This window comes from Eretmochelys imbricata, chromosome 9 (assembly GCF_965152235.1).
Source record: "Eretmochelys imbricata isolate rEreImb1 chromosome 9, rEreImb1.hap1, whole genome shotgun sequence".
In the NCBI taxonomy this organism is placed as follows: Eukaryota; Metazoa; Chordata; order Testudines; family Cheloniidae; genus Eretmochelys; species Eretmochelys imbricata.
The window spans coordinates 21370346-21442434 of NC_135580.1; the positions used below are offsets into that span (position 1 = coordinate 21370346).

The window sequence follows — 72089 nt, forward strand, 5'->3', positions numbered from 1 at the left end:
AAGGCCCCAACCCCTCTCCCAGGAGGGAGCTCCAGGACTGCATTAAAAGGCCTGACGGGCTATAGTATCCCCACCCCTGTCCTATAGTTCAATGGTTAGAGTACACAGAGTTGGGAGACCCCTGTTCAAGTCCTGTCTCCTCTTCTGGCAGAGAGAGGAAAATCAAACCTGAGTCTCCCACATCCCAGGTGATTGCTCTAACCACTCATCTAAAAGTTATAAGGTGGTCTTTGGGTTCCTATGGGTATGGTACTTGGAGGTAGGGTTAAGATTCCTATGGGTAGGGCTCCCCACACTAGGGTTAGGGTTCTTATGGGTAGGGTACCTCGAGTTAGGGTTCGGGTTCCAATGAGTAGGGTACCTGGAACTAGCCTTAGCGTCCCTATGGGTAGCGTTTCTATGGGTAAGGCTCCCCAAACTAGAATTAGGGTTCACATGGGTAGCTTACTTCCAGCTACAGTTAGGATTCCTAGAGTAGGGCACCTGGAGCTAGAGTTAGTGTTCCCATGGGTATGGTATTTGGAATTTGGATTAGGGTTCCTATGGGTAGGGCTCCCTGCCATAGGGTTAAGGTTCCTATGGGTAGGGTACCTGGTGCAAGGATTAGGGTTTCCCCACTCTAGGGTTAGGTTTCATATGGGTAGGTTACCTCCAGCTAGGGTTAAGATTCCTATGAGTAGGACACCTGGAACTAATGTTAGGGTCCCTATAGGTAGGGTGCCTGGTACAAGGTTTAGGGTTTCTATGGATAGGGAACTTGGAGCTAGGTGTAAGGTTCCTATGGAGTAGGGTTCACCACCTTACGGTTACAGTTCCTCTGCATAGGGTACCTGGAGTTAGGGTTTTGGTTCATATGGGTATAGCTCAACTCCTATGGCTAGGGTTCCAATGGATAGGGGACTTGGAATTGGGATCATGGTTCCTATGGGTAGGGCACCTGGAGCTACAGTTACGGTTCCCTTGGATAGGGCCCCAGCCCTAGGGTTAGGGTTCCTATGCATAGGTTACTTACGGGAATGTTTAGGTTTCCTATGGATAGGTTCCTTGGAGCTATGGTTAGGGTTCCTATGGGTAGGGTTCGTGGAGCTAGAGTTAGGGGTCCTATGGGTAAGGTAATTGGAACTAGGTTTATGGTTCTTTGGGATAGGGTAGTTGGAACTGGGGTTAGGGGTCCATTGAGTAAGTCTCCCCACTCTACGGTTACAGTTCCTATAAGTAGGACTCTCCACTCTATGGTTATTGTTCCTATGGGTAGGGTACCTGGATCTAGCGTTTGGGTTTGTATGGGTAGGACTCAACGCCATAAGGTTAGAGTTCTTATGGGTAGGGCACTTAGAGCTAAATTCAGGGTTCCTATGGGTAGGGCTCCCCGCCCTAGGTTATGGTTCCTATGGGTAGGGATCCCTGCCCTAGAGATAGGGTTCCTATGGATATGTTACTTGGAGGTAGGGTTTGGATTTTTATAGTTAGGGCTCCCATCCCTAGGGTTACGGTTCCTACGGGTAGGGCTCCCCGCCTTAGCGTTAGGATTCCTATGGTTAGTGTACTTGAAGCTAGAGTTAGGTTTCCTGTGGGTAAGGTTCTTGAAGCTAGGGTTAGGGTTCTGATGGTTAGGTTACTTGGAGCTAGGGTTAGGGTTCTTATGGGTAGGGCTCCCCGCCCTCAGGTTGGGGTTCTTATGGGTAGGGTACCTGGAGCAAGAGTTAGGGTTCCTATGAGTAGGGATCCCAACCCTAAGGTTAGGGTTCCTATGGCTAGCATAGTGGGAGCTGGGGTTAGGGTTCCTTTGGGTAGGGTACTTGGAGCTAGGGTTAAGGTTCCTTCCTATGGGTAGGGCTCTCTCCATCCATTGTATAGGGAGCCTACCCCCTAATTCAGCTGTATGGATCACAGTATCGTTCCTCGACTTTCTAGGTGCTGTGACACTCAGCGTTGCAACACCAGTGCCTTTGTGGGTCCCACTTCTTCCTATATTTCTCATTAAATTGTCTACTCCCTATTAAGTGCTATGCACGTTACCTAGAAACAATGTGGATAGAAAGATAACTCAGCACCATGTTGTGGCTATGTATTAGAGGGTATTTGGAGGATATGATTCTTAACTGCGAATTTCCATCCATTTGTTAATACAAGATGAACTTTCTTTTAAACAATAGCTTATCTCACCAACTCTTCTTTTGTAAAAATGTCGTGGTATTGCTTTTTGCTAGGACACGACCCCAGTCTAAAGGTATGAAGAAAACAGATCAGTTAGCAATGCTCTCTTAAATTCAATGTACTGTGGCTTACAACGGGATTCATTAAAATCAGCTTACTGATTTCAAGCTGAAGCAAACTGTAGGTTCCTTTAAAAACTGAAATGCTCCCTGAATTTCAATAGTTCTGTGCTGCATATTTCCTAAAATCATAGGAACAGACCTTCAGCTGGTGTAAACCACGGTAGCACCATCGGCTTCAATGGAGCTATGACAATTTATACCAGCTGAGGATCTGATCTGTAATTTTGTTAGAACCCAGAGAGAGACATAAGAATGAATTAGGGCATTTTAAAATAAGTCATTCAGTCTTTATTCCCTGTTTCTGTTCTCCTAGATAGGAAAAAGCAACAATTTGTATCTCCAAGATAATACCTTCATTTGTATAGAAATATTGATTATTGCACTGCTCACAGTGAGCAACTGATTTCAGAGTAACAGCCGTGTTAGTCTGTATTCGCAAAAAGAAAAGGAGTCCTTGTGGCACCTTCGAGACTAACCAATTTATTTGAGCATGAGCTTTCACGAAAGCTCATGCTCAAATAAATTGGTTAGTCTCTAAGGTGCCACAAGGACTCCTTTTCTTTTTAGTGAGCAACTGAGTTAGTTTAGCTGTCTGACAGGCCATAAGACCCCGGTGATCAAAAAAATATGTGCCTAAGTGTGTGTGTGCCAAAGTTAGACATATCAATCACGCCTTCCCTCATGACCACCATGGCACACACATAATTGCATGTTTATATTTAGGGCCTGATATAAACCCACAGAAATCAATAGAAGATTCCCATGCACTTCTTTGAAAACAGGGGGTTCATTTTGCGGGAGAGACTGGATCCTCTCCTTAGTTGGTTTTAAGCAATTAGGGGTGGGAATTTCAGAAGTGCTCAGCATTGACCTATATCTGCTCTCATTGGCAATAATTTCAGCAGGAACAGAGTGAGCCCATTGCTGAACACTGAGGTTAGGGATTTGGGAATTTCTATTTGCTGTCATTTTTCATGCAAATGTTTTTTTTAAAAAATTAGTTGGCCTGATGTAAATAACTTTATATGGAAAGCTACTCTCTTGCTGAATACCAGATGCATTTCATTTTGGTAAACAGGAATGTTTTCTCATTATTTTGCTTCATTGTGGTTTTTAAATGTTATTGAAAGTGTTCAACAGTTTGCTTTTAAATAATGTTCACCCAGCTTGTCAAAACATAGAATAAGTAGTTCAAATACCATTACATGCAAGGAATGATATTATAATGCATGAGGTAGGGGAGGGAAGAAATCATTAAAAGAAGATATTTGGACCAAACGCTGTTTCTGTCCAACACTATGTTCTAGCATGTGGCTTTATTGGTCCAGTGGTATATTTAAATATGAAGATTTATCATTTGAATTCCAGCTAATCACTTTCTAATTACCCAATTAAGACCATACTATAATACAAGACCTACTGCATTAGATCAGCAAGTCAATCCCCTACCTGCAAATGAAAGATATAGTCTCCAACAGAAGACTTACTCAATATTAAATTGATACTACACTTGAATTTCGCTAAAGGCTAAGATGTAGCCAAATAATAAGTGCTTCTCATGCAACAGCTCACAGGTATTTTAGGGTTTGATATCTTTATATATCCCTTCCATCAGTCCAGACATAGAAAAAACTGTAGTTACCATAGCAGCACTACTAGCTGAATTGGCAGGAAAGGTCTTACTATCTGGATTAACACACCATCTCCCACAGGACAATGCCAGGAGAAAGAGAGTTTCAGCAGAGTCTTGCAAAACTGGTGCATACAGTTCCCCCACCTGCCACTGTCAATAATATAGGGCTATGTGCCCAACAGCCCTGAGTAATGGATGGTGAAGTCACATGCAGGGAGATATTCCCATAATTTATATCTAGTCCAAACCACTAGAAATGGAAAGTCCTGAGTATCATGAAGAACAATGAAGTCCTGTGGAACCTGAGACTTTAAACCAGAGACCCCATCAGAAAAGTTTCCCATCAAAATTATAAGATACTATTTTAACCTTTGGGTCAATGTTTTATAGCCTTCCATGCTTGATCTGACTGCCTGATCTCCACAAGCCAGTATCAAGGGCTATGATTCTTTAGCCACCTCTGTCTCTCACTTTCCTGTGTACAAATATGCTTATTTATAGAAAGAAAATCCTAGAAGTGCCAGCATTAGGACTATTAAGCCATTTTCTGTGCATCTTCACATGCTGGGAATTGAGCTAGGTGGGGACAAATTTAAACTGACCCTGATTTTGGTTTTGCAAAACTCAACCAAATGACAAGGATTAGCTAAGAGAAGACAAATTCAGTGTCTGCTCATCTCCAGTTTTATGTGTAATTAATTTGTATGTGAAAACAGTGGGCAATACACATTGTTGAATAACGTGAGTAGGGCTTTAAGAACTTCTGCCGCAAGACTGGCTGCAACAGTATATTCAGCCTAGTTCTCCTCTCACACTAACAAAAAAAATAAATAAAAAAACCCCACCAAGCTAACTTCACTTTCCCTATTTACATGCATTCCATTTTTTCAGACTGCTTGACTTCTTCAAGTTTAATATTACATTAACATTCCTATTTTGCAGAGTAGAGATGTAGACACATTGTAAAAGTATTTTGGGTGTCCTCTGGAGGAAAGGTGATAGATATGTGTATGTGTATATTTACCACCAGAGAGCTGTTGTGTAGTAACAACCTTCAATACCAGCCTTCATTGCAGTGTTTGAACCAGTGATCTAGAAGGAAACATATTATGCCCTATTACCGATAACCTCAGCCATCCTCCTCCCAGCTTCATCTGTACAACTCCTATTTCAGTAAAAAAATATCATTGAAATTGTTAAAGTATGTTGTTGGGGAATCAAAACATTTACTGTGCAAGGTCTCAATTCTGCAAACACTTATGTATGTGCCAACTTTCAAGCTTGTGAGCAGTCCCACTGAGTTCCATTTTTATAAGTAATATTGAGCATTATGAACTTTGGCATTTTGCCAAAGAAAGCAACAGATCTCAGTGAGACCCACAAAACAAAATGTATTTCTAGCTCACATGCAAGTCATGTTTGCACAAACTTTCCAATCACAATGTATAAAATGAACTAATTTTTTTCCTCCAGGAATAAATGACAAGAGAGCCACTTACCCAGGGATGAATTTTTCCCAGTTTTACCTATGAGCTGAAACCAAGAATGGAAAATTTCAGCCCAAAAGGAATTAGTTGAATGAAGTTAGGAGCAACTCAAAAAGGAGACTAGAATGGAAACAGTTTTCTAGCTTACCGAGAGTGGCCACTGCCATACCTAGTATAAACATACAATGCAGACACCTCTGGATAAAGGACACAGCAGTTGTTAAACTGAATCCAGCTATACTATACACCAATATGTACATGAGTATTCTGAAATGAAATCATTGCACTGTGGCATGCATTACCATTCCAAAAGGACTTCTTCAAGTAGTATTTCTGGTGCTCTAGTCTCATTCTCAGAGGTACAGCTCTCTGGAAAAGGCACATAAGATTATGGCAGTGCTCTGACCATGAACAAATAATAGTGAATATAGCAAAACAACAGTGCCAACCTCCCCACCATTTGATAAATATTCCCTATTAAGAAGCTTCTCCATTTTACAGACACTTCTGTTTAACTGAATGTGATAGCCCTTGAACACATTTTAATTTACATTGAAAGATTCTTCCCCCCCGAAAAAAAAAAAGATTTTTTTGGTCCACACAATTGACATTATAGCAAAGCTACAAATCTTTATGACACGTATCAGTCCTTAAAGTGAGATCATTTTATGGTGTCTTTGAAACCATTATGCATTTATTTCATGAAATCACTGTGCTTTCACTGAAACACATTCATTTTTGTTCAAACTGGTCTACAGCACTTGAGCTGCTTGCTTACCTGGCTGCTTCCTATGCACTTGCTGATTAGTCATGTCCGCCCTGATACGCCTAGAAGAAAGGATGAAAAAAAGGCCCCACTGAGCATGAATGTCTTGCTGATTTGCAGCTTAATGACAATAACAAATGGTATTTCCCAAAGGAGCGTGTGATTGGTGAGAGATTACATCAGCCAGTACATTAAGGAAACACCAGCAGTCAAAGGATGCAGCTTTGCAGGTGGCCTTGGTCCCAGTGCAAACCAACTGATGAGGCTAGTGGGATGACATGTCTGAATGCAAACCGAATTACCCACAAATACAATCCCCCTGAACAGAGGATAAATGAGCAGCAAGGAACATTAGCAGAACCAAATTATTCAGTGTCACCTGTGAAGCCTCCCCCAGTGTGAAGAACAGAAATTACAATATTGCAGACAGGATATGGTATAACCTGCATATGGGAAAGTTGCATAGGGGCTGGGGTCAAATTCACCCCTCATATAACCCCACTGAAGCTAAAGGGGTCAAACTAGGGGTAAATTTAGCTCTTTGTATGGTGACAAGATTAGTATTGTAATATGCATCATAATATTCATATTACCATTAAGTCATTAGGTTGATAACTGATGGGGGGAGGGGAGACTGAGAAGCATAACCAAGTTAGAAGTAAAATATTTTCAAGTAAGAACTGAAAGAGTTCGGTAATCTCAGCATAGTGGATTGCTGACTCATCAGCATCAAGGGGTGGCATAATCAGGCCCTAACCTGTATACCATTGTAGTTTGTTTAGTTTGTGCTGATGTGAAAGACATTGTATAAAATGAAACTGTTGCACAGAGGCCTGATTCCACAGACACATGAATAAATACAGTAAATGGAAAACTGGACAGTGACATGGACAAGGTCCTGGAGCACACATTCATTTCAAATGATTTAGGGCATTATTAATAGAAGAGCACAGAAATACAACTTGATTTCCATTTATTTTTATAAGTTTCTCTTTTTTAATGATCTAGATGTGCCCCCGCTGTGATGATGGGGACTACATGAGAACCCAGTTTAGTTAGTTTAATGGGTATGAATTGTACCTAGCAGGTCCTACAAAACACGTTATGCCTGAGTCTCCACTTCCTTTTACTTCGTGTAATTATTCACATTAACACAAAGTGAGTGCGGAACACTCCCATTCGGCTTTACAAGCACTTGGCACTAGTGTAAATGACGGCACAAGGAGAATCAAGCCCACTGATTTTTTTCCCCTCCTACTGCAGCTTGTTGTAAAAGGCACAGTCATTTAAAAATAGAGACTGAGACATTAAGGATGATTTTCTTTCAGGAGAACTTGTGTTATACTGTGGGATGGTGGCAAGTCTTTGTGGTAAAGAGCCAGGAGTTGGGGTCAGGGTGGTATTCCTTGCTTGTCCTGTCTGCCCTGGGGTGAGACATTTCACCTCTCTCTGTCTGAGTTTACCGCCATTAAAATAGAGAGGATAATGATACCCCCTTCACAGAAGTGGCTTGAGGTCACGTTCACTACTGTCTCTAGAGAACATGGAGGTTCTCAGATGGAGGGCACTACAGAAATTAAAACTATCATCACTAGAGGTCGTGATAGCCCAGAATCATTTTTCTAGGCTACTGAAAACAACTGCTCCTACATTAGTATACTGAGTACCTATCTTATTTTCTAGGTCAAAGAGTCAAACAGGAACATTTTGACTTAGAAAATAAGATAAGATGTTTCAGTCTGACTAAGTAACAGCTGTCTTTACTATTAAAAAAAAATATAGAGAATAGAATATTTCACTATGATATGACTGAACTTGATACGCCAAGATGCAATACTACTGACATGTCATGACATAATAAAATGAAAAATTTAATTAATGTTTTGAAATGAAATTTTATTTTCCTAAATGAAATTTCAAAATAAAGAAAAATTCATTTCAAGATGTATGCCCCCATGGGAATTCTTGTCAGTCTACTGATTTGGTTAAAAAAAAAAATCTGAAATGGTATTTTCCAGTGGAAAACTGTTTCAGCAAAAAAAGTTTTCTAAGCAGCTCTAATTATTATATGTCCAGCCAAAATTCAGCTCTTCATAGAACTCCTCGCTCACCTTATCACAGAAGCAACAGATATGAATGGGATTTATTTAAGAAAAAGGCAACAAAAAGGATAAAGCCTTGTTCTGCAGCAGGTGTAAATAGACCTGCCAAGTGTCACTGATTTGCAGTGTGCAACACACAGCAAGACAGCAAATCTGCATATTTCTTTCCATTTCAGTCCTCCTTCCACTTTGCTTGGTTTAAAGAAATTAAGCCTTTTGATCAGGAAAGTTTTGCACGGCCTCTCAGAGAGAGGAAAATTCTAACAGGGCAAGAGCTCTGTGAATCTCTGCTTACAAAGGGGTGGGGAAGGGGTTAATGTGTGTATTTGTTTGTGTGGAAAATTAAAACTAGTTTGGGGCTATGTATAAGCCGCGCTATAAGTTGATCTGATCAAAGGCACTTTGACTAATAAACAAACACTTGGTATGACTGAAATAAGAAAGATACTAAATGCAGAACAATACTTTTCAGCACATTGTTGTTAATGTTATTTTATATTAGATAAGATCATTCCTTTTCTCTTTGAAAACAGGTTTATTTTTCTCATGGGCCCCAGCTCTGATGAACCCTGACTAAAATCTATCAAGAATCCAGTTAGTTTATCTGAATTAAATCAAGTTTATACAAGGAAAAATAGAATGCACACAAACATGCCTCACACACACTTTTTAAAAGATCACCAAGCAGGCCAGAAGTTCTAAGTTACTTACAAGTATGAAATAGTATCTACCACCTGGCTGTAACTGATACCCAGCCTTTGGGAAAGGAGCTTGCCTTATCAGTGACCCATCCAGTGTTACTCTCTCCCTTTCCAGGAAGTGGTTCATTACAAAATTCATTCCACCTGCATAAAACCTGAGGCTAAAGACTCTAACCAGGTGGAATGCAGAGGGAGTGGAGAGGTGAGATCCACTATCCCATCCCCACGTCAGCAAGCCAGGCTGCTGCACTGCCCCTGCCAATAACAGTAGCTACTATTGCCTACAAGCTGCAGTACCAGTCACAGTCCCTTTATCCCATTTGCACAGGGGTTTTGAGGGCCACTGGATTTGTGTTAATGTGCACCCTGCAGGCCCTCCCTTGGCCTGGCCCAGCCTCCCACGTATGGCCTTCCATGCTAGCCCAGACCCTTTCCATAGCATGTACGGGTGCACAACACGCCTGCAAATGCTCTGCTTGCAATTTCCCCACATAGTGCCTTCTTCAGGGTTTAAATGTATTGAGGACTTGTGCTGCCCTCTGCACCATAGGTGAATTCCACCCACAGAGTTTTGTAAGGAAGCAAAGGCTTCGTATCTTCCAAACCATTCACAGGCAACACTTGGCCTGCATGAACAATGAGTCATTTAAACATTGCATCCCTGCTCTCTTCAAAACTTGCATATAGAATTACTGGCTGCTGTTCTCCACAGAGAGCCAACCAATTTCTAGCGAGGACTATGTGGACAGTTTCTGCAGAGCCCCCAAACCCTGATGAGCTGTTTTCCCCAGAAAATGACATATAGTTTATTCATACAGAAAGTTCACAATTCAGAAGGAGAACAGAAAATTGTTGGATGTCCAGATACAGCCATCTGTTACGTGGACCGCGTGTGTTGCTGTGGGCATGCACAAGTAACTAAGTAGTACTATGACCAGGGCCGGTTCTAGGTTTTTTGCTGCCCCAAGCAAAAAATTTGCCACCACAAGCTCCGAGAGTGCAACTGCCCAAGTAAAAGAAAAAAAAAAAAAGGTGGCCGGAATGCCACTGCTGGAATCGTGCCGCCCCGAGCATGTGCTTGCTTTGCTGGTGCCTAGAGCCGGTCCTGACTGTGACAGCAGAAGTCCAAACTTATAATATTTTTTCCACATATTTAACAGTTGTCAAAGAATTTATAGACCATACCCTGCATCCTTTATGTGGTTAGCACTCTGAATTCAAACCACACACTAAAATACTCAGAATAAGTACCAAATTAAGTTGCAACTACTTGAAAGCTGGTACATGTTATATTTGAATTACCAGTGTTTAAACTGAGCTGTGAGGCTGATGAGTTGACAGACATTTTTAATTTTGCAGGTAGATAGAATCAGTCTTTTAAAATTGGCTTGTCTTTTATCTTAGAATTTAACAGAAGTTCTCTGAAGTTAATTTTCTCAGTGAACATAAGAAGCCTTGCTATGCCTTAATCTTGATACAATATTAAAAAAAGTAGAAATGAAGTACATGATTTATGGTGGTATTTAAAGAAGATATTGAAGTCATGATGACAATTTAAGTGACAGAACCGAGTATGAAAAGACCACTTAACCTCTCCAATTCACTGTATTTCTTTAAAGTCTGATCCAGCATCCATTGAAATCAATGAAAAGACTGCCATTGACTTCAATTTACATTGGATCAGGACTTTGTAATATATAATAATACCACAAGAAAACTTTAACCAACCACAGCAAGTGTCCTTTGCTGAGAGGGAGCACAATCCAGCAGATAGAGCACTGAACTGGGAGTCAGGAGACCTGGGTTCTATTCCTTGCTTTGCAACTGACAGGCTGCTTGGAGAATTCACTTCAACTCTCTGTGGATGTTTCCTTCCTATCCTTTGTCGGTTTTGTCTATTTAGATTGTAAGGAGCAGGGACTGTCTCACTATATGTTTGTGCACTACCTAGCACCAGGGGTCCCTATCGTGGTAGGGGCCTTTAAGTGCTACAGTATTACAAATAATAACAGTGTTAAAAATATATACAAAGTAAAGTAATAACTCAAAACTAGTTGGTACGTTACCAACTCCGAACATTGAAATAGATCCCCTTTTGGAGGATCATAGTTGAACTGTTTGGGCCAAAAAAGTGACCTACCTGGAAATGATTGTAAATGGAGTCAGCAAAAAGTGTGTGCAACATTCCATCTATTTAAAAGACAGTCATCTGCTCCACTGACAAGAAACAGTGTTGCTGATTCAGAATGTAGCAGACTTCCTTCTGAGTCACTATTGAAACAAATCTCCATTTAGAGGGCTTTGAGGTGTCACCATCCAGATTATATGTGCACCAAGGTCTTGACCGCTGGCAAAAATGCAAGAGGACAGCTGTGAAACCCTTGTTGTCCTGGCTACATTCCATCTTCAGTAGCAACACTACACTGCATTTCTTCCTCTTTTGGTCTAAAATGGGGTGTTGTGTTGCTATGCAGTGTTAAAACGTTGCCTTGTTACACCCCAGAGGTGGCCATATTTTAATTATGGGTGAAGTGGTTCCTATGTATATAATTTGTATATCTGTATATAAGACACTTTGGACTATGAGGATGTACGTGACGAGTGGAGTTGCACATCTCTCCCAGAAACATTGCCTGTACAATTCTACTGGAAAGCTGACTGGGCCTGTCGCTTTCTCTTGGTGAAATGCCATTATGGCAGTGTTAATGTTGTTGGATGTGATTTCATGCTCCAGAGAATGCCTGCCTTGGGCAGAGAGTGAAGCTAAATTAATGTTTTGAAATTCTGTTTAATTTCATTAAAGCTGTTAGTTTTAGTGGATCTTTGTATTATTCATACAGGATCTGTCCTGAAACCCATAAACTTAGTTTTCCATTCACTTCCATGGGTTTTGGAATCAGGCTTTCTATCAAGGTTGATCTCTGGGGGATTTTATGTGGTTGACGTAATATAGCAAGTACAGTTTTTACTACCACTTCTTGTCTAAGAGGCCATGTGGGAATTCCCCTTTTTGATCATTGAAATAGTCATACTAAATCAGACCCAAGCTCCCTCTAAGTCCATGTCCTATCTCTGATAGTGGCCAAAACCAGATGCTTCAAAGGAAGGTGAAAGAAACCCAGATACAAGCTGCCCCTTACTTTGGTCTCTCCCGAGACTCTCACTCCCCCATCTACATATCCACTGATCTGGTGCCCTGGAAAATATTTTCCACAGGTTTGTTTTTGATGTTTTCCAGCTTTAGGAGGTCAAATCATTTTGTTGAATCTCTAATTCTATATCCTTTCCAGATTTGTGGTCTGTGTGTCCATAAAATATTTGCTGAAAAGTTCATAAGGCCCTGATCTGAGACCCCGGCTTCTAGCCTCCCAAACAGAGTCAGCAAAACAAAGTCTATACCTTAGTCCAGCTAGTTACCAGGAGCCTAAAATAGACCTTCACTAATGACGACCCCCTTCCTAATTAATCTGCTCTCTCCCTTCCGCATGTTCCTCTTTCTGATTATATAGGCCAACCCCAGGCCAGAGCAGGGAGCCTCCTTAATTACACACAAACTGTTTTGGTTGTGAGCTCCTAGCTGTGTCTTAAAGGGGTAGTGAGATTCATAGTGAGACTATGGCCCTCTGAATGGTTACCTTAGAATCCTACCACCCATGAACAAGAATGCTATCTTGGTCATTCTTTTTGAAGTATAATTTTGTCTGTGAGTGCAGGTAGCTGTTGCACTGTGATTTCCGAAGAAGTGATGGTTCCAATACCAAGAATCGGGAGAGAGGAATATGTGATGTCACTTTCATTGTAGCAAGAGACTGATCAGAACCATTCCATTTATCGTACTGAATATGCCCAATGTTGTTCTAAAGTTCTAAAAGGAATTATAAAGTTAATCAATGGGAGAGAAGGCATTGAATGGCCTCTGATCCAGTACTTTCTTAAGCTAATAAGGACCTGGATCAATTCTGGTATCCCAAGATTACTTCATTTCTTATTTTTACTTCCCTAAATTCAGGTTGGCTTTGGCAAAGGAATTCTTAAAAAGTTGTCCATGTGTTCATTAAACATTCACTGAGTTATAGGACCTTTCTGATCATACAATGATATGCTTCAGCCAAACACCATTTACAGAAGTACTTTTCCTCTAAATCATTTGAACTAATCGTTCCATCAGCTGCAATGTTGTCCACCAACATATTAATGTATTTTTCTCTGTGTATCATAGGAAAAAATAAATTAGATTAGGCAATCATCTTATTTTATTCTTTACTGTTCCAAAGATATTCAGTTCTTGTAAATAAAACAATAATTTGATGAACAAAGAAGTTTGCACTGATTGAGTGATTATAATACAGTTGCTAAGTCAACCTTTTATTCCATGCATTACTATGTATAAAGTAACACATAATACTGGTTTGATAGCAAACATTTTAAAATCTATTAACATGATTTGAAAAAACAGACTACTTGCAATTGTATCTGATTAATCTCTGAGTCAAATCCTGCAATCCTTAGCTAAAACTTGAAACTCCAACTAACTTCAATACTGACTCCCATGGACATTTTGACTTCTAATTACTGCAAGATTTGGCCTTATCTGAATTAAACTAATATATTGACTTTGTGTAATTTTAACAATTTGATGATCTAGCATGGGTCTGAAGTATAAATAAAATCTCTTTGGGATCTATATCTTCCTGAATGAATTTGTGTAATATTTCCTTATATGATCATGACGATTAGGCCTCAGCATAGAGGGTGGCTGTATCTTTTGGCGCTCCTTAGTTAAAATTAATCAGTTTATTACAAATATAAATATTTGTATAGAAAGATTATGACATCTATTTCACTAAAGTGACACTTTCTTTCTCCTTCACCCTTCTCCCTCCACCTCCTACTAACAATCAGAGTGAAATAAATGTTATGTTTCTTAGTCATGTGTTTATCATCATATATTTATGCGAGGGTCTCAAAAATATCATCTGGATACAAAAGAAACCCTGTAAATATGCTGTCATCTTCAGCACTGACATAGATCCCATTCCAATCCCGTCCAACCTCCAACCAAACCTGATCTCCTGCATTTAATTTCAAAATGATCAGGAAAGATGCCTGGTCTATCTCTTGACCATAAAGTGTTTCACGGGTTTTGACTATCTTCTTGTTTTGTGCCACAATGCTGATTCGAGCAGGCCGCCCTCTGATCGTCATGTGATAAGCAAAGACATACGCTCCAGGAATGCTACAATTGAACTTGCCTGTAGAAGGATTATAATCTTCCTGGTCATTGTACAAAATCTTGTCAAATTTAATAGGGACATTTGGTGGAGGGAAAGACTTTGACAAGCCAGCACTGAAAGCTGATCTTCGGACTTTTGAGTTATCACCCTTGGAGCCTTTGATACCTCTGGAGCCTTTCTTTCCACTAGCTCCTCGTGCCCCTTTACTACCAGGATTTCCCTTTGGTCCAAGAGGTCCCATCACACCAGCTGGTCCCAAGTCCCCTTTTTCACCCTTACTACCTGGCTCACCCTTTTCTCCCTGTTGTCCATTCATCCCAGGAATACCCTCAACTCCAGTGTCTCCTTTGCTGCCTTTTTCCCCTTTTATTCCAGCTTCCCCTTTCCCTCCCCTCTCTCCTCTCTCCCCTGGCTCCCCACAATCCCCCTTTTTGCCCAGGTCTCCCTTTTCCCCTTTATCTCCATTTTCCCCATCTAGCCCCTGTAAGCCCAGTTCTCCCTTTTCTCCCTTCTCTCCTTTGGTCCCATTCTCACAAGTGTCCCCCTTCACTCCCTTCTGTCCCTTCATTCCAGGAAGGCCAGAGTTTCCTTTATCTCCTTTAACTCCAGCTTCACCTGTTAAAAAAAAGATCGAAATAAAGAGTCACAAGAAAGAATAAATACCTCAAACCATGCAGCACTACTAGCCTTGGGCTGGTCACTGTGCTAAGTAGGGGCTAGCAGAAGCAGATGTAAATGCCATGTGCTTGTGGTTAAAAAGTAGACTGTATGTTCCATTCTCAATGTGTTCTTTCTGTTTTCCTCTGGAGTGGGTTGAGTGAGTAGAGGGAGTAATTTGTGTGTTGAGTGAGGGTGGCAGTGGATTTGAGGGAGGGGAATCATCGTGGGCTGAGTGGATTTGATGGGAAGAAGTGGAACTGAGGCAAGAGGAGGAAGATGTTGAGAGGAGAGGTTAGAAAAGGGAAGAGGGAGGAGTAAGAGGCTAAGGAGGCTTGGGAAGGCAATTAGAAAACAAAAGAGAATAGGAATAAAAGATGAGGACAGAGAAAGAGACTGAGAAAGTGGAGAAGACCAAAGAGAATGCAACACTGAGTATGTGGGGAGGAAGCCAACTTGATGGAAAAGAGAGAAGTGATGACTTTAAAAACAGTGCCAAGGTATATGGCAAGAAAAAGAAAGTGGAATCAAAGAAGAAAAAAAGGCAGAAATAGTAAGTCCATTTTTTAAATGCATTTACCATAAATTTGAGGGGCGACATACAATTGAAAGCACTAAATCCACAATATTAAAAGCAATTGATAAAATACCTGTATTCTATACAGGGCAAGACTCTCCAGTGCCATCTATCTGCTGGTGTGATCTGGCTTTAAAGCCATCTTAACCAAAGGAAGATTGCCCCAGTGTGAGGGTCATCCTCTGGTGGCATAGAGCCAGTGTAGCAAATCCCACACCACACACTCTCCTGACTGTCAAGGCAGCAGAGAAAAAAGGTTGTGGCTTCAGGAAAGCAGGTGGTCAGGACAACTTTACACTGAGCTGATTCTTGGATTGCACCCTAAGACTCCTCTAATGCAGCCCAGGGATGACAGGCCTGCACAGAGCAGCAGAGAGCAGAGTTTTAAACCACATTTGCACACACATCCCTGTGCATTCTGTCCCATTAGGCTGCACCAGAGAATCTGATCTGTCTCTGGTGGGGTTTTTCACACTATCTAAATATGGCTGAAAGTATCACTGCCAGGTGTGAATTTTATCTCTGGCTCATAAAGTTACTTTTCACTGAAGAATAACTTTTCTTGCCTTCAGAATGCTCCAGATTGCAACAAATCCCATCTCCAATACATTTTCCAGGTGGAACATACTTCCCTACAGGAACACTCTCTCTTTTGCTCTCTCTCTTACACACACACACACACACACACACACACAGAGTCTCCTCCCCCCCCCCGCCACCCCTCACTCCAAAAATTATTAGTTTGGTTGGTTGCTCAAAGATATTGTCTGCGTGGTTTCAGTTTCAGTTGGGTGGTTTCCCTTGGGCCCTGTTTCTATCATACACTAGGACAGGCTACAGTTTATAGTATCTACACACTTAACAAAATGACATGATTCAAACTGCACCATAGGTAGACAGGAAAGTGGCAGATAAACAACATAATTTAGAATGTAGACTGTGATCTAAATACTGAAGTCCACATTCAGTTCTTACTCACACATAGCTCCCACTCACTGTAGTGAGTTGTTCCTGAATGTGGACTGAATAAAAACTAAGTAGTGAATTCCAGATTGGGAAAAAACAGATTAAATATTAGAAAACCAGATTAAGAGGAAGATAGATCAATGTTCTTGAGTATTCTGGTGTAGCCTTACGTACCTTGTTCTCCAGGTTTGCCTGGATACCCTGGAATTCCATTTGTTCCTTGGTCACCATGTTCTCCTTTATCTCCTAAGACATTGTTACCATTAATATGCTGCTATGTATATTATTTGTAGCAAAACATTCTTTATGTGGCATGGGGCTTACACTATTTGTGTGTGTGTGTCACTCTCTCTTTCCTGTAGTAAAAATGAACTTAAAAAATGACAGTTCTAAGAAAGTTTCTTGGGACCCCTTAACTGAAAACTCCAAAACACCAGCACCCATCAAACTACCCATCGTGTTGTACTTCTGTAGTTATCTGGTTCATCTTAATGCCTAAGAAATAAGTAACTGTATGCAATCAGTAATGTCAGATGGGGAGGGCATTTACTGTCATTTAATGGCCCGAAAGAGAGGCTGACAGCCACTAGACTCAGTATTGTCATTTTAGTTTGACAGACCTAAAAAGCATTAATCAAGAGAGGACATCGTAGCAGAGGGCATTGATTGAATCACACTCTGATGTCATCTTTTTTTTTTTTTTGCCTGAAAAACTGTTCAAGTGCATTCAGCACTTATTGAAAAGAGAGATTAACTGCATTGGCTTTAGCAAAGTATGATGCATGCAAATGCTGTGAAAGCGACCACTTATAGCTCTGCCAATAGAATTCAGTCCTCATGCACTCTTCTAGTTTCTTTGGACAGAAACAGGCAATTGAGCTAAATTGTGTCCAGTGTGTGGTAGTTTAGTGACATGCAAAATGAGAACTCTGCAATGACCATCAAACTCATTTTCACTTGAGATTTGAACACAGGTTTCCAGGGCAAATGATTAATAGAACCAATAACCACAAAGACAAACCTCTTAATCAGAGGATGGCTTAGAAGAGGATGCACAACCTGATTGGGTACCTATGGTTAATGCATATATTCCGAATGAGACCATGCTTGACTTTTTCCTCTCTTTTGTATTGCATACAACTCTCTAAGTGGAGGTCAAGGATAATCTAGGCATGGCCCAATACCTAAACAAATACTTTGCCTCAGTCTTTAATAAGGCTAAAGAGGATCTTAGGGATAATGGTAGCATGACAAATGGGAATGAGGATATGGAGGTAGATATTACCATATCTGAGGTAGAAGCGAAACTTGAACAGCTTAATGGGACTAAGTCGGGGGGGCCCAGATAATCTTCATCCAAGAATATTAAAGGAATTGGCATATGAAATTGCAAGCCCATCAGCAAGAATTTTTAATGAATCTGTAAACTCAGGGGTTGTACTGTATGATTGGAGAATTGCTAAAATAGTTCCTATTTTTAAGAAAGGAAAAAAAACATGATCCAGGTAACTACAGGCCTGTTAGTTTCACATCTGTAGTATGCAAGGTCTTGGAAAAAATTTTGAAGGAGAAAGTAGTTAAGGACATTGAGGTCAATGGTAAATGGGACAAAATACAACATGGTTTTACAGAAGGTAGATCATGCCAGACCAACCTGATCTCCTTCTTTGAGAAAGTAACAGATTTTTTAGACAAAGGAAACACAGTGGATCTAATTTACCTAGATTTCAGTAAAGCATTTGAGGCTGTGCCACATGGGGCATTATTAGTGGAAGTGGAAAAGATGGGGATCAATATGAAAATTGAAAGGTGGATAAGGAATTGGTTAACAGGGAGACTACAGCGGATCCTACTGAAAGGTGAACTGTCAGGCTGGAGGGAGGTTACCAGTGGAGTTCCTCAGGGATGAGTTTTGGGACCAATCTTATTTAATATTTTTATTACTGACCTTGGCACAAAAAGTGGGAGTGCGCTAATAAAGGTTGCAGATGATACAAAGCTGGGAGGTATTGCCAATTTAGAGAGAGACAGGGATATCATACAGGAAGATTTGGATGACCTTGTAAACTGGAGTAATAGTAATAGGATTAAATTTAATAGTGAAAAGTGTAAGGTTATGCATTTAGAGATTAATAACAAGAAGTTTAGTTACAAGCTGGGGACAATTAGAAATAATGGAGGAGGAGAAGGACCTTGGAGTATTGGTTGATCATAGGATGACTATGAGCCGCCAACGTGATATGGCCATGAAAAAAGCTAATGCGGTCTTGGGATGCATCAGGCGAGGTATTTCCAGTAAAGATAAAGAGGTTTTAGTACCGTTATACAAGGCACTGGTGAGACCTCATCTGGAATACTGTGTGCAGTTCTAGTCTCCCATGTTTAAGAAGGATGAATTCAAACTGGAACAGGTACAGAGAAGGGCTACTAGGATGATCCGAGGCATGGAAAACCTGTCTTATGAAAGGAGATTCAAGGAGCTTGGCTTGTTTCGCCTAACTAAAAGAAGGTTGAGAGGAGATATGATTGCTCTCTATAAATATATCAGAGGGATAAATACTGGAGAGGGAGAGGAATTATTTAAGCTCAGTACCAATGTGGACACAAGAACAAATGGAAATAAACTGGTCATTGGGAAGTTCAGACTTGAAATTAGACAACGGTTTCTAACCATCAGAGGAGTGAAGTTTTGGAATAGCCTTCCAAGGGAAGCAGTGGGGGCAAAAGACCTATGTGACTTTAAGATTAGACTCGATAAGTTTATGGAGGAGATGGTATGATGGGATTTTGACAATTAATTGATCTTTAACTATTCATGGTAAATAGGCCCAATGGCCTGTGATGGGATGCTAGATGGGGTGGGATCTGAGTTACTACAGAGAATTCTTTCCTGGGTATCTGGTTGGTGAATCTTGCCCATATGCTCAGGGTTTAGCTGATTGCCATATTTGGGGTTGGGAAGGAATTTTCCTCCAGGGCAGATTGGAAGAGGCCCTGGAGGTTTTTCGCCTTCCTCTGTAGCATGGGGCACGGGTCACTTGCTGGAGGATTCTCTGCTCCTTGAAGTCTTTAAATCATGATTTGAGGACTTCAATAGCTCAGACATAGGTGAGAGGTTTATTGCAGGAGTGGGTGGGTGAGATTCTGTGGCCTGCCTTGTGCAGGAGGTCAGACTGGATGATCATAATGGTCCCTTCTGACCTTAATATCTATGAATAAGTTTGTTTCATCTACAGCACCCATCGTCGGGACAAGTGATTATTCAAGTGTAGGTGCTAAGTGTTTAGGGATACCAAAAATCACACTGTTGCAAACAGAGAAGCATTGTTCTAAATAACAGTTAGTTTAGTGGACCAACTTTTTAAACATGTTTTTAAAAATATGTTTTCTCCATAAGCAAGAAACTGCTGGGCCATACTTAGAGTAATACATGATAGTAGAGTGACCACTGAGGGCCTGGTCCAAAGAATATTGAAATGAATGGGAGTCTTTGCATGAAGTTATAGCTAATGAACTAAATTCCACTCTCTTGTTGCGTGCAGTCAATTTGGTCTGAGAGATTTAACTTTTAAAAGCTGCTTTTATGCTTGCCTGTTCCTTTCTTTACTACACATGGGCCTGATCCAAAGCCCATTGAGGTAGAACTTCAATGAGCTTTGGATCAGGCTTTTGTGAATATCCATTTTTATTTTGTGCTGTTATAAGTTATTGGTTTACGGTATTACAGGCTATGGAAATTACAAGGTATTAATTTGTATCAAGACATTTCAATTGCTTTAGAAAATATATGAGCAAAAAAAAATCTCATGTGCTTTTCAAATGACAGCTACTGTTCCTCACCCTTGTCTCCTTTGAAGCCCTTTGGACCTTGAAGTCCAGGAATTCCTGGTAGGCCCTGAGGGCCAGTGTCTCCCATCTCTCCTTTAGGACCTAGAAAATGAGCATTTGCAAATTCATTAGGCAATAGAATTCTATCTTCACAGTGACTGAAAAGGATGAACTTTATAAAGTGACCTATGAATGTTAGTTAGGTAATAAACCACAAATGATGGGGGTTGCCACATACTGATGGGTGCTTTGTGGAAACAGAGAAGAACTGAGTATTTTCCTTTGTGTCATAGGAGTGATACAAAAGAAGCAGAGCAGGGCTCAGGACTGAGTCATATTTCCTTCACAGATGAAAAACAATGTAATTGTTCATAGGCAATTAGGGGGAGTTAGCCATACAGCTGGCACTGACATTAATGGGAACTGTGTGGCTAAACTCTCTCGTCAGCTATGAAAATCCCAGTTTATATTTCATGATACATCTATTGACTGGTTCATGGACCTTTGTCTTTCACATAGTGTACAAATGCCCATGCCATCTTTAAGGCCTTGATTTTTGAGTTTGGAGGTCTCTTAGCTTGAAAAACAGTTTTCAACTGCTATACAGCTATAGAAGCCCAAACACACAGATTACATCAGAATTTGCGAATCCAGTATTTAAATGCATCTGAAGACATCCTATATCTAATTAACTCCTCCCCCTTTCTTTCTTTTTTTTAATCTGCAAATGCAAGTATGGTAATCGGGCAGATCAGATCCACATATTGTGAGAAACGTCAGAAAGACAAGCAAGCAAGATACTCGGTGGTTTAATTTACATTAAGCTTTAAAAAACAGGGATAGCTAGTGCACATCTGGCCCTGTTCATTGTCACAATACAAACAACTTGACATGAGCTCTTCTTCCATCCGTGCTCAGGAGATGTATGCATAGAACTCCCTCTATAGCTAATACAATGTTGTCCCTTATTAACAATGGGAGACTAGAGTCCCTTGAATACAATATATTTAAAAGCTCTAGGTGTGATTCTACCACCTTTACTCCGATGAAAAGTATCTCTCTCCAAAAGTAGTTCCATTAAAAGAAACATGAATACTCGCAGATTAAGGTCCTGCTCAATGTAAAGGTGTCAGAATCAGGCCCTATCTGGGTGTATATTTTAATAATAAAAAGTAACATTACATAATATACAATATATTAGGTTACAAAATATATAGCTCTTATAAAAATATTTATAGGGTATTTATAGAGACTCTGTTGAGCAAATTAATCATATTTAAAATTTGGAGCCTTTATTGTCTTTTGCATTGAACTTCCCTGTTTCCAAGAAAGGGTCAGGGATTTTATTATTAATTATTATATAACCCTGTAGAAAAACACAGAACTACTTTCAGGTAGCATGAAGGGTCACAAAACCATGCTAAAGGGAATATGAAAAACAATCTGCAACTATTAGAAGACAGTAAACACAAAAGTGCAGGGAGAGGAAATGTCTGTGGGGTTCCAAGAGGATATGACAAGGACTAAAGGGATCAACATGAGCAAAGGGAAATTGAGACTGAATATTGGGAACATATTCCTAGCTACTAAATCATATTTCTCTGTTGAGTAGTCTCCTAAGAGAGGTAGTAAAAGGCTCACTGCTTGGAAGACATAAAATCAGACTGCAGACAGCATGGAAGAAAATATTGCATTGGCTGGTGGAGGGATTGGGTAGACTATCAGGTTTTCTCTATTTTTAATTTCTATGCTCTAAGTGTCTGGCAAACCAGGGAAATAAGGAAAATTAAAACTGGGGGAAGGTTAAAGCTTTTTGGGGTGATCTATCCTTCTCCAAATGGCCACTCTTTCTCTTTTCAAATCCCAGGTATAATTCAATTATAAAGCAATAAGGATGATGTAAGTACAACAGTCCTTTGTCTTAGTGGACTTTTTGTATAGTCTGTCTGTTACAGATTGTAAGATACCCTCAGTGCAAGGACATTGTTTTCTTCTGTGGGTTGCCTGGTGCCAGCTGATCTATTAACACTCAGTTAAAAAAAAATAATAGAACAAAATAATCATACCCTTCTCTCTGTAACAACAACATAAATGAAATGTAATATTGCACAGTTTTCTGGGATTTCTACAATACAAAGGGAGAGAGAGGCAGAGGAAGATGGAGTATTGTCCAGGAGTTTGTGTGTAACAGTAACTCTGATTCTCCTTAGTTTTGTGTGTAAACCTGAGTCTTGTAAGACCTCTACATGCAGAACACTGATTTGAATTGGAGTTCCACATGTGAGGGACTTACAGATTTGGGCCCTAAATTAGCATTGTTTTAATGTAGCATTTAAGAATAATTAGATTTTATCTGATATTATATGTAATATGAATCCATTATGTCCAGTCCTCAGCTGGTGTAAATCACCATAGCATGATGATCTGGCCTGCAAGAGAATTTATTCAAGACTTGATAAAATTGGAGAATCATTGCCACTTTTGTCTTAGTTCATATGCTACAGCTGACACTGCCTCTTGAGAAATGAATAATGATAATAATTGCTTTCCCCTACCTGGCAGTCCATGCTCTCCTGGTTCCCCTTTCTCACCTGACACAGGGGTACAGCAATCACAGCAATTAAAAAAGAAATCGGCTGTGTCAAGAGTAAAGTTTTCAAAGGGAAACAGAGTGGTGGCCGTTCTGAAAGCCGAGTTCAGCGTGGATAACTCCACCGGCATTTCGCTTGTTTCCGATATTTCTGTGAACGGACTTTCTTCAGTGGGTGGCACAATGGATGTGTCAAAGCCATCAGTGACCTCTATCTCTGGAGACTTTATCTTAGTAAACTTTTCAGCCAGGGTAGCTTTCGCCTCTGTGCGAACAGCAGCAGCAATCAGTATAATGAAGGTGGCACTGTGCCCAGGTAAACGCCACATTTTTGTTGCTGTAAGAAAAGATTAATGCAATTATAAAGCATTGCACCAGGTTTCTGGTAGTAGCAATTTCCCTGTAAGGTTCATTTGTTTTGCATTCATTATTGCTTTTCCTGCACTTCTCCCTGTGAGCCTTTTCTTTTTAAATCCGAGAGAAGAAGCTTGACATATAAACAGCAAAGAGTAAAAGAGCAAAAGTAAAATTTTTGTCAGATAGGCAGGTTTCTTCTTAATTAAAAACAGCTCACGGCCCTGATCTTGTTAGTTGATCTATGAGGAGAGACCCCTGTTTCTGTACAGAGCCCCATTGATTTCAGTGCGGGCCCTATGCAGCTACAGAGGCCCTCTACCTAGGCCAACTTATCAGATTGGCATTAAGTGGTGTGGAAAGTAAAAGAAGTTAAGAGTTCCTGCTGTGCGACCCTGCATTTTATAATGAGTAGATACATTCCTGTTGTAAAGAGACACAAAAAGACAATACTGCTAGGTGCCCAGCTCTCAGCAATAGTTCCAGAACTCTCAGAGGTTTCAAGTGGGACACACTGGGAGGATGGTTTAGATTGGATATTAGGAAAAACTTTTTCACTATGAGGGTGGTGAAACACTGGAATGCGTTACCTAGGGAGGTGGTAGAATCTCCTTCCTTAGAGGTTTTTAAGGTCAGGCTTGACAAAGCCCTGGCTGGGATGATTTAACTGGGAATTGGTCCTGCTTCGAGCAGGGGGTTGGACTAGATGACCTTCTGGGGTCCCTTCCAACCCTGATATTCTATGATTCTATGATTCTATGATGTAGGCTTTGTCCTAATGCAAGACTTATCTTTGTAACACATGAAGAAAGCATAAATGCCACAAACAAAGTTAGAGGGGGGAATATTTGACATCCTGTTAGATACTTTCTATGCCATCTCTAATTTGAAAAGAAAGTTTATTGAAGGTTTTTACATCTCACTATTCTTCTGCTTAGCAACCTAACTGAAGCAATTAGAACACAGTGAAGTATCAGTAATTTGAAACTAGCAAAACCAGTCCTTTCTGCTTGAAATCTAGAGTGATCACGCTAACAAATCTAATGCTGTTTCAAAAGATTCAACCGGAATGAGACATTCTATATTTAAAACAAGAAATATTGTCTGTGGCTAGCACATTCCAGTAGCAACTTCCCCCCAGATGTCAAGTGGCATAAAGCTGGCATAATGTGGTACAGAACCAGGCCCTCTAAGTGTGACCATGGCTACCAGTGTTGCCAACTCTGCCAACATTTGGTGTCTGTCATAGAATCCCAGTTCCTGGTATCAAGAGATGGCATGAGAATTTTGGCTTTTTACGTATGTTTTCTAGCCCTCATTGTGGAGAAAACCTTGGAGGCAAGAAGGAGTTGGTACTAGTGGTTTCAGAGCAAGAAGCTGAAGCCTGACAGATATTTCATCACAGCTGGAGGTAGCTGCGCCCCAGCTCCCTGTAAAGGAAAAGGAGAGATACTAGCAAGCAGTAGCTAGGAAGCTGCAAGAGGAGAGGAGGAAATATATGCAGAAGCTCAGGTGGATCTGAAATTGTGACTTACCCCTGAAATGCTGACTCTCCTAGATGAATAAATACATTTTACTCTTTTAACTCGAATGGCAAATGGTTTTTGTTTTGAATAAGTGTACTAAAGCTATTGCATTCATAGGGGCTTCTGTATCTCTGCAGGTTGCTGGATAAAACAGCCTCCTTCGGATAACCAAGATGGGAAAGGCAAATGGAGAAGGAAGCAGACACCCAACAACTCTGCTTTTGTGTTATCTGAGCACTTGGGACCAATTCTCTTCTCAGTTACACTAGTGCACCAGTGACTTCAATGTGGGGTGTACGAGTATACATGAGAGCAGAAATTGCCCCTTGGCTTTTTGTCTGTAGAAGATAAATCTACATATTTACAAAGGACTCATGGGTACTCCCTTCCTCCAAACATCGAGTCAGATTCTGCAAAACACAATCGTTTGAGTAGTCCCTCTGATTTCAGTTGGGATTTTCCTGGGATTCCAATGGGACTGTTCTTGTCATTGGGGTTTTTCAAGATCTAACCCATAAACCCCTTCCCAAGTAGAGAGAAACAATGGGCTTGAGCCCCATTTCTCTCTGCAGCTTTTCCTCGACCTAATAACACTGCAATATTTCTTATAAAGCTTGAGAAACATCTGGTGCAAGGGATGAATGATCAAGACCATGCAGGGTGGCTCCAAAAATACAGAAAAGCCAAATTCTGAAGTGTGTGATTTACTGAAATGATTAAAGAGAATTCAATAATGACTTCAGAGTCAAGCACGATTACCTGCTTTGAAAGGCTTTGCTTTAAAGGAATAAGTGGAAACAAAATTACACCCTAAGTATTCCAAGCGGTCTGAAGTAAATGTTTCAAAGAAGGTAAGATTTTCCAATTACATACTCCATCTTGGTCTAAATTTTCATCTTGGTTTCCTTATCTTTCATATGGCTAATTGCTTAAGCAAAGAAGGGGAGCCTAAATAGGGGGGTTGCAAACATTTTCATAGTGTGGACCACATTTCAAAAGAGGGATGGTCTTGTGGACTCCCTCTTTCCTTCCTTTCAACGATTGTGTTGACTACCTCACATCCAGCTGGTTAATATGAAGACTATCTCCCCTCTTGCTAACTAATTTCATAACATTGCAGTGGCAACTACAGCAGTTCCTTACACTGAAAGCTAACACTAGGAAAGCATTGACATATTTTTTGCTGTCCTCAATCGAATGAGTTCTGTCTACAGAAAATTCTGATGAAAACAAAAACAAAATTCATTTTCATCTAAATTTTCCATGGAAAATTATAATTTTCAGCAGATATTTGAACACTGAATACTTTAGCTGAAAACCAAAATATTTCAATATAAAATGCTGTATGGTACCTTACCCATTCTCTTCTAGAGGCTGGGCTCCCCGGTCAGACTACAATGACCATGATTCACACCAACGGCCCCCTCTGGGGCGGGGATGCACTGCATCATGGGAGTACTTGTCCACAGTGCATCACAGGGCCTGCAGTTCAACTGAAGAATCTGGCCCATACAGAACAATGGAGACAGGAAGCAACTGAACTGAAATTGCCATAAAGCATGGCAGCAGCATCTCTAAATCTTGGTTTTCAGACAGACTCTTTCCATTTTTAGGTGTTTGGTTTCTGACAAAAAAAAAATCTGCAGAAAGCAGACACTTTTTATGAAAAAAAATCATTTCATCCAAAAACCCAATTTTCCATCAAAAAATAGTTTAGACCGAACGTTTTCAACCAGCCTTACTGTCTAGGTTGACAGACTGTCTCATCCTTCCATTTGGTCTGTGTCTCTAGCTGCAAACCAGGAGAAGAGCCAGCATCACGTACGCAGTTAGCACCTCCCAGACCACCAGGCGTCCGCCAACAACAGTTTAGGAGCTTCTGGCCTACGTGATGCAATTCATGCAGAAACCCTAGGCCAATTACACTTCAATATTATATTAAGGGCAAGAAAGAGACTTTGGGTCTCACTCTAAGGACTAGTGTGTAGCTGTACTGCCCCAGAAGCAGCCAAGGAAGGAATTGTGAATCAGACTCTGTAGCCCACGAAAGCTTATGCTCAAATAAATTTGTTAGTCTCTAAGGTGCCACAAGTACTCCTTTTCTTTTTGTTCCTTCCTTGGTTCCCATTTCTTCCAGAAGGGCAGTAATCTGTTGCTGGTTTAGGTATGCTGGCTGGCATGTGGGCAGGTAGATATCAGAGCCAAAGCTCCACCCATGCCCCGCTCTGCCTGTCCACCTGATCAGGTGAAGGATTAATAAACACACAGTACCCACTTCGTCCTATGTGTCACCCTCAGAGGTTTAGTAGGGAAGGATTTTTACTCCACCCTTACTTCCCTGAGTGTTGTCTAAAAAGAGAAAACAGATTAGATAATGAAATGCTCAGAATGTTTATTTGGTGCAGTGAGTAAATTTCATATTGTCTGATCATGCAACCAAGGCTAGCATGCATACCTCAAGGGGCAGTCACTGTCTAATGTGCGAGTGTGACCTGATCTGACAAGGTACCCTAAAACTGACATAACTTCAGCACAACTTGGGACCACTCTTCACCTTACAGAAGGCACTCTGCAGCTCCCGTCCCATAGTTACTGTTTCAAAACTTGCTCTGATCATCCCAGGGGAAATAACCTAGAACTGCAGAGCATAAGTATCTCTTAGTGCCCATCTAGTCACAATGCGGTGAGCGGCTTTTGAGCCAAGAAGCTGATAATAATACATCTACCTCAAAGCAGCAGGTTCAGCACCAGCCAAGAACAGAACAGAGGGCGACTGTTTCTAAGATGTTAGCAACAGATTAATGCAAGATGTGAAAGGTCATCAGCCACTTCCTTTTTCAGGATATCCTTGCTCCTTTATACTCCAAATGTCTAAGAACAATCCATGGCTTTGTACAGAGCACTGTAACTCAGGCAATTAGCAAAGTAAGGGCTTGTGTGGTTCATTAGAGCAGAACGTCAATTTAAACACCTGGCAGGATGCTTTGGAAAACCCATAACTTACAATTGCTACAAACCTGCAACCAGAACAGCAGAACAATAGCATTTGCACTGTCAGGTTACTCCTAGGAGCTAGCAAGCAGAACAATATAGTAGTATCTGAATTGTCAGTTCATTTCCGTGCACATTATAGGATCATAAATAAAATATGCAAAATAATATCTGCAGGGCCTATCTTCATCCCACAAAAGTGAAGAAATACCATGTCACTTGCTGACTGTCTGTCTCTTAGGCATGAGTTTGGGAACACAAAGGCTACAATGTGCATAAAGCATAAAGCATTTATTTTAATTTTTAATTCCATGACTTTTTTTCAAGTTAGACATTGGATGACTTTTAATGTAGTTATTATAGCACGAAGAGCAAGAGCTATTATAATAAATATTAAAAACACCTAGCATGAAATCCTGGCCCCCTGAAACCAATGGCAAAACTCCCATTGATTTCAATGAGGGCAGATTTTTACCCCGTAGAGTGTCAGAAGGTATATAAACCTTCATGTTTCAGCACAAAGCCAACTTCTAGCTATTGGACATTAGGAGGAAACTTTAACTTAGATGGGGGGTTTTCCATAATTGCTTAAAGCAGAATTTCCTGCACCTTCCTCTGAAGCAGCTGGTTCTGTCCACTGTCGGAGCCAGGATACGGGGCTAGCTGGACCATGAGGCTGATCCACTATGGCAATTTCTGCTTTCCTATTAAATGTTAGAAGTAGTTGTGTTTTATTTTTATTTCTTATTTAAAAATCTGAATGGCATGAAATATATTTAATTCATTGCCAAAATAGCTTAATTATGCCAAGTTGCCAAATTGTAGCCTAATTATCTTTAGAAAAAAAATGTAATTTTTCAAATCAAAATCATTTGAGAGTTTGACAGGCACAAAGAGTTTCTGTGACTATTTCTAAAAACAGAGCTACTGTACATTTAAGTGGCCAAATTCAAATGAATGGATTTACATGATAATCTATCATAAAATGAATACAAATAAAATAAATTGCCTAGATGCTCTGAGCTTGTATATGTTTCAGCTAGTGGTGAATTTTAAAGTCCGAGTTTTATACCCTTGAAAATAGGGCTGATAATTAGACTGCTGAACTCTGTATTACAGTGGGCAAAGGTGTTACTAAAATAAAGATGTTAATATATGTAAATACTTTTTAATAAATGTGAAATTGTTCATTTTTCATTATATTAGATTTCTTTCCAATTGCTCTAAAATAATTCACTCTAATATACTCACTTGACGTTTATATTTCACAATAGACCCAAACTGAGAGCAATTATTCTTCGCTGTAATGATGTCAAGTTTAGCACATCTATCCTTTATTGGGTCTAAATGTCCATGAAATGTTAGCATATATCTCACAGCTGTATACTCGTAATGCAACTGTACTTTTTTTTTTGTCCCTGAATAACTGAATTCAGATATTCTAGTTCACAACAGAAGTTTATCCACAACCAAAAGACTTCAAATAATGGGCAGATGGCTGTGTTTCTTTGTTGTTTGAATAACATTTTGCGCTTTTATTCTGGGGTGGGGGAATAGAACAGTCTTCTTACAATTACACATTCATTAAATACACTCGGATTTTTTGAGGTTAAATTATACTAATAGCACCTTTTAAACTCCATAATTTCATTGCAAAAGCCATACTGAAGATAAAGTGAAGCAATGTTTGTTATCTCCTACCTTATGAATGTTCTCTTTATCAGGAATACCCGCCCAGGATGGCACATTGGAAAAGCCAATCTTATTCTCAATCAGGCAGTAATCTGTTTTATTTCTTTAATTACTTTTATTGTAACCAATGAGATGGGCCACTGTGACAGAGAGAAAGTGAGATTGGTGAATTCTCCTCAAAGTAACTAGAATGACACTGAAATTTGAGGAAATGCAAATGTTGCCCGCAGGCTGGGACGCTGCTCTTCACCTGGCCCTTTCCTGGCTACTCTCCAGGCCCCTACTACCAGCCTGCCGAGCATAAAGGACTCTCCTTGCAAAGCAATGCTTTTCAGAAGATGCTTACACAATCCTTTATGCTACTCCAGACAGATAGGAATTTATGGCATGCTATTTGCTGCACCCCAGGGTCAGATGAGAAGAGCAGAAGGGAAGAAACACTTGGAGATTGTTCATGATGAGCAGTGTGAGAGATGCATGCCGCTCCTCACTCAAGTCCCAGGCTGCATTGAAGTCAATGTGAATTTTATCATTCACTTCAGTGGGACCAGGATTTCACCCCCAGGATTTAACAGTCACTGAGATTTTCTACTTAGGTATGTGTAGGGTTTTGCAAAGTAAGGGAATGGTCTTGTTTATCTTAACCCCACCATCTTTCAGTGTCTACAGGAAAGGTGAAGAAATAAACTGTAGCGAGTGTGCATAAGTGTAAGAAAGCCAGTGAGAATAAGGCAAAAATCTCACATTTCCTAATGTGTTGGCAAGTCTGGGCTGGTGAAATGTGTCAGATTGACAGCTCTAGAGTATGAAGTACGCACCACAAAACAGGTGGGGTCTAGGCAAGCCCCTTTCCTAGTGTCTCGTGGCTAAACCAGGAGCTACTGAAATCATGAAACCTGGGTTCTATTCCTGACATTCCCACAGACTTGTTGTATGACCTTAAACATGTCACTTCACCTCTTTGTGGCTCAGTGTCCACAGACAGTAATTATACTTACCCTACTTTGTAAAGTGCTCTGAGATTTAGAGAGGAGAAGTACTCTATAAATGCTAACCAAGTTAAGTGCTTTTGCCCTTAGCAAGAGGGATCACCTCTAGGGATGGAATGGTAGTATAGTTTTCACACCTTGACCCTTTCCTGTACATATCCAAGCCAGAAATATATTTCCAACATCCAAATTGTGTAGAAGATCCATAGATAACTGTCATAAACAGGGCCTCTCACTCTATTGTAATATTTGGAAAGTGTCATTTACAGCAGAAGCCACTTAAATGTTAATATTTGCCAATTGTCATCATGTAGTAATTGCAGATATATTGTTAAGTATATAGCAAAACTGTGTATCTCAGCTACCGCTGTATACTCCCATTAACAAATGGCGACTACTATAAATGCATTCACTTGAACAAATTTGATTTTGGATCAATTCCAATTCCTGAAACCATTTGTTTTAGTGGAATTAGTTTGGATTTCTCATAGAGTACTATCCTCAAAGAGGTTTTTTAGATGGGGAGTTGTGAGATGTTTTTGTTACTTTGGTTTGGTTTGTTTTTTGCCTTTAATCCCCTGAGCCTTCTGACTTTCATTCTGATAGAAGAAATTTCATTTGTTTCTTGGTATATGTTATGTTCCATCAGAATCATTTTACTTTGGAGCAGTTTGGAAAATTTTAACTTGTGTTTCTGTACTGGGATAAATTATTAGATATTTTTGGTCTAACGAAGTATGGAAAATGTAATATACAATATATTCACTCTGGATTCCTTCTTGTACCCTCCTCAGCTTCCTCAATTCTTATATTCACATATATTTCCACTTTCTCTCTATAACCACAGGTTTCAGAGTAGCAGCCATGTTAGTCTGTATCCGCAAAAAGAAAAGGAGTACTTGTGGCACCTTAGAGACTAACACATTTATGAACATAAGCTTTTGTGAGCTACAGCTCACTTCATCGGATGCATCCAGTGAAGTGAGCTGTAGCTCATGAAAGCTTATGCTCAAATAAATTTGTTAGTCTCTAAGGTGCCACAAGGACTCCTTTTCTCTCTATAACCAGCTTTCATCTATTTTTAGCAAAGTGCATGATTCTAATATAATCATTTTCCTGCTTTAGACTCTTTCATGATTTTCCCCAATAACACTTGGCAAGCTGCCAAATAAGAATACCAATTATAATAGCAATATATTTCATTGATTTAGGACCAAATTCCTCTATTGCAATAGGAGCAGGATTGAATGTCAAGTCAAACTGAGTGAAGTGTGTAGACAATATTCGATTGTAAAAAATATGTATTTTTGGTCATGTCAGAACTCACATTTTTCCTTTATCATCAACCTTCAGGGCTCAATCCTGCTCCCGTTGTATGAGCTGAACATTTTGGCATTCACCTAGAATATTTGCAGAGAAAATTAGTTTTGAACTGGTTTAAAGATGTTTAATTCCTTTTTGTTTTTCCTTCTCCACACCCAAAACTGCCTTTATAAAGAGTGGTTTCCCTTTCCCTTAACACAAGGTCCATTTTGGTGCTCTCATTGTTTTAAATTTTGGAAACTGCATAGTTCACCAATCATGTTTGTTCATTTTAAAAGGGAAGCTAAAGGTGGTGTCTCAGTGATATTATACAGCACTGTGCCTTTAAGTAAAGACAGGACAGACTTAGCACAATGGAGGGTTCAGTGTGACTAGGCCAGGAGACTCGAAGTTGGAAACAAACTCTGGCAGCAAGAATTTTTAGTTTCTCAGCAATGCTTTTCAACTGGAAAAGTCCGACTGATAAGAGATGTAATTTACAGCCAGGATCCCAAAGGTTATTGCTTGTCTCATGATGTTTAGATTGCATGTGATTCACTGTCTTCCATAAATACACAACTAAAGTTCATATAATTTTACATGCTAATTTTCGTATTTTATTTGAATGTTCTCACTTACCCTCATTGCCAAAGCCAAAAAGTGAGCTACTGATCAGACACCTGTTCTGGAAATAAAATGGTGACAGTGAGGAAAAACCTCACCAGCATACATCAAATACAGGGCATGGAACACTCGATAATTGCACTGTTCTGTTCAGTCCCTCAGAAGCATCTGGTACTGGCCACAATCAGAAGACAGGATACTGGGCTAGATGGACCATTGATCTGACCAGTATAGCATTCTTATGTTCTTTTTACCCCTTTATCATTGCTTCTAGCAAAGGAAATTAAACAGCCAGAACAACACACTCTTTCACAATTATTGTGCAAACCATGGGTCTAATTCTGTTATGCTTATTCACTCTGAGCAATACCAATCACCGGGGCAAATTGACCCTTCCCACATTAAAAATTGTGGGACAGTACTTTTTTACAAGTAAATTCTCATGTGAATTCCCAAGTGAAGATTACTCCCCATTGTCCCATCAGACAGATCCCATGGGATCCATGCAGAAGCCCTCATCCCCTGCTTCTGCACCACCTGTCCACTCCACAAACTTTCTGGCTGCATGGTTTCTATTGGAGTCACTCTACACCAGGGAATAGTGGCTCCTGGGGATCCTCAGTGGGGCCATAGCCTTGAAATGTATTACCATAATCAGGTAAAGATCTGCAGTACTGGCAGAGAGGATGTTCTGCCTACTCTCCAAGCCTGTGTGGTGTATTGAAAATTGTGTTAAAATTACATTTTTAGAAGAGATTTCCTGGTCCTGCTTGCAGGCTAGGGAGCTCAGTATGGAAGTGTGCAATCTGGGTTTTGTATAGTCAGTCTGCAAAGAGTCAGCCTAGAGCAAGGCCAGTCTTGTTATGGAAGCTGAGTTAGGGAGCAGCCTGTTTTGTCTCAATGTGTTCATGGTGTTTTTTTCTTGTGTGTTAAGGTTCTGGATTCTAAGAAATAAATTAGTGTTATATTGCAACCTTCCAAAAAGTGTATTTTATGTTTTACCATGTGTGTGTGTGAGAGAGAGAGAGCTGTGAAAATAACAGCCTCCACCCTCCTTTCCCCAGTCCACATGAATAGGTCTCCAGCAGGTCTAGCTGGTATGGTGCCAAAAAAGGTGACTGAGATCCACAGCAGCATGGAATGAGGTGACCTGCAATCTGGCCCACTGGTGCTGCCCTGGAATACAGAACTACTCAATATGAGTATGGGTGACAGGATATTGTGTCTAAATTTTTATCTACAGCAATAGCTCTTTGGATTTTTGTCCAGAGAGCATAGCAGGTGAACAGAGGGTATGTCTACATGGCAAAGAAAATCCTGCAGCAGGCCCATGCCAGCTGACTCAAGCTCACGGGGATCAGGCTAGTGGGATGTTTCATTGCTGTGTAGACTTCTGGGCTTGGGCTGGAGCCCAGGCTCTAGGACCCTGCAGGGGTCCTCATCCTGGTGAAAATAAAACCAGAAATTAATTTCATTTGATGATTCAGCATTTACCGTGTTACAGTACATTCAAAATTCAGTTTGGCCATTGGACAAGAAAGAATTAGTTTGTTTCAGACCTTCTTAAAGTTAACAATCAATTCTCCTTTGATAAAAGGTGCTGGAACGGTAATCTTCCTCTATCTATTTGTAATTTAAACATTACCTTTTCTCTCCCCAACACTCACACTCTATGACTTTCAGAAATAAAAAAAGCTCAGCACACTATTAAACATACCAGGCCATATTGATTCATCAGTTTTTCAGAACACCCAGTTGATTGCAAAGAGGAGTTTTGATGTAAAATCCATTATAGCCCACTCTTAGCCCACACATCCTGACAATATCATGGAATAATAACCACTCAGAGCGACACTAAAAGTTAATGCTTACTAAGCTGAAAATAGGACTAAGATCCTCAACCCAACAAGGTCAGTTCATTTTTAATAATATTGGTTTGTGTATCCATTAATCAGTCCCAATCCTGCATATTTTAAATTGAAATTCAAAATATTTAAAACCTGACGAGACAAAGGAAGGGTGTATGTGAACTGCAGACAAGCTGCATCATTTCACAGGGGATTAGGCCTTTGTAAAGGGATATATTCTGTTCTCAGTAACACTGATGTAAATCCAGAATGACTCTACTTAAGTGCTTTTGAAGGCAACTGATTTACAGCAGTATAATAGAGCAAAATTTGGCCCAGAGTCTGCAACAATTTGCGATCTTTACATTCTACTTTTTTTGCTATTCAGTTTTTAGACTCTTGTTCTGCTTACGGACAGCAGTGAACAAGAAGAGGATTGACAACATACTATGGGCCCAATCCTGCCAACTCCCACATGCCTCCTGAGAGATGCTGCGCATTCTCAACTTTCATGGAAGCCAACGGGCAGGAAGACCTCAGCCCCTGACAGAATGAGATACGACACCTGGCAAGTTTTTAATTTCTTTTTAATGTGTTGTTTGTTTTAACATTTTTTAATTGCACTCTATTGTATTCTTCTGTATGGAAGGACCAAAAATAACAGGGAACCAACAAAATGAGACTGTTTTGCAAAGTATTCTCATTAACCACAATGATAAATTTCCAGGATTAAGGAAGAAAATTACTGGTGTTAATGGAGTTCCATTCTATAACTGGAAGCCAAATAAAATATGATAAAAGATACAAAAAAAATACAGTGTTGGTACAAAAAGGGTAATTTGCACTTGTAATTTGAAATGAAATTGTGTGCATTAGTTTAATCAACTGCATTACAATTACAATGAGTATTTGGGTCAAAACATGTAATTGTTTCTTGAATGCTACCAAAGTTGCTCATGTATTTTAAATGTCTTGGAAAAGGCTAGGTTCAGCTGATGACTCATTTCTTTCTGCTTCCTTTAAAAAAAAAAAAAGCTACTTAGTGCAAATAACCTTACGGTGTCAGTGTCTAAAGGAAGGCAGGAGTTATAATTGTTTCCATTGTTTAACGACTCAGCATTGTAATATCACATGTATAATAGTAGGACAGCAAACCCTTTCAGAGCCTTTTACATATTATTATGAACAGGCTGCACAGTACAATGGTCATAAGAGGTTGCTTGGTCTATTGCAGCCTGAGCTGCACCAGTTGCTCTCTATTCTGTGAATTATCATGGACCAGCTCTTCCAATCCTTATTCTTGCAAGTAGTCCCACTAATATCAATGGCTCAGATCAACCACCAACACCTGGATTTTGAATGGCCCTGATCCTCTAGATGTGGTCAGAGCATGCCCGACCAGGTCAGACCCAAAAGGCAAGATATCTTTCCCTGGTTTGATGATCACGCTGGGGCTTACGGCTCTGGAGATAGGCATCCAGTGAGGCATTGTGTTCGTGCCCAGAGGCAGAAACATAGGTGCTTAGGGAACTTTTACCACAAAAACGTAGGCACCAAGTGAGTTCAGGCACCTACAGGATTATGCAGTGGCCAAGCATGAGATTTTGCAGATCTCAGCAGTGCCTAAATCCAGGGTTTAGGCACCTAAATTCCTTTGTGGATGTGGGTCAATGGGACTGCTTATATGAGTAGTAGATAGCAGCATCAGGCCTACACTGGAGAACTTGTCACATCTGTTCAGTCAGGAGCTACACATCGTGAAACGGCTATCAAATTGGTTGTACTGTAATAAAATCCTGATGCTGGTTTCAAATCAGAACCCTTCAGAAGCAAAATAACTTATTCAACAGTGCAACTTTTTAAATCAAGATTATTGCCATTCACAATGCTACCTGTGTATTCACCAAAGCTACTCTTTCCTGGCTTCCAGTGTAATGCCATATTTGTGCCTGGTAAGGTTAGAGCATTATCTTTGCTACAAAGACAGCTTCGATCTCTTGTTGGTATTTGCGTAAATGACTTGAATGCTGTCTGTGTGGGAGCTGAAAGACTATTACTTGGTTCTCTGAGAATTTCAGGTGGGTCAGTGAATGGGAGATTTTATCTGTAAGTCAACTGCACATGATGGAAAACTCAGAATGTGTCTTTGTTTTCACGCTAAGCAGTAATTATTGAATTTTAGGCACAGTTTGGAGCGCCCAAAGGCTGGGCACGTAAATGAATGTTTACCTTCACTTAAATCACTTTCTTTATTAATATAATTTAGAATTCACATTTAACTGATATAAATGAGGCATGCAGGCCATGAAATGCCTTAAAGTATATACCCACAGACATTGCTAGCATCATGCATTTCCACAGGGAAAAGCTGAGATTTGTAAAGCTGACTAGGAGATTTAGGAACACAATTCCCATTTAAATGAGTAGGAGTTCTATGGCTAAATCACCTATTCATCTTTGAAAAATCTCAACCTATACCTCTGTTTAATCCCAAACATCCCAATAAAGAGCCTTTGTGAAGAAAACTAAGGCTACCGCAAAACAAGAAAAAATAACTTTTTCTTATTTTACCTAGTATGAAAAGAAATGTTTCTCTTTTTTAGCTAGTTGTGTGGTTCAGTAAGAATCCAAGGCGGAAAAAAATAACTCAAACTATTGTTTATTTGCCCAGCTAAATAAAGATCAAATAATGTACATAAGGTTATGCCAAAGTAACATTAAGGGCCACTCTGCATTCCTTCCAGCCCCTAAGAGTTTTTGGGGCATCAGGAAATCAGGATCAGGTTAAAAGATTGTGACAGACCAATAAAAGCAAGGAAACACAAACCTAAAGGCAAAATCAACTCTTTGTGAGCCCTAAATATGCAAAGTTGTCCACCCCCCTTGACTTTCAGACAGGAAGAGAGAAAAGGGGATACCCCTAGCAATTCCCTATTCTCCCTCTTCCTCCACGGGTAGATTTTTTTTTCAGAGGTGTTTGGGGTTGGTTGAACTTGAAAAAGGTTTTCTGGATGCTCTTTCTTCCACTACAACCTCACACCTAACCCCTGTTAGGAGACTTGTGGGGGTAATTTATGCCTTTAGGGCTGAGAGGAAAGGGCAGGATGTATGTTGCTGTCTGAGGCAGGGAACATAACTATCAGGGCTATTCACAGTACTAACCACTATGCCAAAGAGGAGCTGTTTGCAAGAGCAGGCCTATGGGTGGCATTTTGGAAACATATTTGAACAGTTTGAATATATTTGGTATAATGCCAGCAGCCAGTTCAATAAAGGAGACACAGAAAGTTCCTCTAGAGGTGGTTTCACTTCCACTTGTTACCTAAATGTAAAAAATGAAATTGGAAAATTGCATTTACAGGCACAAAGACAGACCAAAAAGAAATAGCACAAAAAATAGAAAAAAAGGTGAATATCTGAACATTGTAGAAAATAGGCCAGGATTTTGTTAAAAAGAATTAAACAAAATGGATGCTAAATGGACAAACGGAAAGAAACAAGTAAATCCATCAGGATAAAAAATTCAAAGGAAAATAGGCAATGAGATGAAATAACAAAGAAAACAAAAAAAAAGATGTTTAAGGTAGAGCTGGGTGGTTAATTGTTTTCTGCAGAAAACTTTGAAATATTTTCATTTATTTTTTTCAAAATTTCCCACAAAAATGTATTAAATTTTTGACAGAAAACCCAATTTCAGTTTTCACAAACTGAAACATTTTCTGTTTTTTCTGCCTTTCCCACACACACACTTTTTCCTTTTACACACCCTTTTGCAGAGGCAATGTCACAAAAATGTTTTCTCTTTTACATTGAAAAACTAAAACATTTTGATGGAAATAAAAATTTTCTGCTAAAATGTTTGATTAGAAAAAATACTCATTTGGATCAGCTCTCATTGTGCCCTTTCTCCCACTGCTGTCCATATTATAGTATAGTATCTTTTAAGAATCTGATCCTAGATTCTGTGATTGTAAACGTCTTGGGGCAGGGACCAGTGCTTTTAAATTTCTGTAAAATGCACAAGACACACTTTGGTGTTACATAAACAATTCACAACAGTGATAATAATGCCCTTGCTGAGGTAAAAGAAAAAGAAATTACACCCATTCATAGATTCCATAAACAGAATTTGAAGTTAAATGAAATAGAGTGAAATGTACAAATATGTAACATATTACAAACAAGAGCAATTTGTCTTTGTGATCTGAGTTGAAACTGTCAATAATTGGCAGTTTATAATCACAGCATATGTGCCTTATCCTGCAGAGTGCTGGATGTGCCCCAGTTCCTATGTTTAAGTACTGCAGGAACCACATCTACAGTATTTTATATGATTTTGAAATTTTCTAGTCAGGGAATACCAGAAAACCTGAAAATACAGAATCAGTGGTTTCATCAGCTATCAGGCCATTTTGAGATGTGTTCAAAATCTGGAGCCAAACTTTATCATCTTCATTAAGATGAATCAATATAGATCCAGAAACCTGACACACATTATATGCAGCTTGTTTGACAGGTCTTACACTGGACATTTGCAGAATTCTTTTACCATTGTGGAAAAGTGCACCCCTCAGTGATTTGCTGGAAACACTCACGTGGTAACTGAAAGAGTAGATGCCTCCAGTGCTGGCTACAAACACACCTGACTCCACATTATATGCTTCATTTTCATTAAGGAAAATTTTATCAAATCTCACTGGAGACCCTGGTGGTGGGAAGCTGTTTCTTTTTTGAAGACCAACGGAGAAAGCTGTGATGTCACTTTCTTTGCAGTCTCCTTTCTGTCCTTTTTCTCCTTTCCGTCCTGGAAGTCCAGATGGTCCATGTTTTCCAGGATGACCCATTTTTCCATAAACCCCAGCATCCCCTTTAAGACCTGGAGTCCCCCGGACTCCTGGTGGCCCTGCATATCCCTTTGGTCCCCTCATACCTGTTTGCCCTCTTTCTCCTCCATGACCCTTTTCTCCAGGACTCCCAGGCAGTCCAACATCACCTTTTGGACCCGATTTTCCACACTCGCCTTTGTCTCCCTTAAGTCCTTGAGGACCTCTAGAACCAGTGCTTCCAGCATCACCTTTATTGCTGTTTGGACAGGAAGAAAACCGACCTTGTTCTCCTTTCTGACCAGGAGGCCCCGGTTTACCTAGATCACCTTTGGATCCTTGATTACCCTTTTCTCCCTTTCGTCCTTGTTGTCCAGTTTCTCCCAAAAGCCCTTGTAGTCCTTTTTTTCCTGGGTTACCTACAAAGAAAACAGCTGTATTTCAGACATTACCATCCTATATATGCTCTTTATCAAGTGTGGAATGTCCCAAACAAACATAAAATTCCATATCAGAATGTTCACTTGACATTTTCATTTTATAATGGTCATTCTATACTGTGTGATTATAGAAAGCTAAGCTGTAAGTTTTCTATGTGAAAAATTACCCATTTGATATATTTTACAATAGACAAATATTTAAAAGAATGAAAAGTCTTATCATCTCATGCTATTTGTCATTTATACATTACCCTGCCTTTAAAAAAAATACAAAAAAAATTGTTAAATTAAGGACATATATTTTTTAAATTATGTGTTTATGTTTTTAAAGGTTCTGAAGATGAAATTTAAATTATGTAATTTAGAGATGGGTCAACATTTAAATCTGGATCTAAACTTCTCCAAAATTTAAGTGTGCCAGATCCAGAGGTGTGGTTTGGAGCCATCTCTAGTCTGATATGCGAATGTTTCATGCGAAATAGTGAACTACAGTGTTTAGGAGTGGTCATCATGCCATCTCAAAAGAACACATAATTGCGGTGCTACTGGAAGAGCTACACAATTCAAGATGGTCAGCCGTTCCACTCCGCAATCATTTGCAGACTTTAATGACCTATATAGGATTTCAATCAAAGCTAAGGGGCCTGATCCTCTAGAGGCTTACACACATTAGTAGTTTTATACATTACCTACTCATGGGATGACACATATGAGTAAGTGGTTGTAAATTTTTAGAGCCTGGTCTTGCAAACATAGGGTCATCCTTGATTTTTCTTTTGAATACAACATTAGAAAAAATTGGTATATTGGGGTGACAAAAAAGTTACATTAACTTTACAAGTTTACAAGTTTTACAAGTTTTTTTAGAAACATTTTTTATTTAGAAAAGAAATTACTGTTCATGTGGAGTAATCTTTAAAAACAGTTCCAAAGGGTTTCTTGTTGGCTGCAATAAGGATAAATCCTCTCATTTTTTATGCTATCGTAATTGATATATCAAGGGGAGAATAGAACCAGTACAAACACTGCACTGATACAAAAGAATATGCCCAGATATTATCCTGTATCATGCCGAAAATTTTCTAAATTTGCTTCATGGCACCTTAGTTGCTCCTAAATGTGGATTTATTACACGTGTTAAAATGTAATAGCTAGGAAGGTCCAAAAGCTACAATCTAGTAACTCCCTAAATGCTTGTTTACATGAAAGACTATAAACACTTCATGATAGCCATTTCAGTCTATTGAATCAATAGCTCTTGTCTTGAAGAATCCTTAAATACATATGTAAAGTATCTGTAAAGTGTGTTTATTTATACACCAGATAGCAATGATTCCAAATGAGCCATTATGACTCATCATGCTGAATCTCATATACTTCTAGAAAGGTTTGCACTTTTCTTAGCTACCATTAACAATCCTAGGTGTGCTATAAACTAACACGTGCACATACATGTGATCAGTAACATCATGAGTTGTGACACAAAAAAGCCAGTGCAATCAGGATGGTCCTCAGCTTGTCTGAAGTTGTCTATTGCAGGTACAGCAAGAATACCAAATTAGCACACAACACTGTGTGTGACATGTGTTACAGTGGCTAGGCACAATTGGACAAGGCGGGTTTTGTTTCGTTTACATTCTGTAGTCAGGGGTGAAAGTAAGTTAGAGGACTTACCGGTACACTGGAGTCCTGAGCAGGGGGCATGGGAGCAGGACAACCCGAAGAGGCATGGCCTTAACCGGAAGAGGCGGGGCCTTAAATCCCCTGGCCCTTTACATCTTGATTTAAAGGGCCCAGGGCTCCAGCTGCGGTAGTGGCAGCTGAGAGCCCAGGGACCTTTAAATCACCCCCAAGCTACCAGCTGCAGAGGCGGCTGGGAACCTCAGGGCTCGGGCGCGATTTAAAGGGCCCAGGGCTCCAGCTGCTGCTACCACAGCGGAGCCCTGGGCCCTTTAAATCACTGAGGAGCCCTGGGGGCTCCCGGCTGCTACCGCTACCCCGGGGCTCTGGGCTCTGGCAGAGCTTTAAAAGGCCTGGGGCTCCGCTATGGTAGCAGCTGCCGGAGCCCAAAGCCCTTTAAATCCCCGCCTGAGCCCTGCTGCCCGAGCCCTGGGGTAGCGGCAGCCAAGCTCCCTCGGGGATTTAAAGGGCCCCGGGGCTCCAGTCCGCCGCTAGCAGCCCAGCCCTTTAAATCCACTCCGGAGCCCCACTGCCGCTACCCCAGGGCTCGGGCAGCAGGGCTCAGGTGGGGATGTAAAGGGCCCTGGGGTGGTAGTGGCGGGCTGGAGCTCTGAGGCCCTTTAAATCCCCACCAGAGCCCTGCCGCCGCTACCCCAGGGCTCGGGCAGCAGGGCTCAGGTGGAGATTTAAAGGACTTGGGGTGGTAGTGGCGGGCTGGAGCTCTGGGGCCCTTTAAATCCCCACCAGAGCCCCGCCGCCGCTGCTCCAGGGCTCGGGCAGCAGTGGAGATTTAAAGGACTTGGGGCTCCAGAAGCCACTACCACCCCGGCCCTTTAAATCCCCTCTGGAGCCCCACCACCGCTACCTTAGGGCTTCGGCAGCAGGGCTCAGACAGGGATTTAAAGGGCCATGGGGGGTGGCGGTGGCTGGAGCTCCAGGGCCCTTTAAATCCCCACCACAGCCCTGCTGCCCGAGCTCTGGGGTAGCAGCGGTGGGGATTTAAAGGGCTGGGGCGGTAGCAGGGGCTGGAGCTCCGGGGCCCTTTAAATCCCCACCAGAGCCCCGCTGCTGCTACCCCAGGGCTTCGGCAGCAGGGCTTAGGTGGAGATTTAAAGGGCCGGGGTGGTAGCAGCAGCTGGAGCTCTGGGGCCTTTTAAATCCCCACTGCAGCCCTGCGGCCGCTACCCCAGGGCTTTAAATTGCCGTCTGGGAAAGCTGGTCCCAGTACAGCTTACTTCTAGCTTACTTACAGCTTACTTACTAGGGGTGTAGCGGCTTACTTTCACCTCTGTCTGTAGTTTCATGCACAGTCAGTGCATAAGCAACATGTCCAACTCAGAATTGCACATAGAATCCAGAGTTGTGGTTGCTCAGCATGATACTGATGCATCTGCTTTTACCTAGGAAATAATTGAGCTCATTTGAAAAATGTAGCTGACCAAAGGCATTAAGTGATAAAATTACCTGGATCCCCTTTTTCACCCCGTTCTCCCTTTTGTCCTTCAGGCGCAGGACTGTCACAGAAGCACTGTTTTTCTGTTGCACTTCTGTTTTCCTTTGGTGTATTAATGGAGAAAGAAGCAAAGTGATCATCAAATACAATGCTTTCACTAGCACCAAGTAATGGGATTAAGATGGTATCATTTTCCTCCTCTCCTCTAGGATCAATTGTTACTGAAAAAGTGTTCTCAGTGTTTGTGTTGGTAAATACTTCTGAAATGACTGGTTGTACAGGGCCAGTAGAAGTGGGCTTCAGCTCTTGAAGGTTAATGTTATTTTCCACTCCACCTGCCTCATTGTTAAAGAGAGAGGTTGCTGGGGGTGTTACAGCATGCTGGGAACTTACTTGAGTTCCAACATCTGCGACTGGATCAGTTTCATTTCTCCCCAGGTCTGGACCAGCGGGAACAGTAGATGCTTGTTTGGGATCTTCAGTTTCAGCAGCACCATTGAGGGCATCCATTGTGAATAACTGGTTGGGAGCTAAACTGAAGATAGTTGTAGATGCCACAGGACACCAGACACTGCACAGCAGAGCCCGTGTCAGGAGTGTAGAAATCATTCCAGCAATAGTCAGAAAGCGCACTGTAAAATAAAAGTGACCAAACTATAGCCATGCTCTTATGAAAGACAGAGGTCTGAATGGATACCCATGAACATGCACATTTATAGGAACATAAAGTAATTAAAATGACAGTCTATATGATATCTGAGTGTATTTCAGTGAAGTAACTTGCACTCCTAAGTCCTGCCACAGGGCCCAGTTATCTAGGACTTCATTTGGGGGCATAAAGGCCAAAATTTACATGTTTCTTGTGTATTATAAGGAGGCAAAAAGAGGGGGGACTTCTCTCTCTCTCTCTCACACACACACACACACGTGAAATGTGAAGGGGACAGCTCAGAGAGGGGACGGAAAGTGCCAGTGTAGTGTAATACTATATGTAGTGGTCTTCACACAGCACTGATCTACATGGCTAACACCCACAAAGGAAGGAAAGAGTGGCTTGAGATCGCTGTGTCCCACCCCCCAACCCCCCCCCCGATCCAGAAGCAGTGAATATGTCCAGGTAACATGAAGTATCTTCGAGCTTCTTTCCAATTTGGGAGTTAGAATCTCTTCAGCTTCCTGAGAGCATTTGTGGGTAGATTCCCATAGACCGCAACAGGGTAACCAAGTCTCAAAATAAAAAACACTTAGTGTTTATAAAGCATTTCCACTCAAAGATCTCAAAGTACTTCACAGACATTAATAAATTAAGCTTCACAACCCCTCCTGTAAGGTAGGTGTGGCAATTTTTATTAGCCCCATTTTACAGATGAGGATACTAAGATAAGTAAAGCACAGAGAGGCAAAGCAACATGTCCCAGGTCACACCGCAAGCCATTGTCAAAAACATGATTAGAACCCAGGTCTCTGGAGACTCAGTCCCAAGCGCTAACTGCTTAGACCTGGCTGCCTCCAACAATTAATCCAAATTTGCCTACCCAAATTTCTATCTTCTTCTCTTCCCAGTGCTAAATGCAAGAGAAAACTATCTGGCAGATTTCACCAAGTAACAGAGAGATAAACTTGAAAAAACACAGACTTAATGAACTTCCAAGTATCTTTCTACAGTATGTTTATCTGGAATCAGAAAACAAAATTAAAGATTTAAATTGAACACACTGAAGAAACTATGATGAAATTAAGGTTTTGGTTTAACCATCAGTACAAAAGCAAAGGAAATTTTGCATTAGTTAAGCATTGAACAGCACTCTCAAATGAGCCTGTAGGTATTATTATGTAAATCATTTATATCTAGACTTAGGTATATTTTTAAAACATTTTAGTTAACATACTAGTATATTTTAAAACCCTGGTGTAGACATGGGACAAGCTGTATTTTAACATGTGTTAGCTGGCAGAGATGAACCCTAGCAGTTGCGTTGCCTACACTATGGTGTTAAACATGTTTTCCAACATGTTTTTAAAAGACACCTTTGAGTCTAGCCCAGACACACCCTCGGGGGTTAACAAGCCCAAGGCTTGAAAAATTCACTTGCCACTGAAGATGGGGAAGCTTTCCTGGGTGAATATCAGCATCTCCGCAGCATCTAAGCTCACACATAGAAAAATTATATTTCTAGCCCTTATGGCTGTGATTAAAGCCTTTTAAACAAAAGTCATATGCACTAATCAGTTCATATGCAGTGAAAATTCCCACTGCAGCTAAGAAGATTAAGACAGACAGGATGAGTCCTTTCCTCGTGCACACATAGTTTCCCCCCATTGATATTAATGGGAGCTCTTCACATGGATGAAGAGGAAATACAGATCGCATAACATGTTGAATTGTAGAAAAAGAGTGGTAAAGATACACAGATATACAAATTCATTGCAAGCTTCTTACCTGAAAGAAAATCTGCAGATATATAGGCTTTTTCAGCATCCACAAAACTGAAAACCCAAACTGAATTAACAGACTTAAATACCAAAATGAAGAACAAAGACCATGTACACAGTACAATAATTAAAGACACACATACAGGAAGATCAGTATTTCTCCATAATAAATAAGCATCTGCAGGAAAGGCTGCTGAAGGCAATGGTTTGTTCATCCTTGTGCCCTCATAATTAATTTTTTTTCTTCACAATTTCTTTTTTGATGTATAAAATAATACCTCAGAACTCAAAACCTATTATTACATCCAATACCTGTTATTTATGGGGATAATAGACAACCAGCCAATGGAAAATGCATTTAACTGTTGAAAGGAACAAAGGCCAAATCCTGAATCAGGCATAGGTCCCACAGAAGACTGAGTAATTTTGCCTGAATAAGGACTTCAATCATTTGGACCAATGTTAGAAAGTAATTTATAAGAAAACTCTAGAGCTTAAAGGGCCAGTTAGGTCAAATTTGGACAAGATGTAGCTGTTATAAAAACAAGGTTTTAGATCAACAGAAATATTTCAATGACGTGAGAGTTTTATAATTTCAGTAGAGACAGACACTGGGACAGATTGATTGTCAGCTGGTTAAACCAGCATGGCACTATAATTATGCTGATTTATGCCAGCTAAGAATCTGACCGGGGTTTAAAAACATATTATTATTCATACCTATGTCTCTTAGCATGCCCCAAGAGCAAACAGTTCTTTTCACCCCCTGGGTAACACTATTAGGTGTAAGATTTCAGAGTAACAGCCGTGTTAGTCTGTATTCGCAAAAAGAAAAGGAGTACTTGTGGCACCTTAGAGACTAACCAGTTTATTTGAGCATAAGCTTTCGTGAGCTACAGCTCACTTCATCGGATGCATAACTGAGGCACACATAGGATTCATAAAAATATTACAAAAATGCCTACTTCAACTCACCTCTGTGATACAGACCTCCCCACGTCAGGCCCTATGGAGGACTCGCACAGTTCAGGGTGAGTGCTAGGGAAGGGAATGAGACTAGGTGAGCAGGGAAGGGAGTCATGGATGGGGCAGGGATGCACATCATTTCCCATCAGATTGCAGAAATTAGACAAAATGAACATAGAGCCGAGGCCATATTATCTTTTACCCTTTCAAGGGTCTCGGGGACAACTAGGACAACAAAGGGGTGCTCCTGGCAGCCTGGCTCCCATGCTGGCAGGGGGGGGTCTGTTGGAGCTAGAGCCATTGAGGACTAACCAGGGATTCCACCAGGTTTGGGATCAAGCCCTACAGCCTTTTCCATGTGATGGCAATCTGCCCCTGACTCCCTGAAAGGGGACACTGGGGAAGAGAGGAATCTCTGTTAGGAGATCTTCACAGAGGTTCAGTCCTTGTAGGAGGTGTTGTCCTGGCCCTTTACTCTTTAGTGGCAGTTTCCATCCTGATACCCTTTTAAACCATTGCAGACATTATCTATTCCACTAGAGAGCAATGTTAGACCACCTAGTTTTCCTTTGTTCCACACTGTTGAAGGAAGTACCTGTGCATTAGCACAGACAACTATGCTGCAATCGTTTGCTGTTAGCAACACTGAAGATATTTGCAATCAAGGTAAACAGTAACCAACAGCCTGTTCATCATTTGATTATATAGGGAATAAAAACAGCATGAAAGTTTTTTTCCTATCAAATAATAACAATTCAGTGACAACTTATATTAACAAGCATTTGGTATCCATTTGTGTTATATTACAGCACTGCATTTGAAAAGAAAAGAAAAGAAAAGAAAAGAAAAGAAAAGAAAAGAAAAGAAAAGAAAAGAAAAGAAAAGAAAAGAAAAAGCCTAGCAGAAAACTTGTATTATTATCCCTAATTTTCTGGAGATGATGGAGTCTTTAACAAGCCATGCATTATGAAGTTTTTAATAGTCTTTAATTTTTGTTTTTACTCCAAACTATCAGAACTTTTCTCTCCTGACTAGTCTGTCTGTTGACTCACTGATTCTCACACTCAGTTTGCTTTAGGGGCACACGCCAGCATGGATGTGCACTACTATCTCCTCCCAGATTTGTTGTCAGCTTCACAGATGCAGGTATTAGTGAATAGCTCCACTGGCTCCCCACCTACCAAGGTAGCCCCCTGGACTGTGGATATTTCCAGGGCCAGGAGAAGGGTTATGACTGGATACATTCCCCACCCTCATGTTCTGATGTGAGATTCATTAGATGGTGAAATAGTTCCAGTCCATTTCCTACATATCCCTATGACAACGGGCACCCTTGTTACAGTCTCCACACATAGGCCATGCAGTTTTGTTTTTGAAAGAAACTTATTCTACAAACTTAAAAATTCCTAAAATTAAAGGTTGATTTGACTTATGTCACCCATAGTTCATGCTGTCATCAAACTCCTCGTTGAAATTAGAGACATAATTTACAGCTACTTCACTATTACTATGTCCCTCAGGAGACTATTTTTAGTAGGATCCCAGTCATATTATTGTACTAGGTTTTTTTGTTTGAATAATAAATAAGAATAAGAATAATACAAACAAACAAACAAGGGAATATGATTCAAATGTCTCATCCCTTCACAAATATAAAAATAAGTATCCATTTCCTCTACACTAAATTCTGAAATCACAGACAAGTTCTGTAAAGATTACACCTTAATCAAGACCGCCACATGGTCCTGCGATGGATCATACAATACTTGTTTTTTAAATAGCAGTTAGTGTAATTCACAAATTTGTACATACGCCTATATCCTTTGCAATTCAGAACACTTTACAGGAAAATGTGGAGCTATTTTCTATATCTTTATTTATATCCTTGATTATAAACCAATGCACTTATGTGACCAAATTATCAAATCTGAGTGAAGTCTCTATCAAGTACATTTAGAACAAGAAAGAATGCACAAATGAACTCAGATAGGTTAAAATGGGAAGACATTCATGAAGGCAACTATAATATTATATTTCTCAGGAATCAGGAAAAGGATAGATTAAAACTTTAATGATTCTGAAAAAGAAGATCAAAAAATAAAATATCTTGAGAAAGTGATTTAATATAGTATAGTCTAAAACAATTCAATACAAGCTATAATTTAGTGAGGAATGGGTAAGACTAGAACCACAGAGAGCTAACATATCTCTGTTTATCATCGGACATAGGTTACATATGGTGTAATGAGCCAGTTGCAAGTGATGGAGTCAATTCACTTCAGTAGGAGAGTGAAGACAGTAAATAGGAACAAGTTTGATTTCTCCCTTCTTACCTCTCCCATCTCAAACCCCACCCCAAACTTTAAAGCATGGGTTTGTTTAGATTCAGATTTCTGCTAAATTTTACAAATTAAGGAACGTATCTACACACAACTGTCATTGTACTTAGGTTATGTAAAGTTATTTTCATATATTTGGTTCATAGAAAATCCCACAGGTGTGGATGGCTGCCAAGTTTTAAGAGGTTTTGGATTTAAAATAGGCAATATTTACAAAAGGTAAGCACCAGGATTACTTACACAGCAGTGCCCTATTAATCAGTACAGGGCAGGTGTTGTTATTTAAGACTCTTTATTCCAATTTTGTTGACTAAGCCAAATATGATCAGTTTTCATCTAATTATTACACACACCAAAGAAGGTCTCTCTATCTCCATATCCCTGCCACTTTCTGCTAGGAAAGCCGGATTTTAATTAAAATTAGGAGCCTATATCTTTACTAACAAAGATACAGTGTCAAGGACTCAGTGCAGACATCAGTGCTGCCAACTTTCATGGTTTTATCATGAGTTTTGGGATATCTGGTGTTTTTCAGGAAACCACACCTCCTGGAGTCCTGTGACTCTCAGTTTTCATTGAAAAGGTAAGTTTCTAATCATCATATTGTAGAAAAAGCTTAAAAAGTGAGCCCTAAAGGCTCAACCACAAGAAGGTAAATAAAATATCTCCAAATTTATTATTTTTTAAAATCTCATTATTTTTATGCTAAACTAATGATTTGGGGGGCATGATTCATGATCTTTGAACCCCTAGAGTTGGCAATACTTAGACATCTAGAATTTTGATGTGAAGAGATAATAAAGAATGTTTGTGGGTCTGATTACAGCAAGCTGTTTTCCTAGCCAGAGAAAGGAAGGAAAGCTCACAACATGATCAAGCCCTTTTTAAGTTTACTGACTACCACAAAGGTCACAAACACCACAAAATAGACAACTTAGCTGAAAGCAATGCTTGTATTCTACAGAGATGCCTCTACCAGGTTGGGGGGAGAAGGGATAAAGAAGGTGGGCAAACCCTTCCACTGACGCCTCCTCATACCCAACTTCCTCTTCCTTAAAATACCCCATTCAGCCATACCAGGAGGCAGGGGATCCCTTAACTCTTTCCTGGCTGTTGTGTCTACCTACCATATACTAAAATTGGAACGATACAGAGAAGATTAGCATGGCCCCTGCGCAAGGATGACACGCAAATTCATGAAGCATTCCATTTAAAAAAAAATAAGCACTACGGCTCCATACTGTAACTTCAGATCTGAACCACCACCAGAGTTTGGGGATGTTCAAATTCAGATCCCTGGACCAGACCTACCCCTGTAGTTTTTGAAGCTGGATCAGACCTGATTTCTGGATGCGGAACCCTAGATTACAGAAGCCTCTTGAATGATGTCTCAGGAGATTTCAACCCATGATCAAATTGTAGGCTGAAATCTTACCAGTAGAATGAAAATATGAATAATCAGTCACAAAATCTTTGACTGTTTGGTATGACAAAGCTATTTTTCTCTGTTCAGCTAATGAACACGTATGTGTTTCTATATTCCTTCCTTGAGATACAGAAATAACTCTCCTCTACCCATTGGAAAAGTGGCAGTGCATTCACACAGATGAACTTGTGATGACATGAAATAATAAATACAATCTGAATTAATGCATAGTAACTAGAAATAGGTCCAAACAGTTCAGTGTTCTCCCACTATTAAAAAACAAAATCTAAGAAAAGGCACGGTCTTGACATCAGTTTTCATGTCCAGTCTGTTTTGCCTCTGTGGACAACTTCCTTTAGTCCACACACAGTTCTCTAGGTGTTATCTGTCCAATCGATGGCAATGCTCGACTGTCAGACATTGCCTCGTTGTTCAAGTCAGCCTTGCCCTTCACTAGCAAAAGCTATAGTGCTACACTTATTCCATATTAAAGGGTATGTCTACACTACGAAATTAGGTTGAATTTATAGAAGTCAGTTTTTTAGAAATCGGTTTTCTATATTCGAGTGTGTGTGTCCCCACAGAAAATGCTCTAAGTGCATTAAGTGCATTAACTCGGCAGAGTGCTTCCACGGTACCGAGGCAAGCGTCGACATCTGGAGCGTTGCATTGTGGGTAGCTATCCCACAGTTCCCGCAGTCTCCGCTGCCCATTGGAATTCTGGGTTGAGATCCCAATGCCTGATGGGGCTAAAACATTGTCGCGGGTGGTTCTGGGTACATATCGTCAGGCCCCCGTTCCCTCCCTCCCTCCGTGAAAGCAAGGGCAGACAATCGTTTCACGCCTTTTTTCCTGAGTTACCTGTGCAGACGCCATACCACGGCAAGCATGGAGCCCGCTCAGCTCACTGTCACCGTATGTCTCCTGGGTGCTGGCAGACGCGGTACTGCATTGCTACACAGCAGCAGCAATCCATTGCCTTGTGGCAGCAGACAGTGCAATAGGACTGGTAGCCGTCATCATCATGTCCGAGGTGCTCCTGGTCGCCTCTGTGAGGTCGATCAGGAGCGCCTGGACAGACATGGGCGCAGGGACTAAATTTGGAGTGACTTGATCAGGTCATTCTCTTTAGTCCTGCAGTTAGTCCTATTGAACCATCTTATGGTGAGCAGGCAGGTGATACGGATTGCTAGCAGTCCTATTGCATCATCTTCTGCCGGGCAGGCGAGAGATGAGGATGGCTAGCAGTCCTATTGTACCATCTTCTGCCGAGCAGCCATGAGATGTGGATGGCATGCAATCCTTCTGCACCGTCTGCTGCCAGCCAAAGATGTAAAAGATAGATGGAGTGGATCAAAACAAGAAATAGACCAGATTTGTTTTGTACTCATTTGCCAAACCCCTCCCCGACCCCCGTCTAGGGGACTCGTTCCTCTAGGTCACACTGCAGTCACTCACAGAGAAGGTGCAGCGAGGTAAATCTAGCCATGTGTCAATCAGAGGCCAGACTAACCTCCTTGTTCCAATAAGAACAATAACTTAGGTGCACCATTTCTTATTGGAACCCTCCGTGAAGTCTTGCCTGAAATACTCCTTGATGTAAAGCCACCCCCTTTGTTGATTTTAACTCCCTGTAAGCCATGTCGTCAGTTGCCCCTCCCTGCGTCAGAGCAACGGCAAACAATCATATATCTGAGTTGAGAGTGCTGTCCAGAGCAGTCACAATGGAGCACGCTGGGATAGCTCCCGGAGGCCAATACCGTCAAATTGTGTGCACAGTACCCCAAATTAGACCCAGCAAGGCCGATTCAAGCGCTAATCCACTTGTCAGGGGTGGAGTAAGGAAATCGATTTTAAGAGCCCTTTAAGTCGAAATAAAGGGCTTCATCGTGTGGACGGGTGCAGGTTTACATCGATTTAACGCTGCTAAATTCGATCTAAAGTCCTAGTGTAGACCAGGGCAAAATGCTGTAATCATTATGTTTTTTAATACTGTGAAATCCAGGCTACCAACTGTTTTATGAGACAATGGCTTTATAGATCTATACAAGACCAAATTTCATTCAACGTGGATTCTTGTCCTGCTCCTTCCCAGAACCATGTTGATAGGCAGTGATATGGTTTCCCTTGTAATTCATTTTTTTTACAGCATAATGATAGATATGCCAACCTTGAAATAAAGTAAGGAAATGGGAATATTTTCCTTTCTCTATGCCACCCACTTTGGAGGAAAAACAAGAGTCTGACTCATTACAAAGCAATTTTGTTTTAAAGCTATGACTTTCAAATAGAAAAACACCCTAATGAGAATTTTATTTTTTAAGTTTACAAGACAGTTTCATGTGTTTTATAATAATAATGTTGTCTGCTCCACAGTACGGTCAAAACATGAGAGATCCTTAGACCAGAGGGTAAACAAGCTCAAAAGAAAAAGGAAAGAGGCAGCTGAAAAGGAAAATTCACCAGCATCAATGGCTGATGGATGGATGAAGCCCAGTAAATATATTTTGCTTATTGGTTTGGTGATTTTATGAAGTTTTGTATTTTAACCAAATACATAAGTGTAGGTGAGAAAGATGGTAAAATTAAATTTTGTAAAATGTTTATTTGATGGTAAATTGGAACATCTCTGTTTTTCTTAATCAGACATGGGCAGCTCTCCTGATAATGCTGTACTCGGAGCTACAGAGACACCTCCACCAGAACCACCAAAGAACCAGGAATCTGCTCTGAGACCTTTAATGACAACAACAATGCCAACGCAAAATAGCAAAAGAGCGCAGACGAAGCATCAGTGCAGTTCAAAGCTCATATACGTCAAACCCAAAGACAAAACAAAAGACTCTGGTAAAAAAACAACCACACAAACACAACTCCAGTTCCTCAGTGGTCAACAGCACAGCAAACGGTGAGAAAACTATGAGTGAAAACACACACATTCACAAACCCAGAGCACACTCTTTAGGGGTAAAGAACATAAGAACGGCCATACTGGGTCAGACCAAAGGTCCATCTAGCCCAGTATCCTGTCTTCCGACAGTGGCCAGTGCCAGGTGCCCCAGAGGGAATGAACAGAACAGGTAATCATCAAGTGATCCATCCCTTGTCACTCATTCCCAGCTTCTGGCAAACAGAGGGTAGGGACACCATTCCTGCCCATCCTGGCTAATAGCCATTGATGGACCTATCATCCATGAATTTATCTAGTTCTTTTTTGAACTCTGTTATGGTCTTGGCCTTCACAACATCCTCTGGCAAGGAGTTCCACAGGTTGACTGTGTGTTGTGTGAAGAAATACTTCCTTTTATTTGTTTTAAACCTGCTGCCTATTAATTTCATTTGGTGACCCCTAGTTCTTGTGTTATGAGAAGGAGTAAACAACATTTCCTTGTCTACTTTCTCTACACCAGTCATGATTTTATAGACCTCAATCAGATCTCCCCTTAGCCATCTCTTTTCCAAGCTGAAAAGTCCCAGTCTTATTAATCTCTCCTCATATGGCAGCCGTTCCATACCCCTAATCATTTTTTTTGCATTTTTCTGAACCTTTTCCAATTCCAACATATCTTTTTTGAGATGGGGCAACCACATTTGCACACATATTCAAGATGTGGGGATACCATGGATTTATATAGAGGCAACATGATATTTTCTGTCCTATTATCTATCCCTTTCTTAATTATTCCCAGCATTCTGTTTGCTTTTTTTGACTGCCGCTGCACATTGAGTGGATGTATTCAGAGAACTATCCACAATGACACCAAGATCTCTTTCTTGAGTGGTAACAGATAATTTAGACCCCGTCATTTTATATGTATAGTTGGGATTATGCTTTCCAATGTGCATTACATTGCACTTGTCAACATTAAATTTCATCTGCCATTTTATTGCCCCATCACCCAGTTTTGAGAGATCCTTTTGTAGCTCTTCGCAGGCTGCCTGGGTCTTAACTATCTTTAGTAATTTTGTATCAGCTGAAAATTTTGCCACCTCACTATTCACCCCTCTTTCCATATCATTTATGGTTGTGAATAAAAAAAACAAGGACTGAAAGCTCCTGAGATGCTGGGGTATCTCCTATGAAGTATCTGAAAATCATTATGAACCATTCTCCCAACACAATAAGCTCAGCACAGCTCTTTGGTATTCTAAAAAGATTTGAGGAAAATATGACGCTTCGTAAAGGGGGGACAGCATTTGCGGGATAAACAGATGGCTGCCCAAAAGTTACAGGCCAGGGTCACTGTAAAAATATTTTAAAAGGCTAAAGATGTGATAAGGAGAAAAAAAACAAAAGAGATGCCCCCTATTGGAGGCTCTCAAACTGATGTGTCTGAGAATGGGGAGGTGGAATCTGACCTGCGGGGTGATGGTGACTCTCACACAGAGTCTGATCTAGAAAATTCCCCAGAAAACTCTCTAGATGGGTCCCTGTCTACTCCTGATGATCCTCACCGTGGCCCCTCAAAGTCTGACTCTCAAATAGCGTCTCACGTAGAAGACGCAGCTGATGCTCCCATAGAGGAACCTCCAAATAACCCTGAAGATGCAGACCCCCAAACAGACGTGTATATGATGCGAGTGAGAAGCTGGCAACAGGAATTACCTAGACTTGGGGGTTCGGTGTATTATGAGGAATTTTGTTTTGTCAATCTTAAGCGAATGAATTCAGCTCAGCAGGTCATTGAAGCCATACACAGGGGAATACAGTTAGTTCTCAATGACCTTAACAAGAGGGTAGCCCCTGACGATTACGTTCAGTTACGTTTAGAGAGTCATAATTTAACCAACCTTTGTTTTCAATAAGAACTAGAGATGAGCTGTCTGCTGAAAACTTCTTAAATCAGAACTCAAAGCTGTTACAGAGTAATAGGGAGATGCATGTCGATGGGACATTGCGCCTCGTTGTGACATAGTAAAAACCATGGGCGGGGGTGGCCACAGAGTTTTAAATTCTATCCTCAGTAATCAAACCATCCATAAAAAGAGACAGTGCTTAGTAGACCTGACTTACACCGGTACCAATCTGCGTTTTGCGGCCGGGTTCTTGGCTGTCATGTCCGACTGTAAACCCACAGACGGGGAGTTCTTAGACGGGGCGAGAAAGTTGCATGAGAAACTGGGGTGGGCAGATAAAAAAAAATTATGCTCAGCAACCTAGCAGCGTTTTAACAGCATTTAGGAGTCAACATACAGGTGATGCTTTATGTGGCAAAAGGCAGGTGGGGTTTTTTTTAAACAGGAGGCCCAGTGTACCCCAATACTTTTTTCATCCTGTTGCACGATGAGCATTATTATGGGGTTCTCGATGTGAAAAAGTTGTTCAGTGCGAAAAATTATTGTGACATTTGCCACATAGTGTACAGTCACGACCACTCTTGCAGGTATCGTTGCCACCTCTGCTTGAGTGCGACGTGCTCTGACGGTGTGGGCGTGCAGCTGAGGTGTCCTAGCTGTAGACTGTATTGTCACTCCAAAGAGTGCTTAGACAGACACGTTGACTGCACATCGAAAAAACAAGTCGAATGCCTGTCTACAACGTTGTGTGATAAGTGTCAGTCTTACGTGGACAAAGGGCAGAGGTGTAAAGGGAGGCATTGTAAGCACTGTCAGGGTTTGATCATCGACGATGTAGACAGCCACCTGTGTTTTATGGATAGCATTAGAAAGCCTGAATCATCAAAAAAGTATATTTTTTACAATTTTGAATGAATGCAGGAGACGGGGTTGCATGTGCCCAATTACATTTTTGCTATGACCCTAAAGCCATAAAAATCCTGGGAATTTATGGGCTGTGAGTGTCTTTCTACCTTTGTTAAGACCTTCATTGGCAAAAAGTTCCAGGACTACATGTTCCTAGCACACAATTCCAAAGGTTATGATGCGTACTTCGTTGTTAGACAGTTACTGAAGGAAAAGATGGGCATAGAACTGATAACTCAGGGTAGTAAACTAATGTGTACGGAAGTTAAGGCCCTAGGCATTCATTTTATAGACTCTTTAATCTTCTTGCCCATGAAACTTAGCAAGCTCCCATAGGTGATGGGGTTTGAAGGTTGCAAAGGGTATTTCGCACATTTTTTTAACTCTTTAGAAAACCAAAATTACATGGGGCCTATGCCCGGGGTGAAGCTCTATGGCGTAGATAACATGATGCCCAGGGAGAAAGCAGAATTTCTTGACTGGTATCGGGACAACAGATATGAGACGTTTGACTTGCAGAAAGAGCTCGCATATTATTGTCAGCAGGATGTCCACATTTTGAGACGGGCCTGTATCCTGTACAGAGAAGAGATCATGAAAAGGACAGAGATGGGAGTTATTGTAGAGAGAGGCCCTGGTAAATTCACAGAGGTAAAATTGTGTATATAATGCTGGCATCTGTCTGCATGGCTATGTACGGGTTTATGTTTTTGCAGCCTAACACAGTAGCTCCTCTCCCACCAGACAACTATCACAGGCAGAAAAAGAGATATTTGACCCCCTCTATTCAGTGGCTCTTGTATACCTCTTACAAAGAAAATATATAGATACGGCATGCTTTACAGGGAGGGGAATTACAGGTAGGTGCCCTACTTTCTAGACCATTACACCATCGTTAAGGGGGTATGCACAGCCTTTGAGTTTAATGGGTGGTTTTTCCACGGCTGTGTCACCTATTGTTGTGAAAAAGCACAGAACCCTATGATGGGGACAATTTTTGGGTTTCTTTATTACAAGACGCAGCTCGACACCGACTATCTGAAAAGACTTGGTTATGTAGTGAGGACCCTCTGGGAGCACGAGCGGGAGGTGATGATAGAAACAGAGAGGGAGACTGCAGATTTCTTAAACAAAGCCCAGCTGCCTCAGCCTCTCATGCCTACGGATGCTCTTTTTTGGTGGAGGACTAATGCTATCCGCCTATATTACAAACCTAACCCCAGTGAAGAAATCCACTATTATGATTTTACCAGCCTGTACCCTTTCATAACAAAAACCAAAGAATACCCTATCAGAAACCCCCATTTTGTTCATGACAAATTTGGACCCTTTGCAATTTTGGAATTGCAAAAGTTAAAGTGTACCCCCGCAAGGCTTCTTTTTCACATTGTTACCTGTCAAAGTGGGTAGCAAACTTATGTTTCCGCTATGCCGAACCTGTGCAGAAACTGAGCAACGGGAGACATGCACCCATACTGACGAGGAGAGGGCCATTCTGGGGACTTGGTGCATGGTGGAATTGAACGCGGCCATAACAAAGGGGTATGTGGTGGCTAAAATCTATTAAATCTGGCATTTTGAAGAAAAATCTGACAAACTCTTTTCAGAGTACATAAAATTACACCTCCACCAGAAACAAGAGGCTTCAGGGTATCCCAGCTGGATTTTCCTCTTGAGATCTGTGTCTCAGACACGAGCAAAAACAGCTGATGCATGATAAATTTACTCCCACAGGGCTATCAATGTGTGAGTTCTCAAAAGCCTCTAGAAAGACATCGTCGAGCTGAGAGATTTTCAGAAAAGAAACACTGTAAGCCCCCCTACTGCTTGTTTTTAGATTTACACAACCCTGGGTCAGTTCGTAACCCCATTACACCCTATCCTCGACCATCACTTCTTAATGGTTCATTTACCTAAGTGATGTCTTTTCCATTCACCTTGCCACCAGCGACTCCCTTGAGCTGTGGTCACCTTCCTCCATAGGGGTAGACAACGAGAGGCCGTCATGCTCGTCGAGCTGCCTCACAAGAGCTTGGGTTTCAGGATCAGGTTACAGTGTATCCATCAATGTGATACAAAGGGCTCCCCATGGCCACTCCCTCCTCCTCTTCAGAACTGTTGCTGATGTAGTGCTTCCTCCACGGGTGGTCTAAGGTTCTCAGAGCTAAAACCCAAAGTCTGAAGTTCTCATGGGGTGGTGAAGGAGTCCATGTTTCCTCTCATTATTTCCATGATCTCTAAAACACACATTTTTAGAACAAAATGGCCTCTTCTGCACAGCACTGGGACTTCTGGGGGCAGTGCTGTGCTCTTATTGGTATAGGGCGGTGGGGGGAATTCTTAGAGGGGTCACATGACACCCTTTGCTTCTGGTCATGTGTCCATCTTGACCCTGGAATTAATACCCCCAGGGGGTGGGTCTTAGGGTGACAGGTGGGTGTGGCCTGAGGGATCGGGGGCAGGGCCTACATGTGATTGACTGTAGGTCCCTCAAGTAAGTGAGGGACTGATCAATATCGCTTTGAAGATAATGGAAAGACTCCATTGACTTCAGCAGGCTTTGGATCAGGCTCCAAGAATCTAATTTTTAAAAGTATTTAACTGCCTAATGATGCAGATAGTCACTTAGTGGGATTTTCAAAAGGGGGCAAGTACCTACTTGCATCTTTAGATTCCACTGTCACCACCACCACTGTTGCTTTTACCATCAACCTCCCTTTTCTTCGCCCCCTATCCAGCTGTTTTTCACTGGTCTGTCTGTTTGCCAGGTTTGGTTTTGGTAGGATGTGAAAACCAAACACATATTTATGTATAACAATTTTGCATTACATTTTCTATTAGAAAATCATTTAAAATATTAATGTACTGCATCATACTTGCTACTATTCTTCCTTCTCTCACTTTCCTCCAGTTTCTCTCCACTTCTTTTTTTCTCCTCCTCTCTTCTTCATTTTCACTCCCTATGGCCGATCAGCACTGCAGAGGCCTATGCTATTTCCTTCTCCCCCTCCCAGGGGAAGTGAGAACTGCACCTGGAATCCCTTTCTCTCCACAAGCCCACACAGTTAGGAGAAGGGGTCACCAGCCGCTATTTTCTCTTCCTCCTCCCCCATGGACAAGAGGCTGGACTGTGGATCTTCAGCTCTTGACCACTGGGGAGAAAAACCCACCATACTGCCACCCAACAATAGCTGTAACCGTCTTGTACTCCCCTTCCCATGACTCAGAAGAGAAAAGTGCAATGTCAACAATTTAAGGATCATGAGGAAAAGGAGAGGACATGGAGGGAAGCCAGGACTTTTGGCCAAGTGCAGAACAGGTGAGCATGATCTATGCCAGGGGTCTCAAACTCAAATCATCAGGAGGGCCACATGAGGACTTGTACGTTGGCCCGAGGGCTGCATCACCTCCGCCCCACGCTGCCTCCGCCCCTCACTCCACCCCTGCCCACAGGGTGCAACAGGGGGCTCAGGGCAGGGGTGCAGGAGGGAGTGCGGGGTGTGGCAGGGGGTTGGGGTGTGGCAGAGGGCTCAGGGCAGGGGGTTGGGGTGCAGGAGGGAATGTGGGGTGGGGCAGGGGGTTGGGGTGCAGGCAGGGGGCTCAGGACAGGGAGTTGGGGTGCGGGGTGCAGGAAGGGTTTGGGTTCCAGCCCGAGCGGAACCTTACCTTGAGCTGCTGTGGGGTGGCAAGGGCGTGCACCAGGGCCAGGGTAGGCTCCTGCCTGCCCTGGCCCTGGCCCCTTGCTGCTCCACTCCGGGAAGTGGCAGGCACCGCTTCCCTGCGGCCCCAGGGGAGCAGAGAACTCCGTGAGCTGTTCTTGCCTGTGGGTACCTCCCCCTAAGCTCCCATTGGCCGCGCTTCCCCATTCCCGGCCAATGGGAGCTTAAGGGGAGGTAACTACAGGCAAGAACAGCTCACAGAGTTCTCTGCTCCCCCAGGGCCACAGGGAAGCGGTACCCGCCGCTTCCCGGAGTGGCGCGGGGCCCTCAGCACCACGGGGTTGGCAAATGCCCAGGCCGGATCCAAAGCCCTGAGGGGCCGGATCCGGCCCGGGGCCGTAGTTTGCCCGCCCTTGGCCTGGAGGTAGGCTGGGGACACAGCGCACTGGGGAGGGGATGGCGGGGGCCGTGGGGAGCTTGGCGGGCAGCAGGGAAGAACAGGCCGCGTGTTTGAGACCCCTGATCTATTCCCTGGCTCCTTCCCTACTCCCTGTAGATTCCTAGGAGGAGCCACTCCCCAGGTCATTACATTCTAGCTCCAACTCTGCAGCTGGTCTGCAGAGAATGGTGAGAGCAGTTGATATGCCTCCAACGAGAATACCATGGTGGCTGTGCTCTGTACCACCATCCCTTTTGAGGATCCCGATCAGGCTGCGCTCAGGATAATTGTCGTCCCTTGGATGGCAGCTGCTGAGAGGGGACAAATGGAGAAAGTGGGCCTTTGTGAAAAGGATTTCGGAGGTAGTAGCCATTATTGTGGACCCCAAAAGAATGGTGGCAGCAATCCATTTTTTGATTAAAAAATAGCAGCAATATGCCAACCACATGATAAACCTGCAGAGTGTGTGTGTGTCTGTGTGTTTGTTGACAGAGCAGAGTAGTGGATTGCCACACTGGAAGATGGCGGCTGTGGAAGAATCAGATTCAGAGACTCCAGAAGCTAAAGTGGAACCTTGTGGAGCTGCTGCAAGAAAGATCAAACAATGCAGAAAGCCAGACCAAGAAAGAGTCTTCATGTAACAGATCTCTGAGAAACCACTGAAGGGCCCCATGCCAATATATTCTTCTAATGTTGGCACCAAGTGTGAGATGCATACTGCCAGTAAAACCTATAACAAATTCTAAGCACAAATGGCTAGCCACTTTCCATCCCTGCCAACCACAGTCACCCACATAGTTGCTGAACATGTTAGGCAGGCAACAGAAACACTACCATGTGACTTAGATTTCCCATCACACAACACCAATCGCATAGACCATTGGAAGGAACAGTTCGCAAATAACTTGTAGACTAAAAATTATTTGGCTGAACAACACTGGATTAACAAATATCTTCTTCAAAATCAGAATTCTCTCAAGAACATTTCACTAAACAAAAACAGGCTATGCCTTTCAAACCATCTTGATTCAACTGAAAGTAGAAATACAGGCTTATCCTGCCATGACAGAAAGTGGCGGGGGGGGGGGAGCTAAGAAAGAAGAATAGAAAATTGCTACATCTGACAAGGACAATTACCAAACACGTCATGGAAAAACACCCAAATCAGAATGAGTAGGATTAACTAGTCCATACTATGGCTGAAGAGATGTGATTGTATACATCTGATTGTGAAAGAGCACACACAAAAATGGAACAGATATGGAATGGAAAACACCTGACATTATAATGAAGGCTCAGACCTTCCCCAGGCAATGGATGCACTTCATAGGAGCTGTAGAATTAAAAGTCATTGTTGTTTAATGCATGACTGTTTCCAAATTATTGCAAAACACAAGCTGCTTCTTATTTCTAAATAAAGCTTCATTGTTCAAAATATATATCTAAAGAGAGATGTGACAGGGTGCTATCAGTAGCACCCTGATTGCTGACATTGCTGCCGTCTGGAGAAGGCTGTAGGCCCAGCAGAGGGCAATTATACACTTTCTGGTGGGGAACTGTGAGCACCTGGGTGACAATCACTGGGTTAATAAGGTAATTTTGGAGAATATAAGGAGAGGAAGGTTGGGGGGCTGTCTGCTTTGTTGCAAGGATAGGTTCCTGGGTTAGTGGTTCTGTTGTGTGGTATGTGGTTGCTGGTGAGTATTTGCTTCAGGTTGGGGGGCTGTACAACCTGAAGCAAATACTCACCAGCAACCACATACCACACAACAGAACCACTAACCCAGGAACCTATCCTTGCAACAAAGCCCGTTGCCAACTGTGCCCACATATCTATTCAGGGGACACCATCACAGCGCCTAATAACATCAGCCACACTATCAGAGGCTCGTTCACCTGCACATCCACCAATGTGATATATGCCATCATGTGCCAGCAATGCCCCTCTGCCATGTACATTGGTCAACCCGGACAGTCTCTACGTAAAAGAGTAAATGGACACAAATCAGATGTCAAGAAATATAACATTCATAAATCAGTCGGAGAACACTTCAATCTCTCTGGTCACGCGATTACAGACATGAAAGTTGTGATATTACAACAAAAAAACTTCAAAACCAGACTCCAGCGAGAAACTGTTGAATTGGAATTCATTTGCAAATTTGATACAATTAACTTAGGCTTGAGTAGAGACTGAGAGTGGCTTAGTCATTATGCAAGGTAACCTATTTTCCCTTGTTTTTTCCTACCCCCCCCCCCAGACGTTCTTATTAAACCCTGGATTTGTGCTGGAAATGGCCCACCTTGATTATCATACACATTGTAAGGAGAGTGGTCACTTTAGATAAGCTATTACCAGCAGCAGAGTGGGTTTGTGTGTGTGGTGGGGGGTGAGAAAACCTGGATTTGTGCTGAAAATGGCCCAACTTGATTATCATACACATTGTAAGGAGAGTGATCACTTTAGATAAGCTATTACCAGCAGGAGAGTGGGGTGGGAGGAGGTATATTTTCATGCTTTGTGTGTATATAAAAAGATCTTCTACACTTTCCACAGTATGCATCCGATGAAGTGAGCTGTAGCTCATGAAAGCTTATGCTCAAATAAATTGGTTAGTCTCTAAGGTGCCACAAGTACTCTTTTTCTTTCAGTGTAGACACTAACTAAAGCGTCAGGAGGGGTTCTCCCATTGCTGTAGTTAATCCCTGCTCCCCTTCCCCACACTCTGGCTCCCTACTTTACCCAGTGCTTTTGCAGATGTACCTGCATTTACATTAGGAGGTCTTACTAGTGCAGCTATATTGGTCAGAAGTCACACTGTATCACACCGCTGATGGACAAAGCTATGCCAGCAAAAGTCCGTAGTGCCAACCTGGCCTAATTTGGGGGCTGTTTTTGTTATTTTCACTGGGTAATTCACAGGGCTACTCACATACCACAGGAAAAAATACCTCTACTACCTGGCAAATAAGTAAAGGAAATCATGCAAGTCATGGTAGGCAGAACCCCTGGAGTAAACATGAAACGCAGGTGGAGAATATGTAATGCTGCCAGTAACGTCAGCCCGCCACTGTGATATCACTTTGTAAATATTTGCAAATTCAAAGCTTTCAAATATCAAATGCACGTACTGGTTATGAAACACATATATTCAGCTAACAAACCATAGTCTTTATTCTTAGCACTGACATCTGTTTTGTGCTCTCAGAGAGCTGTTCATTAATCCATAACAGTCAGCCGCATAGTCGTGGTGCTTTAAATTCCAGGAAGCACAGAACTTGTATAGGTGATAGAGAGACAACTAAATGAAAATAAGGAAGATAACATTACAAACCTGTGGCAGCAGGCAGAGCAACAGCCAAACTACACACTGCCATGCTAGAGTTCTGAAGATATACTACACAGAACTTAGAACTGAGTTTAGTTGTGGGTCCCAGACTCCTAGGAACCTAGCCAACTCCTAATAATGTCAATAGCAGTCTTTCCACTGACTTCACTGATAGCTGGATCAGATACTATTATTATTACATGTAAATTTCTGCATAACAACTAGGCCAAAGAGCAGTAACCACATGCATGATAAGGACTGGAGAAAACTGAGCTAGAAACCTCTCAAAAACAGGCTGTATCATGAGATTTCTTGTTTATCTTCCTTCCGTATGAACCTGACATGCCATGAGAATCGCCTTTTTCACAATATTTCTGATTGCAGCCATAACTGCAGCCAGATTGCGCTGAGCTGGGTGAAAATGGAAGATAATGAAGAAAAACAGTTAGCCAAATACTGGTCATTTGTAAGCTTCCAAGACGTTCCATTTCATTTGTGTTCTAGAAATGAGCAAATGCTGAAGAGGCTGCTTCTTGTCAAATGCCTATCAGCCATCCCTAGCAGTTGCATTTTTTGTTGTTAAATACTGGAAGACAAACTCAGAGGGGATGTGAAAAGTACAGCCACATAAAAATGTTGAGGGGGAGGGGAAGAAGGCATGAGAATGCTTGAGGTTTTCTTATGTAGTGCATAATTAGTCTGTAGGACCCACTGACACAACATTGAGGCCAACAGCTTAGCAGAATTTTAAAGAAAGATTAGACATTTATATGATTAAGGTTATCCACACGTCCATAAAATATATGGAATGTATATATAAATACACAATGTATAAGGACTACAAACTTTCATTCTTTCAGGCACAAGTCAACCACTTACTGCCTGGAATTACGAAGATACTTCCCCTAAAGACAAGTTTTTCCATAATTGTCCTTTATAGCATTTCTTGGAACCAGGCAGTGCAAGATAAATGATACCAGAGTGACCACACATCTGAGCTGGAATGGCAACCTGTATCTATCTATGAGAACTGCAGTCATGTTGAAAATATAAAAAAAAAAAATTGTTGCTCATACTCATACACCACCCCCCACAACTGTGTCTCTGATTATGAAGTCTAAGCAAGTCTAAGCTGGTGTAAACTATACACTAATAGACTCAACATGAAACACAACTCATTGGAGGTTATAAGAAACCACAAGGTAAAGTAGGTGTGGGGCACAGTCTCGGCTTTCCTTCCATGTACACTTCAATCTACATCTGCTTCTAGCCTCTCAAGCAGGGCCGGATTTAGGGGCAGGAGACCCAGGTGACCACTTGAGGTGCCAGGCTTAGGGGGCGCCACGCTCAGGGTGCTGTTTTTGATGTTAGCGACAAAAGGGAAACAGAATGTTTGAAGTAACGTGTTTCAGGTATTCTGTATGTGGATTCATTTTTCACTAACCTCCTAGAATGTTCTGGATCTTTATAAAATCTCATGAAACCTTCCAGACTTTCTGAGAACTACATTTTCCTGGAACCTCCTAGAATGTTGTCAGCCGTGCCTTCCTAGGTGTATAAGGGGCAGGGCGTCGCCAGTCAGTCAGTGAGATATAAGAACGAACTGAAGTGAAGTGAGAGCTCAGCTGCGATACTGTGAACCTTGTTTTATTGTGTAATTGTGAAAGTGTACTTACGTTTTAAGACTTGAAGGGTGTAAATAGTGACTAATAAAGGAAATATTTAATGAGACATCAGAGATATCTATTGAACCCCTATCTACGCAACAATATAAAAGAAATATTGTTACTTCTTTTGCCATGCTTAATGCATAATGTTTGATGACTTTCTGAGTCTGTGGAACACAGACTGTTGCTCTCCCTAATATTGTTTTCCCTACTGTAACACTATTTAATACTAGTCCATGCAATTCACAGTTCAATCTCTTGGTGTTAGTACATCTCAGTTATTAAAATTAAAAAGTTTCTATAAGCTGAGAGGAAATGAAATTTGTATTTGCTTATATATGGTATGAATAAATATAGATTTACAGATCCTAGCATTCAAATTTATTGTCTTATATGAGTGGGATAAATCATGGATGTAGATGGTGCATCAAAGTTGTGAAATGGGGTACAAATGCAATAAAAAAATAAGGTATTCAAAAGTTTAACAAATGGAGGGGGGCATCGAAGACACTCCTGGCCTGAAGCACCACTTGGTCGAGAGCTGGCCCTGCTCTCAGGACCTGACCTTCTGCTGCCTTGCACCTTGTGGAGTCATTTATGCCTGTACAGTACAAACAAAGTGCAAAGTGGGCATACAATGCTACCTAATCAGAATGGTAGCATTCTATACCTAATTTACCCCAGTTTAGATTGCTGCACACACTTACCAGGCATTGGAAAATCAGGCTCAAGCACGTAAATTACACCAGTTTAAGTTTCCTTACTCTCACTTACTAACATGTAATTTATGCCATTTTATTCACCATGTCCGAATTTGGCCATAGGGAAAAGTGTATTCCAAGACAAAAATGGTAAAGAGTGTTTCATCATCAAAAAAAGAAGTGCAGAATGAAAATAGCTACAAGTAGGTAAGCAACAAATCCACAACATGAGGTAGCAAGGTATATCAACAGCAGCCAGGGAGTGAAGAGCTATGGCTTAGAGATTGTCCTGAGCTCAGAGATTAGAGCTCCATCTAGAGCTGCATTTTTCCAAAATTTTGGAGGAAGCTAGAGCAGAAGGTTTAATGTGGGCCCATCTTTAGTTGTAGCCCAAAGCTTCAATCTATCGAACCAACATACCAATGACATTTAGCCAATTCTGTACTCCACTGCTTCCCAGTTTTCACGTATGCACCTAGTTTAGGGAAATAAGCCTATCTCACTCTCTAAACAAAGAGGACCAAACCCTTTCATGTTTACAATCCCTCTAAAAAAATACATTAGGCAAAATATCTAGAATTATCAGGAAGTGGAATGTTTCAAAATAGAGAGCTACCATGCCAAGCAGCAGGAATGGCCTGTAATTGCAGCTCTGAGCCATCATGGTGCCACCTACTGGATTCAGTGGCGAAGACAGAGATAAGAGCCCGGTACTTGCCTTGGATTCCCACAGATACCAGCATTCCCAGCCACCCTCCATTGCCAAGTTTGTTCATCTCCACTGCTCGGAGCAGGCTGTGATTACCATACACTGAAGTTTATGCTTCTACGCAAATTAGCTCTCTGATTAATTTACATAGACCACCACAAACAGAGTGGCCAAAACTTGGTATCTGTGTGGCATGGGGAAGAGAGCCTGACTTCACCCTGGAGTTCCTTGCTTCTCCTCCAACCCATGACCTTCCTTCATTTCTACCCATGTGCCCTGCTGAATTCCCCAAATTAAAGGGGATGGGGCTAAATCCCCTTTGGACTTGTTAGTGTCCTGAGGGTTAAATAAACTAAAGACCTAGTAAACCTTTGTTTCCTATCTTTTAACCAGATACCAGTCCATGAGAAGTCCCTTCTCTCTTATCCTGTGACAGCTTACTTTGCTTAAGAGCCTTTGGTGAGGGACCTTGTCAAAGGCTTTCTGAAAATCTAAGTACACTATATCCACTGGATCCCCCTTGTTCACATACTTTTTGACCCCCTCAAAGAATTCTAGTAAATTGGCGAGGCATGATTTCCATTCACAAAAACCATGTTGACTTTTCCCCAATAAATTATGTTCATCTATGTGTCTGACAATTTTGTTCTTTACTATAGTTTCAAATAGTTTGCCTGGTACTGAAGTCTGTAATTGCCGGGATCACCTCTGGAGCCCTTTTTAAAAATTGGCATCACATTAGCTATCCTCCAGTCCTTTGGTACAGAAGCTGATTTAAATGATAGGTTACAAACTACAGTTAGTAGTTCTACAATTTCACATTTGAGTTCCTTCAGAACTCTTGGGTGAATACCATCTGGTTGTGGGTGAATTATTACTGTTTAGTTTATCAATTTGTTCCAAAACCTCCTCTAACGATACCTCAATAGGGAACAGTTCCTCAGATTTGTCACCTAAAAAGAATGGCTCAGGTTTGGGAATCTCCCTCACATCCTCAGCCATGAAAACCGTGAAGGTCCCACATATATCACTGCACACATAACTCTTGGGATGAATACTTACAAAGGAAGCTGGTGATGTATCTTTAGAAAAATTTATGTTAGGCCCCGATTCAGCAGATGCTTAGGTCAGATCTAAACTTAAAACAAAAGTCAGTTTAATAGTGTTGATTAAGGTGTAATTTTTATGACATTTTAATACCAGCAAAAGCAATTATACCTGCACAAAAGAGCTTTTGCCAGTTTAGCTTACTTTGTACAGGGAACTGGAATAAGTTTTTACCAGTATAGGCTGCATCTACACTAGGAGGGTGCGCCAGTACAGTGATACTAGTATACCAGCTATATCAGCAAACCTTTCTGAGCGTAGATTAGGCCTTATGCACAGGTTAAACTTGAAGCACTTTCAGAGCCAATCAGCGGGGGTCAGGAGGGCCATTTGGCCTGGGCCTCAAGCTCAAAGGGGGCCTCAAATTTAGACACTTGTTAATTTTTTGGCATTTGATAAGTTTTGCAACTTGTTTTTATGCCCATCCCTATCGGACCAAAATGTGACACAGTCTCTCAGCTTAGAGCTGCAAATTTAAGCAAATAAGAGATGTGATTTGGTAAAAGACAGCAAAAAAATTAACTGATATAAATTTTGTCATATTAAAGAGTTAAAAATGTTCATAAATATTAATAAAAATATATGGGTTCTGATGGCACAAGATTAGACCATGAGGAACATGTCCTCTCAGATCAGCTGATTACATCAACAAACCACTAGTAGTGGCTGGTGCTGGACCAAGTGAGTGTTGAAAGGTAGAGAATTGTTATATTTTAGTGTCTTTATAGTTTTATGAATAGTTGACGAAGGAATTATTTATGTGTGAGAATTCCTCATTATTATCTTCATATGGTAGCTAAAAGAGGTGACTGGTTGATTGGTTGAGCCCTAGCTTGGCAGCTTGGCCATCATCATAGGCTATCATAGTCTATAGGCCCAGATTCAAGGTGAAAATTTGTGAGGACAATCTTGTACAGTGAGTTTCGTGAGGACAAATGTCTGAAATTTTTGGACATTATCCCTCTGTCCGTATCCGTGTCTGTGTTTACTATATATATGTCATCCCTTTGTCTTCAGCTCAGCCTTTATATTATACCTTGCGTGCTTGAGTTTTGATTCAGTGATGAGGATAATAACGTGTCTGATTGTTTCATTTTGTGTTCTTAATTACTGTTCCTTTGTCTGAAGTCTTTTCAGCTTTTGTGTACCATTCAGCATTTGTGTACATGTTTACAGTAGACGATTTCAAGTGTAGATAAGCTACTTCTTTACAGCAGAATATTCCAAGTGTGGATAGGCTACATATTGACCAGATAGATCACTATGAAGAGGAGATTTCAAAGTGGTGCAAGAAAGACAGCTGTAGCAGCACAGGAGCTAGCAAACAGAGCTGTAAACAGGGGAGTTTCAGTGGGAGTTCTGTTGGAGGAGAAGAGGCTTGTAGGGGCTTTGTGCTGGGAGAGAAGCTGAGCCCTGATTGGGGGCGGGGCTTCTCTGACTAGGGGTCCTATAAAGGTAGCCAGCCAGGCAGGCAGTGGCATAGACAGCTTTAGTGGCACAGGAGCTAGCAAACAGAGCTGTAAACAGGGGAATGTCAGTGGGAGTTTGTGTTGTGGTGCTTGTTTTGGGGTTTGTTTTTGCTGTGGGTGGTGGTGGTTTGGTGTGGTTTGTGTTTCCCAGATTAACAGGATTTAGGTGGGAAGGCTATGACAGATACAGAAGCAGCAGTGGGAGTGACCCATGTAGTGGAAGACACAAGGAAGATGACTGGATGTGGAAGCTGTGGTATGTACATGATCCTGGAGGGGGTACCTGGTAAGAGTTTTGTCTGCATGAAATGCTGTCTGATAGAGCTGATGGAGGAAAAGATCTGAGGTTTGGAGATGCAGGTGGAAAATCTGGCTGAGTTTAGAAAGGGGTTCTAGCAGATTATGGAGAAAAGACATGAGGTATCTGAAGGGTAAAGCTCAGACTTGCAGATGGAAGCAGGACTGAGGAATTCTGAGGGGAGACTGGGTGAGGAAAGTGGTCAGTGGAAGCATGTGACTAAAAGAACCAGGCAGAGAAAAAGAAGGGCTAGTGAAGGAGAAATAGAGCTCAAGAACAGGTTTGCAAAGTTGGAAAATGAAAAAGGGGCTCAGCAGGTAGCCACTGAAGGTGGAAGGGCAAGGAAGAAGAGAAGAGTGGCTAGTCCTATAGGAAAAGGGGAAAAGTCAATGAAGACTACACCAAATATGAGCCCCAGGAGGATACAGGATGGGTTGAAGAGGATTACAAGGGAGAATAAGAATGGAAAGAATTTGCAGCCAGAGGGAACAGGGGATAGACTGGAGAATAGCACCATCACCAGGAAAAGGCAGGTCTATGTGATCGGGGACTCTTTACTGAGAAGAACAGACAGGCCTGTAACCAGAGCTGATCCAGAGAATAGAAGGGTATGCTGCCTTCCAGGTGCTAAGATACGGGATGTAGACCTGAGGTTGAAAAGGATCCTAAAGGGAGCAGGAAAGAATCCCCAAATTATCCTTCATGTGGGAACAAATGATATGGCTAGATTCTTGCTGGAAAGTATTAAGGGAGACTATGCTAGGCTGGGGAAGATGCTTAAGGAAATCGAGGCTCAGTGATCTTTAGTGGGATTCTGCCTGTTCCTAGAGAAGGGCAACAAAGATGTGACAAGATTATGACCATCAACAGGTGGCTTAGGCAGTGGTGCTATAAGGAGGGCTTTGGGATGTATGGCCACTGGGAGGTATTCATGGACAGAGGACAGTTCTCTCGGGATGGACTTCATCTGAGTAGGGAAGGAAATAGACTTCTAGGATGGAGGCTGGCACAACTGATTAAGAGAGCTTTGAACTAGGAATTTGGGGGAGATGGTTGGGAGATGTCTGGGTAATCTCCACACCAGATTTTAGCATTGAGAGAAGAAAACGAAGTAAGAAAGGATATAGCTGTGGATAGGATAATGTATATAAGGAGGAAGGGCAGTGTGGATACCAGTCTAATAGGTTATACTGGCTGTAGAATGACCGTGCCTAATAGGGTACAGAATGTGAGTGAGGCCAAACAGCAAAAATTAAGATGTTTGTACACCAATGTGAGGAGCCTAGGTAACAAAATGGAGGCACTAGAGCTACTGGTGCAGGAAGTGAAACCAGATATTATAGGGATAACAGAAACATGGTGGAATAGTAGTCATGACTGGACTACAGGTATTGAAGGGTATGTGCTGTTTAGGAAAGACCAAAATAAAGGTAAAGGTGGTGGAGTAGCATTGTATATCAGTGATGAGGTAGAATGTAAAGAAATAAGAAGTGATGGACTGGATAAGACACAGTCCGTCTGGGCAAAAATTACATTGGGGAAGAAAACTATTAGAGCCTCCCCTGGGATGGTGCTTGGGGTGTGCTATAGACCGCCGAGATCTAATTTGGATATGGATAGAGCCCTCTTTAATGTTTTTAATGAAGTAAATACTAATGGAAACTGTGTGATCATGGGAGACTTTAACTTTCCAGATATAGACTGGAGGAGGAGTGCTAGTAATAATAATAGGGCTCAGATTTTCCTAGATGCAATAGCTGATGGATTCCTTCATCAAGCAGGTGCTGAACCAACTAGAGGGGATGCCGTTTTAGATTTGGTTTTGGTGAGTAGTAAAGACCTCATAGAAGAAATGGTTGTAGGGGACAATCTTGGTTCAAGTGATCATGAGCTAATTCAGTTCAAACTGAATGGAAGGATTAACAAAAATAAATCTGCAACTAGGGTTTTTGATTTCAAAAGGGCTGACATTCAAAAATTAAGGAAATTAGTTAGGGAAGTGGATTGGACTGAAGAACTTATGGATCTAAAGGCAGAGGAGGCCTGGGATTACTTTAAATCAAAGCTGCAGAAGCTACCGGAAGCCTGCATCCCAAGAAAGGGGAAAAAATTCATAGGCAGGAGTTGTAGACCAAGCTGGATGAGCAAGAATCTCAGAGAGGTGATTAAGAAAAAGCAGAAAGCATACAGGGAGTGGAAGATGGGAGGGATCAGCAAGGAAAGCTACCTTATTGAGGTCAGAACATGTAGGGATTAAAGTGAGACAGGCTAAAAGTCAAGTAGAGTTGGACCTTGCAAAGGGAATTAAAATCAATAGTAAAAGGTTCTATAGCCATATAAATAAGAAGAAAACAAAGAAAGAAGTGGGAAAGCTAAACACTAAGGATGGAGTCGAGGTCAAGGATAATCTAGGCATGGCCCAATATCTAAACAAATACTTTGCCTCAGTCTTTAATAAGTCTAAAGAGGATCTTAGGGATAATGGTAGCATGACAAATGGGAATGAGGATATGGAGGCAGATATTACCATATCTGAGGTAGAAGCAAAACTCGAACAGCTTAATGGGACTAAATCAGGGGGCCCAGATAATCTTCATCCAAGAATATTAAAGGAATTGGCACATGAAATTGCAAACCCATTAGCAAGAATTTTTAATGAATCTGTAAACTCAGGGGTTGTACCGTATGATTGGAGAATTGCTAACATAGTTCCTATTTTTAAGAAAGGAGAAAAAAAAAAGTGATCCGGGTAACTACAGGCCTGTTAGTTTGACATCTGTAGTATGCAAGGTCTTGGAAAAAATTTTGAAAGAGAAAGTAGTTAAGGACATTGAAGTCAATGGTAAATAGGACAAAATACAACATGGTTTTACAAAAGATAGATCCTGCCAAACCAACCTGATCTCCTTCTTTGAGAAAGTAACAGATTTTTAGACAAAGGAAACGCAGTGGATCTAATTTACCTTGATTTCAGTAAGACGTTTGATACCGTGCCACATGGGGAATTATTAGTTAAATTGGAAAAGATGGGGATCAATAGGAAAATTGAAAGGTGGATAAGGAATTGATTAACAGGGAGACTACAGCGGGTCCTACTGAAAGGTGAACTGTCAGGCTGGAGGGAGTGTGGAGTTCCTCAGGGATGAGTTTTGGGACCAATCTTATTTAATCTTTTTATTACTGACCTCAGCACAAAAAGTGGGAGTGTGCTAATAAATTTTGTGGATGATACAAAGCTGGGAGGTATTGCCAATTTAGAGAAGGACTGGGATATCATACAGGAGGATCTGGATGACCTTGTAA

At 41.3% G+C, this 72089-nt stretch overlaps 1 protein-coding gene and 1 non-coding gene across 2 annotated transcripts; one reads left to right on the plus strand and one right to left on the minus strand.

The window, feature by feature from the left end:
* Positions 1-13918: 13918 nt before the first annotated feature.
* OTOL1 (otolin 1) lies at positions 13919-43051 on the minus strand. Its single transcript, XM_077826872.1, has 7 exons — positions 42553-43051; positions 38507-39387; positions 37308-37467; positions 22786-23157; positions 20243-20332; positions 16577-16648; positions 13919-14817 (listed from the first exon to the last, which is right to left on the minus strand). Exons 1-7 carry the CDS (start codon positions 43049-43051, stop codon positions 13919-13921), a joined length of 2973 nt encoding a protein of 990 aa, XP_077682998.1.
* A 6339-nt stretch (positions 43052-49390) lies between these two features.
* LOC144270694 (U6 spliceosomal RNA) lies at positions 49391-49495 on the plus strand. Its single transcript, XR_013347201.1, has one exon. It is a non-coding gene; the product is annotated as a U6 spliceosomal RNA (small nuclear RNA).
* The last annotated feature ends 22594 nt before the right edge of the window (positions 49496-72089 follow it).

Excerpts from the sequence above, each read along its gene's own strand:
- OTOL1 (XM_077826872.1), bottom strand. The coding sequence starts at position 43,051 with ATGGATGCCCTCAATGGTGCTGCTGAAACTGAAGATCCCAAACAAGCA. Across the intron at positions 39,388-42,552 it reads GGGTGAAAAAGGGGATCCAG|GTAACCCAGGAAAAAAAGGA; the intron begins GTAATTTTATCA and ends TTTTCTTTGTAG. Across the intron at positions 23,158-37,307 it reads AGCTCCTCTTTGGCATAGTG|CAACAAAAATGTGGCGTTTA; the intron begins GTTAGTACTGTG and ends CTTTTCTTACAG.